The sequence below is a fragment of the Salmo salar genome, chromosome ssa14 (genome assembly GCF_905237065.1).
Source record: "Salmo salar chromosome ssa14, Ssal_v3.1, whole genome shotgun sequence".
NCBI classification, from domain to species: Eukaryota; Metazoa; Chordata; class Actinopteri; order Salmoniformes; family Salmonidae; genus Salmo; species Salmo salar.
In genome coordinates this window covers 35,642,379-35,705,912 of record NC_059455.1, presented here as the reverse complement: position 1 = coordinate 35,705,912, position 63,534 = coordinate 35,642,379, and the positions used below count along the sequence as shown (strand labels likewise).

Here is a 63,534-nt window from a genome sequence, read left to right as displayed (position 1 = left end):
TGGATCAACAACATTGAAGTTACTCCACAATACTAACTTAAATGACAGAGTGAAAAGAAGGAAGCCTATATAGAAGTAAAACTATTCCAAAACATGCATCCTGTTTGCAATAAGGCACTGAAGTAAAACTGAATGTCCTGAATACAAAGTGTAATGTATCTAACAATTACTATTTAAACATTTTGTCATTTAGAAGACAGTCTTATCCAGAGGGACTTACAGGAGCAATTAGGGTTCAGTGTCTTGCTCAAGGGCACATCGACAGATTTTTCACCTAGTCGGCTCAAGGATTTGAACCAACAACCTTTCAGGTTACTGGCACAACGCTCTTAACCACTAGGCTACCTGAGTACCACACTTTATATTTTCAAGCATGGTCATGTTATGGTTATGCTTGGCATCGGCAAGGACTAGGGAGTTTTCTTTTTCTAAAATGTTTCACAAATGTTAGAATTTTTCTTCCACTTTGACGGTACATAGTATTTTGTGTAGATCATTGACAACAAATGACAATGAAATCCATTTTAATCTAATTTTGAAACACAACAAAATTCTGAAAAAGTAATGGGGTGTGAATACTTTCGGAAGGCACTGTAAGGGAATTGAAGTGGTAAACACAATGGTATAAAAAGGCAAAAAGCATTAAAGAGGAGAAAATACCCAGAGTACCCCTAAAGTACCCCCTCACGTGCATTTTACCAGTAGGCCTATAGTGTCATGAGTCTTCTCAAGTACCCCCTGTGGATAGGGGGGTCCTAGTACCAGTGGTTGAGAACCACTGTCTTACAGCATGTGACTTTGCAACACGCAGGTGTTTCATCTCCACTCGGGGATGATTTTAATAGTTTGACACCACACAGGCATAGCCACTGGAAGTACAAAAAATAAGAAATATTTGTAAAAAGTACTACACTAGGCCTTTAATAGTCCTGTATTATATGAGCACCATAATCATGGTGAAGTAGAGGATGGTAGTGGCTTGTGATCTACAGCTTAGAGAAGATTGCTTGGATCAATGAGCATCATTTAGAATGTTTTCATAATACAAAAATAGATTTACTGTAGACACAAAGACTTCACACTTGGTAGTTAAACCACAGACAATCTGGCAAACTGGAAATGTTGAAAATCAGTTTTTACAAATATTACATGATGTTTTTACATACAAAGATAGAGAGAGCACAGTATGCCATTATTGTGATAACCATATCCATGTACAGTGCATTCGGAAAGTATTCAGACCCCTTCACTTTTTCCACGTTTTTATATACGTTACAGCCTTATTAAAAAATGTAGTAAATAGTTTTCCCCCCCTCATCAATCTACACACAATACCCCATAATGACAAAGTAAAAACATATTTTTTTGGCTGACATTTTAAAAAATGTATTTCAAATTAAAAACTTGAAAATCACATTTACAAAAGTATTCAGACCCTTCACTCAGTACTTTGTTGAAGCACCTTTGGCAGCGATTACAGCCTTGAGTCTTCTTGACACACCTGTATTTGGGGAGTTTCTCCCATTCTTCTCTGCAGATCCTCTCAAGCTCTGTCAGGTTGGATGGGGAGCATTGCTGCACAGCTATTTCCAGAGTTGTTCAATTGGGTTCAAGTCCGGGCTCTGGCTCAGCCACTCAAGGGACATTCAGAGACTTGTCCCGAACCCACTCCTGTGTTGTCTTGGCTATGTGCTTAGGGTCATTGTCCTGTTGGAAGGTGAACCTTCACCCCAGTCTGAGGTCCTGAGCAGGTTTTTTATCAAGGATCTCGCTGTACTTTGCTCTGTTCATCTTTCCCTCAATCCTGACTAGCCTCCCAGTCCCTACTGCTGAAAAACATCCCCACAGCATGATTTTATTTCTTATTTAACTAGGAAAGTCAATTAACAACAAATTCTTATTTACAATGATGGCCTACCCCAGCAACGCTAGGCCAATGGTGCACTGCCCTATGGGACTCCCAATCACAGCCAAATGTGATTCAGCCTGGATTCGAACCAGGGACTGTAGTGACACCTTTTGCACTAAGATGCAGTGCCTTAGACCCGGAGCCCAATGCTGCCACCACCATGCTTCACCCTGGGGATGGCATTGGCCAGGTGATGAGCCTGGTTTCCTCCAGACGTGATACTTGGCATTCTTCATGACTGTCTTGGTGTGTTTGGACCATGATAGATCGTTGGTGATGTGGACACCAAGGAACTTGAAATTCTCGACCCGCTCCACTACAGCCCCATTGATGTTAATGGGGGCCTGTTAGGCCTGCCTTTTCCTGTAGTCCGATCAGCTCCTTCGTCTTGCTCCCATTGAGGGAGAGTTTGTTGTCCTGGCTGCCTCATTGTTGTCGGTGATCAGGCCTACCACTGTTGTGTCATCAGCAATCTTAATGATGGTGTTCGAGTCGTCTTTGGCCACACAGTCGTGGGTGAACAGGGTGTACAGAAGGGGACTAGGTACACACCCCTGAGGGGCCCTAGTGTTGAGGATCAGCGTGGCAGACGTGTTGTTGCCTACCCTTACCACCTGGGGGCGGCCCGTCAGGAAGTCCAGGATCCAGTTGCAGAGGGAGGTGTTTAGTTCCAGGGTCCTTAGCTTAGTGATGAGCTTCATGGGCACTATGGTGTTGAACGCTGAGCTGTAGTCAATGAACAGCATCCTCACATAGGTGTTCCTTTTGTCCAGGTGAGAAAGTGTGGAGTGCAATTGAGATTGCGTCAACTGTGGATCTGTTGGGACGGTATGCGAGTTGGAGTGGATCTAGTGTATCCGGGAGGATGCTGTTGATGTGAGCCATCACCAGCCTTTCAAAGCACTTCATGGCTACCGATGTGAGTGCCACGGGGCGGTAATCATTTAGGCAGGTTACCTTCGCTTCATTCGGAAAAGGGTCTATGGTGGTCTGCTTGAAACATGTAGGTATTACAGACTTGGTCAGGCAGAGGTTGAAAATGTCAGAAAAGACACTTGCTAGTTGGTCCGTGCATGCTTTGAGTACACATACTGGTAATCTGTCTGGCTCTGCGGCTTTGTGAATGTTGACCTGTTTAAAGGTCTTACTCACATCGGCTACCGAGAGCATTATCACACAGTCATCCAGAACAGCTGGTACTCTCGTGCATGCTTCAGTGTTGCTTGCCTCGAAGCGCGCATAATAGGCATTTAGCTCATCTGGTAAGCTCACGACACTGGGCAGCCCACGTCTGGGTTTCCCTTTGTAGTCCGTAATAGTTTTCAAGCCCTGCCACATCCGATGAGCGTCTGAGCCGGTGGAGTAGGACTCAATCTTAATCCTGTATTGACGCTTTGCCTGTTTGATGGTTCGTCTAAGGGCATAGCGGGATTACTTATAGGCGTCCGGATTTGTGTCCCGCTCCTTGAAAGCGGCAGCTCTAGCCTTTAGCTCGATGCGGATGTTGCCTGTAATCCATGGCTTCTGGTTAGGATATGTTCGTACAGTTACTGTGGAGACGGCGTCGTCGATGCACTTTCTGATGAAGCCGATGACTGAGGTGGTATACTCCTCAATGCCATTGGATGAATCCCGGAACATATTCCAGTCTGTGCTAGCAAAACAGTCCTGTAGCGTAGCATCCACGTCATCTGACCACTTCCCTATTGAGCGAGTCACTGGTACTTCCTGCTTTCATTTTTGCTTGTATGCAGGAATCAGGAGGACAGAATTATGGTCAGATATGCCAAATGGAGGGCGAGGGAGAGCTTTGTATGCATCTCTGTGTGTGGAGTAAAGGTGGTCTAGAGTTTATTTTCCTCGGTTGCACATGTGACATGCTGGTAAAAATGTGGTAAAACTGATTTAAGTTTGCCTGCATTAAAGTCCCCGGACACTAGGAGTGGCGCTTCTGGATGAGCATTTTCTTGTTTGCTTATGGCCTTATAGAGTTGGTTGAGTGCAGTGCCAGGTCGGCCTGTGGTTGTAAATAGACAGCTACGAATAATATAGATGAGAACTCTCTTGGTAGATAGTGTGGTCTACAGCTTATCATAAGGTACTCTACCTCAGTCGAGTAATACCTCGAGATTTCTTTAATATTAGACATCGCGCACCAGCTGTTATTGACAAAAAGACACACACCCCCACCCCTCGTCTTACCAGAAGTAGCTTCTCTGTTCTGCCAATGCATTGAATATCCCTCCAGCTCTATATTATTTGTGTCGTCGTTCAGCCACGAAACACAAGATATTACAACTCTTATTGTCCCGTTGGTAAGATAATCGTAATTGTAGGTCATCAATTTTAAAAATGGAATGTAACACAGATCCAGATGATGTGCATGTGGTGGTTTCAAATAATAATGTTACTACAGATAGCTAGCTCTATCCATTATTATCCTGAAAATGTCTGATATTATAGCTAGCTAATTGTTGTTCTAGCTAGCTCACCCAAAGCAGGCTTCTGGCCTCCTCAGTGGTCTGCAGATGCATGACTATATGGTCATGATGTTGTGGCTGTAACATTTAACGCACACTAAATCAAATCGAATCAAAATGTATTGGTCACATACACGTGTTTAGCAGATGGTATTGCAAGTGTAGCAAAATGCTTGTGCTTCTAGTTCCGACAGTGCAGCAATATCTAACAAGTAATATCTAACAATTTCACAACAAATACCTAATACACAGAAATCTAAGTAAAGGAAGGGCATAAGAATATATAAATATATGGATGAGCAATTTCAGAGCGGCACTAGAACAACTAGCTAGCTATATCATACAGACATTTTCACAAAAACCAGCTCATATAGCAAGTCAATAAAAGGAATATCACTGCATTAGTTCATCATTGACATCTAGCTAGCTCATCAAGATAGAATCTGAGAGATCTGATCTTTTTATCTCTGTAACATTAGCAGTCAGCACTCATCTCGTTTGGGCATTGCATCAGCCAGATGAAGCAACTGCACATCAAATCTTCTTCCCCATCCTCTCTTGTCTTGATTCTACAGGTGGCTAATCTGTTTTCCTCCAAACATTATTTGCAAGATAGCTATCGTTAGCCAATTTGAGCCGAGATCTCAGCTTGTTAACTAGGAAAGTCAATGTATATATATATCTATCATTTTTTTAAATTCAGATTTTTCAGGGGGTGCTGCAGCACCCTCAGCACCCCTACTTCCAGCGGCTATGACCACAGCCTGTCGTTTCCAATGGGAGCAAATTAATCATAGTGGGCAAAACAAACAAGGAAGTGGGCAGAGCCAAGCACCAGCTAGCGAGAGCCTATTGGCGCGTTCTAGCATCTATTTGCATATTTCCGTTAGGGAACGCCTACTATGTGAAGTGCGGGTCTGCAATAACTCAATTCGCCCTTGCACATTTTGTAAACAATGCAATTTTTAGAATTGTTGGCAAAGGGTAAAGTCTACAAAACGAAATCCATTCTGTCCATAACGGATTATAGATTTGGATACAGAAAACTGTATTGAGATCAAATGTTTCATTGATGAGAAATGTTTCAGAATTTCTGACAAAATCCATCTTGCTCCATCTTCTCCCACTGCTATTCAACCAGATGCATCACATGTATACATCCAGTGAAATATCTGTCTCATTGTTCTATCTATGGTAAAGGATTTGCATTCATTTTTAAATAGAGTTGCATGCTTGAAAATCTTATTTCATTTATTCACATATCAAGTTACATGTTTGCAAGTGTTGCATTTATTCACACATCACGTTACGAGGTTGCAAGTGTTGTTGCATTTATTCAAAAAATAAATGACATTTTACAAAATATTTTGTGCGACTATAAAGCTGATTATACAGGTGCAACTCATATTTTACATGTACAAATCATACTTTACATGGTTGCACACTTAAGTCTTTATTTTACCTCCATGAGTTCCATTGACTCCACCCACTAACAAGTAACAACTCTTCTAAAATTCCAGGAAATGTTCTACGGCTGGAGCTGACATCTGTCTGCCTGCTGCGGGAGGAAACAAGGAGGGGTCAGAAAGAGAAAGAGAGAGAGAGAGAGAGAGAGAGAGAGAGAGAGAAAGCTAACAGTTTCAAAACTCGACGGAATTAGAGTTTCAAACTTCCATAATTTGATAATCTGTCGTTTAGAGATTGGGTGGTTATAGCCGTGTTATAAGACTGGTCGCCTTAATCGTTTTTTGTCTTGTTGTCATTGTTTGCGTTCTTGTTTTTCCTGGATTCATTGCGTGGTGAGTCAAACTATTTTTATACTTCCGGCACACCATACACTCACGGTGATCGTTTTAAAGAAAAAAGCATATGGATTGAATATGAGCTGAAGTTGGTAGTCCTTGGGTTACACCTGAATAGGCCTATTGTACACGTTACCTTGTGAGGCGGTTGTCTAAACCACAATTGAGTGAGGGGAGTTGGCCATTCTACCTTTTGCCTGCGACTTAATTTAAGCACGTGTGTGTGTGTGTTGGCTATGGCCAAACATGGATACTTTGGTAGGTCAGTGGGCGAAAGCGGTTTTGAATCGGGCATACTACTTGGATTAGAAACCTACCCAACCAGTTAATGTTACACAACCACATTCTCACTTCAAACTCTGCCATGAGTTACGGCTGAAGAAGTTACAGTGTTTAGTCATAAGCCTGTGTGTCACTACACACCCAACACACACGCAGGGACTGTTTTATGGGCGGTAAGCAGTTGAAGCATTCTTGTCCAGCTGATATTTTTCACTGTTGCTTAGTGCTGGAGATGTGACGTAATGGCATATTGTAAAGTGGAGGCCTACACCCAAACTATCCCTGTTTGTGGCAGTTTAGAGGCTTAATCCCTAACTGTGGGAACTCCCATAATGATCACTCCAAGTTAAATTGTCTATATAAACTCTACTCTCTAAACTCTCTCTCTGTCGTTGAGCTCTGTAGTGTTCAATGTATGTGATAATGTGTGGTGTGTGTATAATAGTGGTTATTAGAAATTGAAATGTCTGTCAGGAGCATGTGTGTATGGTGTGGTTGTGCTGCAGTGTGTGTGAACCACAGATTACAGTACCAGTCCAGTTTGTACACCTACGCATTCAAGGGTTTTTCTTTATTTTGACTATTTTCTACATTGTAGAATAATGGTGAAGACATCAAAACTATGAAATAACACATTTGGCATCATATATTAATCTTACATCTGGATGTTCCGCTAGCGGAACGCCTCACCAATATCCAATGGTAGAGCGTGGCGCGAATTACAAATGCCTCAAAAATGCAAAAACTTCCATTTTTTTCAAACATATGACTATTTTACACCATTTTAAAGACAAGACTCTCCTTTATCTAACCACATTGTCCGATTTCAAAAAGGCTTTACAACGAAAGCAAAACATTAGATTGTCAGGAGAGTACCCTGCCTGAAATAATCACACACCCATTTTTCAAGCTAGCATTTAATGTCACAAAAACCAAAACCACAGCTAAATGCAGCACTAACCTTTGATCTTCATCAGATGACAATCCTAGGACATTATGTTAAACAATACATGCATGTTTTGTTCAATGAAGTTCATATTTATATCAAAAACCAGCTTTTCACATTAGCATGTTTTGTTCAGAACTAGCATACCCACCGAAAACTTCCGGTGAATTTACTAAATTACTCACGATAAACGTTCACAAAAAACATAACAATTATTTTAAGAATTATAGATACAGAACTCCTTTATGCAATCGCGGTGTCCGATTTTAAAATAGCTTTTCGGTGAAAGCACATTTTTGCAATATTCTGAGTAGATAGCCCGGCCATCATGGCTAGCTATTTTGACACCCACCAAGTTTGGCACTCACCAAACTCAGATTTACTATAAGAGAAATTGGATTACCTTTGCTGTTCTTCGTCAGAATGCACTCCCAGGACTTCTATTTCAACACCCAATGTTGTTTTGGTTCCAAATAATCCATAGTTATATCCAAATAGCTGCGTTTTGTTCTTGCGTTCAAGACACTATCCGAAGGGTGACGCGCCGGCGCGTATCGTGACAAAAGAATTAAAAATATTCCATTACCGTACTTCGAAGCATGTCAAACGCTGTTTAAAATCAATTTTTATACGATTTTTCTCGTAAAATAGCGATAATATTCCAACCGGGAGACGTTGTATCCGTTCAAACACTGAAAGAAGAAAAATGGAGTCGTCACATGCATGCGCGCACCAGTGTCATTGTTCTCAGAACGACCACTTTCCAAAACCCCTACTGTTTTTCGCCCAGGGACTGCAGAGTTATCATTCCACGTTTTGGCGCCTTCTGAGAGCCTATGGGAGCCTTAGAAAATGTCACATTACAGCAGAGATCCTATATTTTCGATAAAGAGGCTACAGAAGGCCAAGAAATGGTCAGACGGGGCACTTCCCATATAGAATCTTCTCAGGTTTTGGCCTGCCATATGAGTTCTGTTATACTCACAGACACCATTCAAAGAGTTTTAGAAACTTTAGGGTGTTTTCTATCCAAATCAAATAATTATATGCATATTCTAGTTTCTGGGCAGGAGTAATAACCAGATTAAATCGGGTACGTTTTTTATCCGGCCGTGAAGGGGCGTCGACTTCGGCTTCCGAACTTTGGCTGACCACGAGAATTTTTTGTGTGTGCACGAACAGCCCCCAGAAAACTTGCCAAAGATCGAAACTAATATATTCACATACTGTTCTGAACTGTTTCGGGCTGGAAGCATGTTGACGCCTTAAGACTTCTGTCTTAGTTCTGGGTAGAATGGGCCATAACCACTTCTCGCTCTCCCTCCTCCCCTCTCTCTCTCTCTCTCTCTCTCTCTCTCTCTCTCTCTCTCTCTCTCTCTCTCTCTCTCTCTCTCTCTCTTTTCTCATCCTCTCTCTCCCAGACAGTATGTCTCGGTCTGACTTCCCCCTGGGTTACGATGACTCTCATTCCCCCCTCTATGGCCCCCAAGGTGGTAACTACCCCCCTCCCCCTGCTTATGGCTTCCCTGCCAATGGAGGTCCCCCATCAGGCCAGCCCTCGTCCTTCTACCCCCCTGGTCCCCATGGACCTCCATACCCCGGCCAGCCTGCCGGGTACCCTGCTGGGCCCTACCCAGGCCAGCCTTACCCCGGGGGTCCAGGGTACAACAACCAGCCTATGATGCCACCCATGCCCCCTATAATCCCTCCTACGATGCCTAGCAGTGCACTGAGCGGTAAGCCTGAACCCTCCTCTCTCACCTGTCTGGGGCTTACTCTGAGTGTTCTGTTACTACTGAATAAGCTCCTTCACACAGATAAAATAAATACTTGATACTATAGGTTCTACTTTAGTAGTTGATTTTCAGGCATGTGTTCTGATGTGAACTGACATATGACTCTAATGATGTCTCTGCTGATGTCACAGGCGATGGAGAGGGGTTTGCGGCAGGCAGCTTTGACAGTCTGAAAGTGCGACACTCCTTCATACGAAAGGTGAGAACACAACACACACACACACACGCACAAACACACAAGAAGTGTATAATATACTCTCTCTCCATTTTTCTCTTAGGTGTATATGATCCTGGCATCTCAGCTACTCGTCACTGTCGCAATCGTGGCCGTCTTCACATTTGTGTGAGTGTGTGTGTGTTACTAGGACTGTGTTTCTGTGGTTTTGTGTTCCTGCACAAATGTGTGTTTGTATAACTGAGTTTCTCTTCTTTGCAGTGGATCTGTCAAGAAGTTTGTGATCGCAAACCCAGCTGTCTACTGGGCATCATTGTAAGTACTATCCCTTATTACTGACCTATGGTTTTACAGTACTGTTGGATTGACAGCTATACTGGCCTATGTTTTGCATGTCCTGTTTGATTGACAGCTGTGTTGACCTATGTCTTTGCAGCGCTGTGTATTTCGTCACTCACATTGTGCTGGTCTGCTGTAAAGGACCCAGGCGAGTCTCTTTCTTAAAGATTCCTTTGGAAAATGATGACAATATAGTTGACAACAATGTTTTATTGTATTGAAGTGCTGTCCTAATGTGGCCACTCCCGTCTTTAGGAGGAAATTCCCATGGAATGTCATCCTGCTGGCCATCTTTGTACGTAACTATTACTAGTCTGTACAGATCTGTCGAAAAAATGTCTAGTTGGAGCTTGTCAGAGCCGTCGGCTGTGAATGCTACTACTTAATGCTGATTAAGGTTCTGACCCACTACATGCGTTCCAGCAAGAACAAGGCAGATGTGTCCATACGCAGAGTTGTATTTATCTTTGTCACCAACACACATAGTATGAACACACAAACTTTTCAGTGATTTACCTGAAAGGTAAGAACAGTTATAAACTGGGTTGTTCGAGCTCTGAATGCTGAAAGCCGTATGACAGAACATTTATTTTTACTCTTCTAATTACATTGGTAACCAGTTTATAATAGCAATAAGGCACCTCTGGAGTTTGGTATATGGCCAATATACCACAGCTAAGAGATGTATCCAGGCACTCCTCGTTGCGTCGTGCTTAAGAACAGCCTTTAGCTGTGGTATATTGGCCATATACCACACCCCCTCGTGCCTTATTGCTTAAATATAAAATGTTGTCAGCTATGCAATAGGAATATCTACACAGGAAAGAATGGCATAGCATCTATACAGGGATATTCACATAACAGCACATATTAACAGCAGTGTATGTTTAAACATCTTGCAGGAGAGCGAGAGAGAATTAATTACTTAGACAGGCAAGATTTATGGTCCTCTCTGGACTAGTGGAGATCTGATCTGTGTCCGGTACCACATCTTACTGCTTGTACGGGAGCGCTGACAATAATCTCTGAAACTTCTAAAATCTCTCACCATGGCTTAACAGTAGCGCGAACTATGAAAGCGCAGCGGTAAAGTGTGCATACAGGCTATAGGAATTAACCATCTTGAAACAATAACATCTACTGCGCAACACTCATGCATTAAATCCAATACAGGCACTTATAAATGACATGCACGTGGAGTATCTGAAATAAACTGTACATAAGCTGTAGCAGTACTATACAGCTACAGATGTAATTAGGCCTAAATGTAATTGCTTGCAGTCAATAATCATAACGTATCATTAACCCTCCTGACAATAAACCCCACAACTCACTACTTGGATGCACGCACAGTCTTCCTAAACACAACTTGCGTCTTCATCTTACAACTGAAAACACTGACCTGGAGTGGGAGGGGTCAGAGTCGAAATGTCCATTCGGGCACACTGATTGGTGGAAACCAGGAGGCTGTGATAGAGTGATTTCTCCCCTTCTCAGCTGTCTAACAGGACTGTGGGGAAAGTCACTGCACAGGCGTGACCTTTTTTTTACCTCTGCACTGGGCCACGCTAGTCTGTCATACTGCTCTATGATGGACTTTATTGGTTGGTGCTGACCTGCGGTGGTCTATATTGATCTGTGTATTCTGTGTTCTACAGACACTGGCCATGTCCTACATGACAGGCACCATATCCAGGTGAGAGAGACACACACACACACACACACACACACCCCTGAGCGTGGTAGTAATGTCTGTCTGTCTCTGCTCTGTAGTTACTATGATACTAAGGCAGTGTTTCTGGCTCTGGGCATCACCGTCATTGTGTGTATCATCACCACTGTCTTCTGCTTCCAGACCAAGGTAAGAGACACCGTGTGTGTGTGTGTGTGTGTGTGTGTGTGTGTGTGTGTGTGTGTGTGTGTGTGTGTGTGTGTGTGTGTGAGCAAATGTTTGAAACTTCATAATGTATCTCTTCAGGTGGACCTCACCTCATGCACAGGCCTATTCTGTGTCCTGGGGATTGTTGTCATGGTGGCAGGCATCATCACAGCCATTGTACTCTCCTTTAAATATGTGAGTTGGCATATTGCGCACGCACGCACCCATACATGAACACTCACGCTAGTGGTACGCGGGTAAGCTGTTTGTTCACCCGGACCCGCCCGCAATTGCTAATAACCCACCCACAACCTCCAGACTATATGTGATGAAGTTAAAATCTGGGGCCCACACCGCAAATATTTTTTCTTTATTTAACCAGGCAAGTCAGTTATGAACAAATTCTTATTTACAATGATGGCCTAGGAACAGTGGGTAAACTGCCTTGTTCAGGGGCAGGACGACACATTTGTACCTTATTAGCTCGGGGATTCTATCCACCAACCTTTCGGTTGCTGGTCCAACACTCTAACCTCTAGACTACCTGCCGCCCCAAAATATAGAAAATGCTCTATAGGCTAGAGTCAAAGACTGCAGAACGATTTTTTGACGGGGGTAAAGGATCATTTTTTTGCCTGATTTTCGATATGTTTCTGCTTATAATTTAAAACATTTTGGAAGGCTATTTGTTAGTCAACTTGTCTATAATTTGATACATGCAGCTTCTCTTCTGTCATTATATGTTGCCCTAGAAGACTAAATAAACCATTGCTCAACAGAATGTTATAAATCGATCGAATGAATGCTTCAATGTAGTTGACATAGGTAAAGTTTTCTGTTATCTTCTTTCACAGAGCAAAGACGTTTAGGAACCGGGGAAAAATGCTGTAACAAAATGATTTTCTGTGCAAAATTTCAGTTTGACCGATGTAAGGAAATAGAAAGCTGTGAAAACTAACCAACATGTTTGGCTTGGATGCATATTTTGTGTGTTTGAAATACTATCAGCTTTTATGATGTTGATAAAGACAGCACCTCTACAGATGGTATCTGAGTGTTCACATTCTCTCAAGATGCTGAAATAAATGCATCATATTTCTCCTCCTGTTCCCAAGTCAAAATGTTGCCTACAGTTTTTTTTATTTGACCTTTATTTAACCAGGAAAAGCCCATTGAGACCCAGAGTCTCTTTTTCAATGGAGATCTGGCTAGTGTAATTTTACTGCAAGACTGTGAGAGGTTATAGACCTACAGTCAGTGTCCAGATTTCAGTTTCCATTTAACCCATCTCAACAGTAGGCTACAGTTCCCTTGACATGCCATAGGCCTATTTGAAGTCCCTGTTTTGTGATTTGTGTAGTGCCTCAGAATCATCACAAATAACATGGAAAAGTAATGTTTGGGAAATATTTGGTGAAGTGGCAAAATTACTTCACCAAATCTTTCCCAAATATTACAAATATGACTTTTCTGGCCCTACCTTTTCTTTATTTTCTGCTGTCCTTTCGCAGCTTTTCTCTTATTGAATTAAACTCACGTTGTACTTTTTGCCTCCGTGGATTGACATTAACTTTTTCTGCCCGTTCCCAAAAGCGTTTGGTGATTAGCGTGTAGGCACATACATTTGGACCCTAAAGCTTAGGCTTTTGCACTAATGCCAGATAGCCTAAAATAATGAAAGAAAGGCCTTAATGTAGCCTATAGATATAAATTGCACAAGAATGATACCTTTAAAAAAAATCCATGATTTATTGTTTTGTCTTTATTCAATCCGCCTGCCACCCCCCTTGCCCTTCATCCACATAATATTTAATTACCCTAAACCCGTCCGCCCCTCGGATATAACCCACGCATCACTAACCACACACACACACACACACACACACACACACACACCTTTAGCCATGCCTAGTCATGTTTGTTTTCCATGTCTATTGTATTACAGTAATGGTTCAGTGTTTTCTAATGGCGTTGTCTCCTCCTGGCCAGATTCCTTGGCTTCACATGGTGTATGCGGCCATTGGAGCAATAGTCTACACACTGGTGAGTACAATACACAAGTAGATGTAGTACAGACAGAACCACTTTAACTGTATAAATGTGTTTCTTCCTATAACATATATGTATAATATATTGTGCTTTGTAGTGATGGTATTTTGACACATTTTGTAGTTGTGTTGCTAGTGTTATCTATGTACTGTTTTCTTGTCTGCATTGACTTATTGCTGGTACATTACTGATATATTGCTCATATATTTTCTGATATCTTGCTGGTGTATTTCTGTGTATAGTTTCTGGCGTACCACACACAGCTGTTGCTCGGCAAGGGGAAGAACTCTATCAGTCCAGAGGAGTATGTGTTCGCAGCGCTCTCCATCTACATCGACATCGTCCAGATCTTCATGTGCCTGCTGCAGCTTATTGGTGCAGCCAACAGATGAATCCCCGGAAACAACTTTCCTTCTCATCCCCTCCCCCCCTGAGACAGGCAGACTCAGCTCACCAGTGCAACTGCACTCACTATAGAATTAGAATGAGTAGAATGGAAATGCTGGTGTACCTACCATAGAATGTTGTTTTGAATGGGAACGTTCCTTCTACTAATTCTAATTCTATGGATTTGACTTCGCTAACACACATATTTAGCAATTTTCATGAAGTCTACTCTTCTGCTAAAATGCATCTGCTTGCGAAGACATGTAGTAATATATCAGTATAGACACCAGTGGTGTAAAGTAACTAAGTAAAAATACTTTGAAGTACTACCTAAGTAGTTTTTTGGGTATCTGTACGTTACTATTTCTATTTTTGACAACATTCACTTTTATTCCACTACACTCCTAAAGAAAATATACGTTTTACTCCCGTACATTTTCCCTGACACCTAAGAGTACTTGTTACATTTCGAATGCTTAGCAGGACAGAAAATTATTCCAATTCACACACTTATAAAGAGAACACGTGGTCATCCCTACTACCTCTGATATGGCGGATTCACTAAACACAAATGCTTCGTTTGTAAATGATTGAGTGTGCCCGTGGCTATCCGTAAATAAAAAACTAGAAAATAGTGCTGCTTAATATAAGGAATTTTAAATGACTCATAGCATTTACTATACCTATATTTAACTAGGCAAGTCAATTAACAACAAATTATTATTTACAATGACAGCCTACCTGGCCAGCTGTGCGCCACCCTATGGGACTCCCAATCACAGCTGGATGTGATACAGCCTGGATTTGAACCAGGGACTGTAGTGACATCTCTTACATTGAGATGCAGTGCCTTAGACCGCTGCACCACTCGGGAGCCCCTATGGATAGTTAAGTATATTTTAAACCAGACACTTTTACACTTTTAATCAAGTAGTATTTTACTGGGTGACTTTCACTTGAGTCATTTGCTATTAAGGTACAGGATCTTGACTTTTACCAAAGTATGACAACTTGGTACTTTTTCCACCACAGATAGACACCGAATACAAAGCTGTAACTTTAATCCAACTATCTTTATAGGAAGATTTTTATTTTTTTTGTTGATATTTTTTGTTTATAAAGTAAAAATGTGTGTTATGAGCTGGGAGCAGTAAGATACTTTCTGAACTTGTCCAATAGGTTTGTGCCTGCTGAAGGCAACCCTGAGGTGTATTCACTAGGAGGCAAACAAAAACAACAGGAACCAAACGGGGAGGGATATTCCTGAAATTGTTCACTTCCAATGTGAAACATTTAACTACGGTTTGCACTAATAAATACACCCCCCAATATCAGTATTCCTCTGAGACACAGAGAGGAAGGAATATATATTATTTTTTACTCTGTCTGATGCTTTTCTATGATCGTAACATTTGTAATTGGGTAATCATGAGCGAAAGCTCAGTGCTGATTGGCTTGATTTTTATGCACTTTTTGGTAATGAGTGTCACCTTAGGCTGCGTCTAGACAGGCAGCCCAATTCTAATATTTTTTTCACTAATTAGTCTTTTGACCAATCAGATCAGCTCTGAAAAAGATCAGAATTGGCTGCCTGTCTAAACGCAGCCATAGTGATGCCATCTTTAAGATATGCTTTTATGTAAATGCGATGTCTGTTTCTGATGTACTTGTTAACACATATAGGAGTATACCTAATATAGTATTGTGATATTTTGTTAGCATTATTGTTATGTACACACATATAGGAGTATACCTAATATAGTATTGTGATATTCTGTTAGCTTTATTGTTATGTACTGGTTTGAACATACCAGGCTCAAATGTGTGTTTAGAACCCTCAGAACAGAACATTCCAATTGATCACTTGGCAAACTGCTGCCAACTCCAAATATTAGAGTAGAACACTGAGAACCATAGCCGCAGGAAGCTGTTTGGGGGTCGGGGAGCTGTGCTTTTTCCACTGACGAGTGGGTAGTGGCGCTACAGACCGGCTATATCGGCTAATACAGGACTAGTAAAGGCACAGTGCACTACTTTTGTGAGAATTTCTATTGTTACATTCAGATTCTTCAGGGGGTGCAGCACCCCTACTTTCCGTGGCTATAGAGTACCACAGTATGAGTCATAATACCCATAAAACCCAGCGGTCAAACAAGGAAATGGTTCCAATAATTTTTCCACTGTTCATTTTTTCCACAGGATTTTAGAAACACTTAAATACTTAAGGGCTGTGTTTCGTGTAGGCTTACCCTGGCATGACATTTTGATAACTGTGTAAATCTCTTTAGGACAAGGTGACTTTTGTCAATATATTCACCTGTATTTACCCCTCCAAAATAAAATGATAATTAGCTGCTAATGTGGCTATCATAAAGAACTACAAATGCCATGATGATCTGGATGAGACTGCCAAATTCGAGGCAAAGGTAAGAATCTCTGGATTAACTATCTAATGTTAGTTAAATGTAGTAGTGAATAAATTGGCTACATTTCTTTAAATGGACAATTCTGTGAACTTTTTTCAATTGACACAATACCTGTTAGCAAAGGTGTCAGCTAGAGATGATGTGCAGGAACTTACAGCGATTTGTAGTTTTGCATGGTCTACTTTGATGCAAATTAGAATTTTCAAATCTAAGTAAATAGAGACGAATATATTGATAAAAGTCACCTTGTCCGAGAGAGATTTACATAGTTATTGAAACATCGCACCATGGTAAGCCTATACGAAACACAACCCGTATGGATTCTAAAATCCCCTATGGGAAAAATGAATGGTGGAAAAACGATTGGAACCTTCACTGTGTGGCTCTATGCTGAGAACAGTCCAAAATGTACACATCAAAGCATTAACATCTGATGTTCTTCTCTACATGATGAGAAGAAAGGAAGCCACTTTATATTGAGATTAAATTATTGATCGTTGAGCTAAATCAAAAGGGAACACGCCTCAAAGGGTGTACTTAGCTGACACCCTTGAGTTGAGTACTGAGGGAAGTGCAGGTAGACTGCCCCTAAGTACTGATCTAAGGTCAATTTTATAGTGGTTGATGTTGGAACTGGGTGTGGTGAACTAATTCTATAACTGAGCTTAGGGGCATCTCTAGACTCGTTTTGAGATGTATGTCTCTGAAACCTTTTGCGCCAACTTGCTGCCCAGACAGTAACGATTACAATCATTACATTCCACTGAGATTACTAATTAGAATGTGGTTGCCATGGAATGTTTGGTGCTAGCTTGGAGGACAGTTTGCCAAAGTCTATACGAGCTTCCTAATGAGAAAAATATGGACACATTATTGATTTTCATATCAAATAAAATATTTTATTGTCACGTGTGTAATTGAATCTGTGTGCAAATCACATTTGATAAGATAAATATCCAGGATGACGCAACTATTTTTTTATATACAGAACATACACATCATGTGGGGCATATTTTAACTGGGGCATTCTACACATAGAATTAGAACATAATGGTATGTCTCTATAATTCTACTTTGGCCTTTTAAAGAGATAGTCAAGCTATTTCATCAACACATAAGATGGTAAAACCACAGACAAGTCCGGAAAATCTGGATAGACGGTATCTGTTGAATGAAGCAGTGAAATACTGTAGCAAGCCATGACATCAGTCTGGTCAGGAAAGACTGGGCCCTATACTGATCCAGCCAGGTATCACTTCTTGAAGCTGAGCGTGTGCTCATCATGGAATAAGGAGAGTTGATTAAAATAAACTCTTGTGGTTGCGAACATAATTACTGAATCAAGTATCGGTGTCTCTCACACTAATTGTTTTCATTTGATCAGTTAGTCTCTTTCAGTCCAGCAGAGGCAGTGCATACACACACACATGCTACAGACACACATTCACTCAGTTTCTCAAGCTCACTCAATTTCTCAATTCAGTTGGTATCAGTCCAGTCTGTTGTTGCGGTAGCGACTGTCCTCGTACTCTCCCTCGTTGGATCTGTTCATCTGCTGATGAGTCCTCAGATGGTTCTTATCCACCTCTCTCTTCATCAGGATGAACCCTATTATACCTGCAATGAGACCTATCATCATGCAGAGAGAAAGAGGGGAAAGTGAGAAAGAATGGGAACTTACCAAGGTTATTCAACTGAACACAACATCAAATTGTCAGCCGTTTCTTTACAACCGAAATCTGAATATTAACCATGTTAGAGAACAGACCCACTGGGCAGTCTACAATTCAAGTTCTATTCCACGTTGGTTCAACATAGTTTCATTGAAATGATGTGGAAACAATGTTGATTCAACCAGTGTACACAGAGGGGAGGGAGGTTCTCACCAGGTATATGCGATATTTATCATGGGGTTCTTGGCCTTTCTCGTGGGGATGTACTCTGGTCGGTCATCCTCTTCCTCTGTCGCTTTCTTCTGATCTTTCTGCATGTCAGTCACTTTCTGCTGATCAGTGGCCAGTAGAGTTGGGTGAGACACCAGAGAGGAACACACCTCAGCGACAGAGCCTGTAACTTGACCGGGCACCGCTGTGTTCATAGTGACTGGCCTGGGATCTGACACAAACTTGAAACAGTGAGAGTATATGTCAGGTCAAGGCAATTACTAGCCATCATATTGTTTTCACCTGACCTGTGTTTTCAGACTTGTGCACCAGATGAAGAACAGCAGACAAGGAGAGGAACACCCATTACATGATAAGTGCCACAAAAACTGCTGTCACCCTCTATGTGTTATATTGAAATAAAGACAGTTCAAATCAAATCAAATGTTATTTGTCACATGCGCCGAATATAACAGGTGTGGACCTTACAGTGAAATGCTTACTTACTTGTACCAGTTCAGAGTAAACATACAGTACCTTTCACAATCACAGAACTCACAACCTTCCTACAGGGCGCCGCCATCCTTGCTGTGTAAAAGTGGTCGGTTTGGGTATGTGCAAAGCTCTTCATGCTTTCTACAGCCCTCTCCTGCTAACTAGCGGACAATTGACAGCCAGTATCAATTTTGGGTAGCTTTATCAGAGAGGAAGATGCAAAGCCTGGTAGTCTTTGACTGTCGTGACCTATACCTCGGTGGTCGTGACATTTGTGTGAATGTATTGACTTTGGTTTGCTTAATAAAGTTGTCTACTGTTCTTTCAGTGGTGTCTCATCTATTGACTACATGGGTTCAGTAGTAGAAAAAGAGGGAAAAAACTGTGAGATTTGTCTGCTTTTTAAAGTTTTCGAAGTTCTTGCCCATGACAACAGTTAAAAGCTGTATTACTGTTGAATAAGAAGTTGACTATCCTCATCATGCTGTATAGACCGAGGTAAAATGTGTTTTATTTTAGATATTCAGTGGACATTCGATTTTCTCTCATGAATAGCTATTGAATCAAGCATGCCATGACTATAAAGATGGCATATTCTGAATCAGGGGTAGATGGAGAAAAATCCACTTTTTAAATTTTTTTTTTAATAAAATATTTTAGATTTCAATCTTCAGTAGCTCTTGCAATGACTATGAAAATTAAATATTCTGATTCGGGATATGATGGACAAAATTCCACACATTTTTTGGGGTTTAAATTTCATTGTTTATACTTTTTTTAACTTTCAATCTTGAATAGCGCTTACAAAAAGTGCAATGACTATAAAAATGATGAGTTGAGGGAGGATGGCAAAAAAATCCACAGTAAAAATGTAAATATATATAATATTTGTTGTTGTTGATTTTTGTACATCCTCCCCTAATTCTGAATGTATCCTTTTCATAGTCATGGCAAGTTTTGTGTAAGAGCTACTGAAGATTGAAAGCCCCCACCCCCTCAAAAAATAAAATTAAAATAAAAAAAGTGTGGATTTTTGTCCTTCCTTCCTCGATTCAGAATATATAATTTCATTGTCATGGAGAGCTATTGAAGATTGAAATCCGAATATCCACTGAATATCCAGTATAAAACAAATTTTACGTCAGTGTTGCATAGTATTTGCAATGTCTCTAAAAGTACAGTAGGCCTACTTTTTCAAGTTTGTACCCTTCCCTTGCAGAATTTGGTGCTTCCTACATCAAGAAATATTGCTACTTTGCTTCTCTGTGTCACTCAAGAAAGGCTCCAGACAGACATGATAAACTCCCCACATGACATAATGTTAATGATGAAAAAGAGACATGCCTTTTCCTACTAGCAATGACTGACAATACATGCTTTATTGAGGAAAAATGTACTTTTTACGACGGTGATATGTGTTGTCTCACTTAATGCATTCATCTTAAGATAGCTAACTGTTAGTCGCTCTGGATAAGCGCGCAGTCTGCTGAATTAACAACTCAGTGCCTCCAGTCACTTATATCTGTTGACTGTGAGTTGCTCATCCTGTTATATAGAGGCTAGGCTGCTCACTTCTCATAGCTCTTTATAAGCCTTCTTCGTCCTGGTTAGTTATCTCCTGATACCTGACATGTTCCCCTAAGCCTCTCCTTTCTCTCCCTCTTCTCTCCTCTTTCACAGTCCTGTGCAGGTGGTAGTTGCAGTGCGGTCTGGTCGAGGGACTCTGTGTGTGTGATGGACCTACGCCTACTGTCCCGTATTGATGAGGAGCTGGACTCTTCTGAGTTGGCTATTCTGTGCTTCCTGTTCAGAGACGCGCTCAACAGGAAACGCCTGTAGACGGTGAGGGACAGGGACCACATGAAGAGATTAATAGCATCCAATCCTAACGTCCCCCTACACATTAATTTATGTATGAAAGTATTGGATGATAGGTTAGGTATTAGCAACAGGGGCGCAACTTTCACTGGGGACACCCCACATAAAAATTTGCATATTTGCCCCCCCCCAGTTTTATAATTGCACTGTAATACAAAACGCGGCACACCATGCGGTACCTCAGAGCCGTCGGGTAGGCAGTTTTATGGTTTCAGCAGGATGGATTTAGGACCGGCAAGATTTAGAACTGCATGGATGCTACAGAGCGTGCTGACAGGCTGTGTGAAGGCAAAGTTTCTGAAAGGCTGACGTTTAGGATCAGCACAGGAGAGATGAACAGAAACAGCTGCTGTCTGTGTTGTGCTTTTTCTCAGAGTTGTAAAAGCAAGCAGAGCAGAAACTGGCTACTCTTTAGTTGACTGATCTAGCTGGCAAGGTAACTGCTGTATGTATTCCCAGTGCTGAGCTAGTGGTAACTGACATGTTACATTAGCTAATGTTTCAACTCCTCTCGACTGAAATGAATGAACTACTGTACCAGCAGCTAGTTAGCTAACTAGTAGCTATCACAGCCAGAACAGCTCTAGCTAGCCTCTAACTATCTGTCAAACAGCTGTTGTGTGTATGGAAATGTTTTGTAGCCTTAGTTTTTTCCTGCTTAAACAAAAGTATTTTGATGATGTATCATTAGCTAGAGCTAGTCAAAAGTTGGTCAATGTTAGCAAGCTAGCTCATAAACTTTAGATATTATTTTTTCTCAATCACACTAGCCCTGAATCAAATGATGAAACCAGCTGCCAAACGATTGAAGATTGATATTCTGATGTGTTTTTGGTGCAATGTTAGTTTTTATTAGTCAGTATAGTAATGTAAAATTATTGATCTGTCAGTTTCCCTAGCTAATTTCCTACTTTTCACACTAACTCAGTATAATCAGCTCTACAGGCTTCACTGTCAAGGTGCACAGTCAGTACACAACACTATACTCATCATGTCTTAGCAGGATCAGATGGTGACAGGTGTCCCTGCAGGGTCAGACAGCCAGCCAGGGAAGACCAGTCTACGGAGCTCAGGTGAATTTTGCAGTATACTATAACATTTAGTGAATGGATACAAAGTTCCATCTTGAGTTGATGGGTAGGCTACAGTCTGGGATTGGGAATAATGGCAATTTCATTTACATTTTTACATTTGAGTCATTTAGCAGATGCTCTTATCCAGAGCAACTTACAGTAGTGAATACATACATTTACAATACAACTCCTGGACAGTCTGTGGTGCAACGTGGCGTTGGTGGATGGAGCGAGACATGATGTCCCAGATGTGCTCAATTGGATTCAGGTCTGGGGAACGGGCGGGGCGGGCCAGTCCATAGCATCAATGCCTTCCTCTTGCAGGAACTGCTGACACACTCCAGCCACATGAGGTCTAGCATTGTCTTGCATTAGGAGGAACCCAGGGCCAACCGCACCAGCATATGGTCTCACAAGGGGTCTGAGGATCTCATCTCGGTACCTAATGGCAGTCAAGCTACCTCTGGCGAGCACATGGAGGGCTGTGCGGTCCCCCAAAGAAATGCCACCCCACACCATGACTGACCCACCACCAAACCGGTCATGCTGGAGGATGTTGCAGGCAGCAGAACGTTCTCCACGGCGTCTCCAGACTCTGTCATGTCTGTCACGTGCTCTGTGTGAACCTGCTTTCATCTGTGAAAAGCACAGGGCGCCAGTGGTGAATTTGCCAATCTTGGTGTCACGTCCTGACCAGTATAAGGGTTATTTGTTATTGTAGTTTGGTCAGGACGTGGCAGAGGGTATTTTGTTTATGTGGTTCGGGGTGGTGATTTATGTAGTAGGGTGTTTGATTTATTATTTCCGGGTTTTGGTCTATGTTCTATGTTTTGTATTTCTATGTTCTTTCTGGTTTGTGGTATTTCTATGTGTAGGTTTATGGGGGGTTGGACTCTCAATTGGAGGCAGGTGCTTTCTCGTTGCCTCTGATTGAGAGTCCAATATATGGGTAATTGTTTGGTGTAGTGTTGTGGGAGATTGTTTCTTGTTTTGCTGAGTGTACATGACAAGACTGTTTTGTTGTTCGTGAGTTCTTTGTTTGTTATTTTGGTGTTCTCATTATTTAAAATAAATAACAAGATGAGCATCCACATTCCTGCTGCGTTTTGGTCCTCTATTCCCGACGACAACCGTTACACTTGGTGTTCTCTGGCTGAGAACATCAAAGTTGGATCAGCCTGTAGTGTGGTTTTCCACTTTAATTTTGAGTGCGACTCCAAATCCAGACCTCCATGGGTTGATAAATTGGATTTCCATTGATTATTTTTGTGTGATTTTGTTGTCAGCACATTCAACTATGTAAAGAAAAAAGTATTTAATAAGATTATTTCTTTCATTCAGATCTAGGATGTGTTGTTTAAGTGTTCCCTTTATTCTTTTGAGCAGTATACTTTTACTTTTGATACTTAAGTACATTTTAGCAATTAAATGTACTTTTGATACTTAAGTATATTTAAAACGAAATACTTTTAGACTTTTACTCAAGTAGTACTTTACTGGTTGACTTTTACTTGATTCATCTTCTATTAATGTATCTGTACTTTTACTCAAGTATGACAATTGGGTACTTTTTCCACCACTGAATACCATCCATAGAATGTACTATATGCCAGTGAAAATTAATATCATGCACTCAGAATTGTATTATTCTGCTGGAGATGTAAAGCACAAAAGGGGACATATTTGCATATCAGTCCATTCCTTTTATAATAGTGAGGGGGAATGAGCAAGTGCACTCATCATGGAGAAGGGTAGAGAATCTGAAGCAGCTCGTCTAATCCTTAATGGTCTGGCTTCAGGTGCAGGATGGGCATGTCTTGTTTCTGAGGCTGCATAAGAAAGGCGGTCGCCACTAGTTAACACATCTACAATTTATCTTCTTAAAACCTAACCCTAACCTTAACCACACTGCTAACATTACACCTAACCCTAACCTTAAATGAACACCAAAAAGCACATATTGTTTTCATGAATTTTTACGATATAGCCTATTGGAGGACCACTACTTCCTGTACCAGCTCCTCGATATCATTGGTCGACTAGACCTGCTCCGCCTCCTGGAGACGGTAGCCGGTAGCCGGAGTGAATGGACCACACTCAGACTGATGCAAGCCCCGCACTCTCACAGTACAGGTGAGCACAGAGCTGTGTGTGTATGTGTGCCACAACAATGGCCCACATAGAGAGGCAACACTGAATAGCTGGTCATTCTGGTAATTCCCTGGTTGCTTTACATCTTTCTTTCTTTCACTCTCTCTCTCTCTCTCAATTCAATTCAATTCAATTGCGAGAGAGAGAGTGAGAGAGATGATGCTGTATAGGGTCTCAGAAGATGTAACTCAAGAGAATGTCACTAAGATTAAGTTTCTGCTGAGCGACAAACTGCTCAGAGAACGACTGGATCTTTTCACTGTAAGAAGTATATCACACACTCCCACAAGCATGCGCACACACACACAAATACATTATCTCCCTCTCTTTTTCTCTCTCCCGTCAGCCCTGGAGGTGCTGTGTGAGATGGAGAGGCAGGGGCTTCTGACAGAGGACAGACTGGACGAGTTTCAGAGGCCACTGGAGCAGTGTGACACACAGCTGGCCCACACTGTCCGGCAGCGTAGAGGTAATGCACATATTGACACTCCTCCAGTGTCATCTGTAGCTCATCCAGTCTGTTCTGTCAGAAGCTGACGTGTGTGAATCTTGAGGTCAGCAGATGACAGGAGACTCAAAACAAGCTCAAGCACATCCTCACCAAGAAACTCTTCCTTCCCTACCTCTGAAACACTGGTTGGCTGACTTAAAGCGTCAAATCTTCCATATCCAGACTGAGACACTTCAGATAGGCTGTTATAATTTAACAGTGAATTCTCGCCTGCTTATTTAATGTAAGTAAGCTGTCACTCTCAGGGACCCTACCACAGCTTCCTGTACCTTGGCACATCTCCCATCAGAGTGTGTTGTAACCTTGGTTGGAATGTCTGTTTTCCTAAAAGATGTTTCAAGCTCATGAGATTAATGTATTTTCCATTAAATGGTAGCAATTGAGGAATGTTTACTTTGTCTGTGCAACAGCGCTATTATAAATGTGTATTTTACCACCGCTGGTTCTGGAGATGGTCTGTAAAATGGATGTCTATTTTTCTATTAGCCATGTTTCACGTTTTATATTGAACAGGATGTCACTCTAATTCTGAGGAGCGTGAGGTAAAAACACTTCAGCAATCCAACTGTTGATAAAATATAAAATATTTATTTTGAAGTATAACATATTTTAAGATGCCAGGAAAGGCATGTAAGAAAACATGATTGTATAAAAATTCCCAAATAAAGAAAGTAGATGAAATCACATAAAAAAATATTTAAAGTAAAGCTGAAACAGTGTGCCAAGATATCAATAACCAGTTGTTCTTGCTATGAAACTTTACATAGAATGCTGATACTGAGTATCTTCACATATCAAATGAATAGTTTGGTTAAAAAGTCAATGTAGTCTGACCTAGTACACTTGGTTGAGCTGCAGCAGTGCCACAGGACTTTTGGTATATACGCTGGTGAAATTCTGTATCATTAATATAAAATGTATTTTTGACCAAGTCCTGTAAAATTGAACAACATCAAATACATGTAGCAGTCAGGCAAATAAAGACACCAGGAGTAATGGTGGCTCCTCTCCCACCATGTAAAAGTAATCAAATAAGAATGACACCACAGGAATGTTGGTAGTGTCATGATTATGGCCTATTCAACCTTTCATATCAAAACTGAACTTGAAAGAGGATATGGACGGTTGATGATGAAGGGTACCATGGTAACATCAAGAGATCAACAGGAAGAATGCGTGGTCTCAGCAGGAAAGATGAGTATCTTGGTCAGGGTGTCTCTAGAATCTGGTGATTGCTTGACCACCTCGTAGCCATAATCACCGTTAGCATCTTTAATACGAAGGTCACCTATTTTCTTGCTCACCACGGCTTTGACCCCTGTAAGGATCTCATAGATGTTTTTCCCTCTGCAGAGACAGGAGACACACCATAAATTGAGACGAACACACAAGTCAACGCAACCATTCAACAGAGAACACAAACTAATTGAGGACATGAACATGATGTGCAGTGAATTCCAAGCTGATGTTACCTGGTGCAGCTTTTCTCAAGCTGGCCACACAGAGACTGGATGAACCAGGACCCCGTGTTCACATTCCTGATAGAGATATACTGCTCTACGTTGGCCATGAACACCAGGTAGTCGGAGTATATTGGAAGGGTGTAGTCTTGGACTTGGCCGTTGTCTGTGTCCAGTTCCCTGTCCGTCCCTTCAACTTTAGGCTTCTTGCTCACCGGCACACCCGGCTGCACGTCTTTCCCTCGACAGGCTTGGATGAAGAACAGCTTGGGCTTTTCAACAAGGATGCTACAGTTTGTGCCGTTGAAAGGTGAGAGGATATCAATGGTGGGGACGACTGTTCCATCTGTGCCACAGACGCCCTCCTTTTCTCCGTGACTCAGAATGCAGCAGACGAAGGCGTCGCCATGCTTAGGAAGATCCTTTAGATCAGTGAACTGACCACCGACCCACTCCTTCGCACCACACTGTTGCAGGTCAGATAACTGCTTCAGCTCAGAGAAGACCTTCAGCACAATGGGAATCTCCACTGCAGTCTTGTCCTTGCACATCACCACCCTGAACTTCATCCGGCTGAATATGTTGGCCAGATCCACTGTAGGAGAAGACAAGACACTTAACAACCAGGCCTCTCACTTATCTCTATCCTCATTCTATCACGTCACATCATGATAATCAACTGAATCAGCAAAAGAGCAAGCTGGTTAGATGCTGTAATAGAGAAATGAGACTTGAGATGTTTTTGAGGATAAAACGTTGACATACCAGCATCCTTGTTTGATCCTGTTCTTTTACCCAGTTTATCAAATATCTCGTTGTTGATGATCAAACAGAGACCACGGGGTACACTGGTCATCTCATACAGACTGACCTGGAAACAGGAAACCAGGGGTCATTTACACAAAGATATTTCACATCAAACTGACAGTGTAAAAAAAAAAATTTTTCCTAGTATTATGTTTGACTTGAATGGCTTCATTGGAAAGGAAAGTTGAAGGAGAGTTGTGTTGCAATGAGAAGACAGGTTAAGTTTTGTTTCTGTGTATTATTGTATATTGTTGACTTGTGTATTTACTCTGAACTATATGAGGTGTAATATATGTAGTTAATAAACACTTTAAATGTAGATAGACGGGTTATCACCTCATCGCCACTAGTGACCCCTTTTTCCAGGTCAGAAGTATCTAGAAAACACAGAAAACACAGTTAGATACCTGATACCAGCTATCTAATACAGTAGAACAGTAGCACTGATGTCAGTTGATTGATCTGTAAATGAGTCTTGTCATGTAGTGTGTTATATGTACTGTCTGGTGGTTGTGTCAGTAAACAATGACAGAGTCGTGGTACAAAGCTAGTAGTACTAGTAGTCAGTGTGTGTGGTACCTGTACAGGGAATTGGGACTGTTGGGGCTGGGTTGAAGGTGTGGTCACTGGGTTTTGTGTTATTGTTGAATATTTCCTCCAGTCTAGGGCACTGTTTTATAATATGTGGTTTCTGCAGCAGGTTCACGAGTTCACAGCATTTTGTGTTTCCTTTATTCATCACTTTATCCAGCAGGTTGATGACAGTCTTCTCATTAGACTGATTGGGGATTTTTAGGTTGTTGTAGTCACGATTAGTCACTATTTCCTCCTGCTGCACATGTTGAAGGATGAAGCTGGATTCCTCAGACAGGATCTCAGTTAACAAAGTCTTGTTCTTTCTCAGCGTCTGCATGATGGACCTTAGAGACCGAAAGAGAAAAAGGAGAGTGTTCATCATATAAAACATATGCCACAGATGCATGTCAATGGCCAAGCCAAATGATGCTGATGTGACGAGTCATCCTCATAACTGAATTAACAAAACCTGCCATGTTCATAAGAAGTTTTTCGATATTTCAAGAATGGGTTAAGTTCAAAATGCAATGACTGATGCAAGTATGCTAACCTATTTGTGGATGATTGAATTACCATTCTCCTAGCTGCAGGATATTGTGGCTGGCAGCTCAATCACCGATTTTTCTTTTCAGAATCCCCCTGCAAAGGCATGCTAAGCTTTTGGAATATCAAAGAAAAAGTAGCTCTAGTGCAGTACAACTGTTCAAAGAATTGCAACCACTTTGGAAAACAATACATGGATAATTTTATGTAGGCCTACTTTAATTTTCTATATTTTATTATGTATACCAGCATTACCTTAGAACGTTCACACAAATACTGGTATGTTGAAAGCTATTGTGTAGGCTATATTTAAAGAAATACACTTTAATAAGAAACAAATATGTTATTGGAATTACTGAGTACCCAACCCCACTTTTACCTCAGCACAAATAATACTTTCTCTATGCGATGATATGTACTTTATATGCAGTGTATTGCATTGGGGCCAATGGAATGGGCGGAGTAAAAGTCCAGCAACTGTAACGGCTGTCTTTGGAAGAAGAGGACCAAGGTGCAGCGTGGAATTTGTTCATCTTTTATTTTGGATGAAAAAAGGCACTTCAAAGAAAAAACAAACGACAGCCAAACAGTCCTGTCAGGTATCCTAACACACTAAACAGAAATTAACCACCCACAAAACCCAAAGGAAAACAGGCTACCTAAGTATGGCTCCCAATCAGCGACAACGATGTACAGCTGTCCCTGATTGAGAGCCATACCAGGCCAAAACAAAGAAATACAAACATATAGAAAAAAGGACATAGAATGCCCAAAACGCACAGAAAAACACCCCCTGCCACGCCCTGACCAAACTACAATAACAAATAACCCCTTTTACTGGTCAGGACGTGACAGTACCCCCAAAGGTGCAGACCCCGAATGCACCTGAAACAAAAACTCACAAGACAATAACCCCAAACTAAAGGGAGGGAGGAGGGTGGCCACTGCAACACCCCCCTTCCCAATCCTCCCCCTTCGGAGGTGGCTCAGGAGCGGAACGCAGACCCCGCTCCACCACTGGCTCACCCCACTTAGGTGGCGCCTCTAGAGTGGGGTCCCTCTGGCCGCGCAGGCACAGGCGGGCGACTCTGGCCGCGCAGGCACAGGCGGGCGACTCTGGCCGCGCAGGCACAGGCGGGCGACTCTGGCCGCGCAGGCACAGGCGGGCGACTCTGGCCGCGCAGGCACAGGCGGGGGAGACATGCAGGAGGCCTGGCTCTGGGCGCAGACACAGGATTCACCAGGCTGGGGAGACATGCAGGAGGCCTGGCTCTGGGCGCCGGCACTGGATTCACCAGGCTGGGGAGACATGCAGGAGGCCTGGCTCTGGGAGCAGGCACAAGACGTGCAGGGCTGGAGAGGCGCACAGGAGGCCTGGTGCGTGGGGCTGGCACAGTCTTCACCAGACGGCTAGCACGCACCTCAGGACGAGTATGGAGAGCTGGCTCAGGTGACATCAATTCGAGGACATGCTCCGTAGGGCGAATGTCATGCCTCATGCACCAACACAGCAGCTCGCTCATATCTCTCTCCTCCAATCTCCCCATCAACTCCTTCACTGTCTCTGCTTCACTCCCCTCCAACTTCACCCCGACTGGCTCTGGTTCCATCCTCGGCACCGCCAACCGTCCCGTGTGCCCCCACCCCCAAAAAAAATCTTGGGGCTGCCTCTCCTCCTCTTGCCGTGCCAGCCGATCCTGCCAGAAACGCCGTTCTGCCTTCGCTGCTTCTATCTCCTCCGGGCGGCGGTATTCTCCAGCCTGTCTCCAGGGTCCCTTTCCGTCCAGTATTTCTTCCCAAGTCCAGGAGTCCTGAACCCTCTGCTCCTCCTTACCACGGTGCTTGGTCCGTTGAAGGTGGGTGGTTCTGTAACAGCTGTCTTTGGAAGAAGAGGACCAAGGTGCAGCGTGGAATTTGTTCATCTTTTATTTTGGATGAAAAAAGGCACTTCACAAAGAAAAACCAAACGACAGCCAAACAGTCCTGTCAGGTATCCTAACACACTAAACAGAAATTAACCACCCACAAAACCCAAAGGAAAACAGGCTACCTAAGTATGGCTCCCAATCAGCGACAACGATGTACAGCTGTCCCTGATTGAGAGCCATACCAGGCCAAAACAAAGAAATACAAACACATAGAAAAAGGACATAGAATGCCCAAAACACACAGAAAAACACCCCCTGCCACGCCCTGACCAAACTACAATAACAAATAACCCCTTTTACTGGTCAGGACGTGACAGCAACACTCCGTATTCCTCAGTCCCCCAAGAAATACAGACCCTACTGAGTACCAACCCCACTTTTACCTCGGCACAAATAATATACTGAACAAACATATAAACGCAACATGCAACAATTTCAATGATTTTACTGAATTACAGTTCATATAAGGAAATCAGTCAATTGAAATATATGAATTAGGCCATAATCTATGGATTTCACATGACTAGGCAGGGGCGCAGCCATTGGTGGGTCTGGGAGGGCATAGACCCACCCACAGGGGAGCTAGGCCCAGCCAATCAGAATGAGTTTTCCCCAAAAAAGGGCTTTACTACAGATAGAAATACTCCTCAGTTTCATCAGCGCTCCGGTTGTCTGGTCTCAGAGGATCCTGCAGGTGGAGAAGCCGGATATGGAGGTCCTGGGCTGGCGTGGTTACACGTGGTCTGTGGTTGTGAATTCGGTTAGATGTACTGCCAAATTCTGTAAAACAACGTTGGAGGCGGCTTCTGGTAGAGAAATTAACATTCAATTCTCTGGCAACAACTCTGGTGGACATTCCTGCAGTCAGCATACAAATTGCACACTCCATTAAAACTTGAGACATCTGTGGCTTTGTGTTGTGTGACAAAACTGCACATTTTGTGGTCTTTTACGGTACCCAGCACAAGGTGCACCTGTGTAATGATCATGCTGTTTAATGAGCTTCTTGATATGCCACACCTGGATGGATTATCTTGGCAAATGAGAAATGACCACCAGCAGAGATGTAAACAAATGTGTACACAAAATTTGAGAGAAATAAGCTTTTTGTGTATATGGAACATTTCTGGGATATTTTATTTCAGCTCATGAAACATGGGACCAACACTTCACATGTTGCGTTGATATTTTTGTTCAGTATATATATTTTTCTACAGCCCAATATTGTGAACATACCCGTGTCAACATTGCATTTTTCAATAGTGGTCTTAATTATTATTTATTATAAGCATATTTCCCTCTTGCAATTCTTTTGACTCCCTCCAGGGGTCTCGCGCCCCACACACAATCATACATACCTCTTGGATACGTTACCAACAAAGAAAAGGCTAAAAGGTTACTAGCTGACTTATCTGAACAATGTCATGTGCAAATGCAGGCTAGTCTTTGGGTGCTGAAGTTTGATATCAGAGCGCCAGTCTGCCCACACTAGTCACCGCTCAACTCCATCGTAAACCATGGAGTTGAGTTTATTCAGCTTGAAGGTAAAAACACATAGTAAAAAGCATTCCTCAAGTCCCCAACAGCTAGAGACAGTGACGACTGAATAGTTAGGATGCTAGCTGTTAATAGTTTTTTTATTTAACCTTTATTTAAGTAGGCAAGTCAGTTAAGAACAAATTCTGATTTACAATGACAGCCTACACCGGCCAAACCTAGACGACACTGGACCAATTGTGCACCGCCCTATGGGACTACCAATCACAGCCGGTTGTGATACAGCCTGGAATCAAACCATGGTGTCTGTGGTGACGCCTCTAGCACTGAGATGCAGTGCCTTAGACCGCTGCGCCACTCGGGAGCCCAAGTCAAGTAAATAGCTATAACCAACAGCTAATAAGTTTAGTGTAAAAGTACAGTAGCTATCAAGGAGTGTTGTACAATAGTGAACTACATGTAGTTCAACTAGTAATTTAACAACATTTTGCAGTAGTTTGGCAACTCAATATTAGCAAGTTGTCCTCAATATTTTGGACACTCAGTGCATATTTAGAATTTGTGAATGATTTTGATGTGATATGAATGTCAAGGGTTTTATGTTTCCAGAACCAGAACCGTAATGCATTTGACAATGGATTCCCATTTAGATGGAGTATTTAGCTGTTTTGGCTGCCAGCGCCAGTCTACCTCTGAAAATAACATATATGCTTCTCGGACGGTAAGCTCCTTAAGAGTACATCTGGGCATGTGGGTTAAGTGGGCAAGAATTTCCTTTTCGGCATCAGACCTGCCTAATTCTCACATGAAACACATTTTTTTGTGTTCAATCGTCAGTAAATGACACATTCTGTTAACATCTGACTCCAGAGTGATCTGTTGTAGTCTAAGACATTTCTTTTATTTCAACGTTTATTTTAACCAGGTAGGCTAGTTGAGAACAAGTTCTCATTTACAACTGCGACCTGGCCAAGATAAAGCAAAGCAGTGTGACACAAACAACAACACAGAGTTACACATGGAATAAACAAACATACAGTCAATAATACAATAGAGAAAGTCTATATACAGTGTGTGCAAATGAGGTAGGATAAGGGAGGTAAGGCAATAAATAGGCCATAGTGGCGGAATAATTACAATATAGCAATTAAACACTGGAGTGATAGATGTGCAGAAGATGAGTGTGCAAGTAGAGATACTGGGGTGCAAAGGAGATAAATAAATAAAATAAATAACAGTATGGGGATGAGGTAGTTGGATGGGCTATTTACAGTTTTATGAGGGTATGTTTGGCAGCATGAGTGAAGTATGCTTTGTTGCGAAATAGGAAGCCGATTCTTGATTTCATTTTGGATTGGAGATGCTTAATGTGAATCTGGAAGGAGAGTTTACCGTCTAACCAGACACCTAGGCATTTATAGTTGTCCACATATTCTAAGTCAGAACCGTCCAGAGTAGTAATGCTGGACGGGCAGGCAGGTGTGGGCAGCGATCGGTTGAAGAGCATGCATTTAGTTTTACTTGCATTTAAGAGCAGTTGGAGGCCACGGAAGGAGAGTTGTATGGCATTGAAGCTCGTCTGAAGGTTAGATAACACAGTGTCCAAAGAAGGGCCATAAGTATACAGAATGTTGACATCTCAGATTTAGATTTGATCATTTACTACGAAGTAGTTTGGATGTAGGGAACTACTTTTTATATTTTTTTCTTATGGGTAGCTTTACTGTAGCGTCAATAATTCCGATGTGAAGTAGTGGGCAGATTAGTAAACTAGATTTTCACAGTAGCTTCCCGTCTTCAAAAATGCAACGTGCGAGCATCTGTAGCAGCTTAGAGTTTCTAAACCCAGAGGCGCAACATCGCGAGACTTCCGGAAACGATTGCGAAACAGAAAAAATAGACCAGGCCAGGGTTTGGGGTTTGAGAAGTCAATGGGAGAAGTGAAACGTCCTTCCTTAGTTGTTAATTTTCTCGAACTCTAAAGGCACAACCTAGATTCGAGCCAATACCTTAAGTAGTGGAACATATCATTACTCCAACCTCGTGAAAGTGACAAACTGACACGCTTTCATGTTCGTCAAAAACAACTTTATATCGAAGGAGTGTCTTTGAGTTGACGGCATGCACATGCGCAGTTCGGCGCGAGACGACCTTTAGACACGATGACGTGAAGCAACGCATGAGCTTAGCGAGCCTACAAGTGTGATCGGGGATTTCTATTGGAGAAGCAGTTTCAGCTTGATACTCTACTCTCTTTGGTAGCAGCCTAGCTCGCTAGCTAGCTACCGTTAGCTACTTTAGATTCAACTAGCAGTGAGCATGTTTTACCAAAGTGGTCATCATGATATCTTGACACTAAATTACGATTTGATAGCATAGCAAAATTACTTACCGGTACGACTAAAAACGGATTCGCTCGCCAAGTTGATGAAATAATTCAGCGGTAGCTATGCGTTCTCCTCTTCCCTCGCAAATGTAAAGTTTTACTTTCATCTAGCTACTGTCCAATCGGAGTAGGTTCAAAGGTGTCGCCACACGAGCAATAACGTAACTTTTCGTGGCCTCCCTGGTGGTCTAGTGGTTAGGATTCGGCGCTCTCACCGCCGCGGCCCGGGTTCGATTCCCGGTTAGGGAACTTCTTTTTTTAACCACTGCAAATTCAATCTAAAGTATAGTTTTCCCTGCTTGGAAGTAAAAAAACTGAATTAACAACTTTTGGTTCCAAGTCATTTTCAGTGTTTTTCATAACCAAACCAAGTATATTGTATACTAAGCCTATAATCCTACTTTGGGGCTCCTGAGTGATGCAGGGGTCTAAGGCACTGCTAGAGGCATCACTACAGACCCTGGTTAAATTCCAGGCTGTATCACAACCAGCGGTGATTGGAAGTCCCATATGGTGGTGCCCAGTGCTGTCTGGGGTAGGCTGTCATTGTAAATCAGAATTTGTTCTTAACTGACTTGCCTAGTTAAATAAATACTTGAATTAGAAACAAGCATTGTTCATATGTGACTGAATTCCCCTTTAAGGCCCTTTTGCATCCTTGTTCATCCCTTCCTGGAATTAGCCACATGTCACTGACCTGACATGGTTGGATAGGTGAAAGCAAAGGGCTCGATTCCAGGCCAATGCCAGATGGGCTGGTCCATTTTTAGCCCAGTGGGCCTGTTTAACATGGGAGTTTTGCACAAATTCATCATGATCAGGATAATAATGGGGGCCTCGAGGGAAAAAACGGGCCAGTGTGTTAGAAATGCCAGGATGATTTCTGGTACTTGTCCGTCCCTGGTTGTAGATGTGTTTGATCAGGGCCTGCTGAGTGGCTGTTGTAGTTTGCTGTCTGTCATCCTTCCAGTCAACTTTGGTTTTAGAAGTGGGGGGGACATAACTTGGCAGGGGGTCTCCTATTTTTGGGGGGCATCTAAAGCACATTTCCTGATAGAAGCTGTTTTACAGTCTATCTCAAGGCCATCAGACTGTTAAATAGCCATCACTAGCATATTAGAGGCTGCTGCCCTATACATAGACTTGAAATCACTGGCCACTATAATAATTGGAATACTAGTCACTTTAATAATGTTTACATATCTTGCATTACTCATTTCATATGTATAAGGGCACAAGGCAAGACCCAGATGCAGACACGGGAGGCAGATGGTTTGAGTCTTGATATTTATTAATCAATCCAAAAGGGGAGGCAAGAGAATGGTTGTGGACAGGAAAAAGGTCAAAACCAGTTCAGAGTCCAGGAGGTACAGAGTGGCAGGCAGGCTCGAGGTCAGGGTTGGCAGAATGGTCAGGCAGGCAGGTACGGAGTCCAGAAAACAGGCAAGGGTCAAAAACCGTGAGGACTAGAAAAGAGAATAGAAGCAGGAGTACGGGGAAAACGCTGGTTGACTTGAAAAACATACAAGACGAACTGGCACAGAGAGACAGGAAACACAGGGATACATACACCAGGGATAATAAGCGACACCTGGAGGAGGTGGAGACAATCACAAGACAGGTGAAACAGATCAGGGTGTGACAATATGTATATACTGTATTCTGTCCTATTCTACTTCATCTTAGTCTATGCCGCTCCAAATATTTATACATTCTTAATTCCATTCCTTTACTTTAGATTGTGTGTTTTGTTAGATATTACTTGTTAGATATTACTGCACTGTTGGAGCTAGAAACACAAGCATTTCGCTACACCCGCCATAACATCTGCTAAACACTTGTATGTGACAAATAGGTTTGGAAAACAAATGTTGAATGAAAACACAAACACACCTACACGTTAGCACACAGAAACAGTACACCCTCCATATAATTCATATCATAGGTCTAATATAGTACTGTAGTTCTTACTTGCACACAATATAGCTGGTTCACCCCATGCCGCTCCTAGGGCTCCACAGCCCTGTTGCAACCCAACCCAACACACCCCACTCAGCTTTAGGATCTTAGTGAAACATTAATTATTGGTTTCAAGTGTTAGGCCAAGGCCAGAGTGACAACAATACAGCAGACCTCCAGGGCCAGGACTGAGAAGCTTTGCAACTAGGGCTTGCCTAAATAGGTATCTCCCCTGACGTAGGCATGTTTTCAATACCTTTTGTTTTCCAGTTTTCCATATAAGGCATCCAGACTTTATGAGAGTTGCACAGTATACCCTTAATCAAATCTAGTGATACTGTACAAAACTTGACATTTCTTCCATACATTGTGGGAGGATAACCAACCTTCCAATTAATGCAAAGCATTTCTTAGCTGCTATAAATGCTTGGTTACACAGTTTCTTCTGATAACAGTCTCCAGTATCAACATTTTCAAGCAAACAAAAACAGGGAGAAGGTTGAATCTGTAGACATGCTGAGATAAAATAACATACTATTTGCCTTCACAAGACCATAACATATGCAAACATGTCCCCTTTTGTGCTTTACACATTCTAGCAGAATAATACAATTTCCGAGTGCATGGTATTCAGTTTCACTGGCATATAGTACTTTCTATCGATGGTCTTATACTGCAGTACCTTTACAGTATGCCTGAGATTATATGAACACAACTGGGCATTCTAGCATATCTGTATCCATTCATCATCATTAATTAATAGCGTCATCACATTTTTGTTTTACATGTTTTGTGTCATCGGGAAAAGCCTCTATCGACCCTTGATAAAGTTTGGAAATCAACTTTCGAGGTTGTTTGACTGCCTTAAAATAGTTTACATCTTTGAAGTTTCTTGTTTGTCCAGTGTTGCCTGCACAGAGAGAAAAAAGTGTTGTATTGGCAAAAGTTAACTTTGCACTGTCACAGACTGGTCTTCCCTGACTGCCTGAACCTAATGAGACCCCTGTCACCATAGGATCTTGCTCAGATGAGGCATGACAAAGAATTACCATGGTGAACATTAATATATTATATTAGCAATGAATACCATCAATGGTTCAATAACTGAAATTACCATTATTCCCAATCCCAGACTGTAGCCTACCCATCAACTCAAGATGGAACTTTGTATCCATTCACTAATTGTTATAGTATACTGCAAAATTCACCTGAGTTCCGTAGACTGGCTGTCTGACCCTGCAGGGACACCTTTCACCATCTGATCCTGCTAAGACATGATGAGCATGTCCCATTGGGGCGACTGCATGTAGGCAATCTGTCCCGTGGAAGGGACAGGGAGTCTGCCAGGCCTGGTGGCAGGACAAGGATGCCCTAAAAAGGTTGATTGTTTTGCGTAGGGACATTCTGAACCATCCCCCTCGGCCCGTGGGCCTGGATGTGATGGGAGCTCTTTATCTGAGAACTGAACTTGGGGAACAGTGGTGTTGACCTGCCTCAAACAGTCTGGTGGGATCGATCTGTCCATTCAGGATATTTCCCTTCACCCTCTCAGACACCTTTGCATTGTTCAACAAGAGGGCTCTCTGGCCGACAGTCGCTTGTGCCATGACCCTCCCAGAAGTCTCAGCGGTACACTTGAAGGTCCGGGTGGTATGGTCGGCAAGATAGACTAAGCTCCATAAACTTCTCCCAGTTGACAGTGCCACCGTTCGCCAGGGAGTTGCACAGCTCCTTAGCCTGCACCGCCATGTAGACTGAGAGGAGGGAAACTGTTTTTACAGAGCGCCCTGCCTGAGCTGCAGATCGGTAGATCCTCTCACACTCAGACGCGGTGTCATTGGGATGAGCGAACTTGGGGGGAAAAGGAAGATGAGCTCAAAGCCTTCGGTTCGAGGTGCTCAGCCAGGGCAGGTTCCACGGGAGTTGGGCTGAGCCATCCCAATGACTCCATGCTGTGCATATCCAAGTGAGGGTAGCCAATCACAGGAGAAGGTGACTTGAGTGGCTCCGCCCAGGAGGACTCCAACAATGCCAGACAGTCTGGGAAGGCTGATACAAGCTGTCAGACGGATGTAGAATTACTCTGAGAGGAGATTCCATCCATCCTCGTCTTCTTGGGCTATACAACCTCTCTCTGGTGTGACGGACGCAGTCCCTACACTTTGCATTGGAGCAAAAACAATCACTGTTTTATGTGATGATGTAGGCTAATCTTTATAGTTGCTGCCATATCATAGGCATTATTCAGAATTCCTGAAAAAGAACGCTTGCCCTGCTACTTTGTTTGCATAGTCAGAACATGTCGAGCATAAAAAAAATTGGTATTTACATTTTTTAAATTTAACCTACGTTTAACTAGGCAAGTCAGTTAAGAACACATTTATATTTACAATGATGGCCTACCGGGGAACAGTGGGTTAACTGCCTTGCTCAGGGGCAGAACGACAGATTTTTACCTTGTTAGCTCGGGAATTCGATCCAGCAACCTTTCGGTATTCAATGTACAACATGAAGTTTCCCCTCCATGTCAAGGAGGAGGAAGTGGCAGAGAAGCTACGTAGGCAGCGGAATGGGTAGCAGCTAGATAAAAAAGAATCCTACACATGCGCAGAAATCTCTATCATTAGCCATGGCAAGTCGTTTTCCAGTCAATCTGGAAACGCAGCTACTCCAAACTAAGGAATGTGTGGCCCTCTGTTGAATTTTGATGTCCTGATGTGCCTCGTTATGTTGCCCATCCCTGATGTACTGTAGGTGTCCATGACCATATAAACTAATCGGGTCTGAGGGAGTCTGCTGAAGTGGTCTTTTCTCTATTACAGTGTTATATCTATGTGTGTGTATGCGTCTGGGTTTCTCTCCCTCACAAGTTTGCCATTGTGCTATGTCCAGTGTTTACACTGCTCTGGGTCTGTGCTGTGGCACTGCATGCCCTTGGGAGCCCAGAGATAGGTGGGAGCCCAGAGATAGGTGGCAGCCCAGAGATAGGTGGCAGCCCAGAGGTGAGTGATGAATGTGTGTTGTATGTGTATCTTCATTCCTTTCATGTGTTTACCCTATTTTATAGTAAATGGTTTTGCATCTTCAAAGTGGTAGGCATGTTGTGTATATCAAATGATACAACCCCCCCCAAAAAAATCAATTTTAATTTCAGGTTGTAAGGCAACAAAATAGGAAAAATGCCAAGTGGGTGAATATTTCGCAAGCCACTGTAACTGCTGGTACAGTTACTATAAGGTGGGACGAGTTCCAAAGCCCTGATACACACACCCACCAGACCTAGAACCAGTCACTATTGCATCAAGATGCTTCTTCTACCAGATACAGATCAACAACCAGGTAATACTATACCAGAGAGATAGTTTTACTGTCTTGTGTGTGTGTGTGTGTTTAGCAGTGGCCCTGTTTGTTAAGAGGCTATGTGTATGTGTATTGTGACTTTAAGGGGGGAGTGACACAATGAGACCAACACAGACACCACACATTCATACGATGTGAAGATGAGGGCGAGGAAGATTAGTGACTGTAGAGGACCTCAACACTGGAGCAGCTGGAGAAACACCATAATTGAGTCAGCAGCAGTGGCGGTCGGTGCCGTTTAAGATGAGGGAGGACAATTTATTTTTTATTGAGCATGGCCTTAGTTCTATTACAGCATATTGGATGACTGTCATTCATATTCCATTCACCCAGCTCAATGTAACATCAATAGGTTTAGGCTACTACATGATACTCAAATTTTGAATCACCCAATCAGCTGAACTCGCTTTGGGAATACCCATGATCCTCCTGTCTCTGCTGCTGCTGATCTGACTCCAGAGGTATTCTGTTGGGTTTAGTTGAGAGGGAGTGAGTGAGAGAAATGGAGAGATGAAGATAGAGATGGAGAGAAACAGAGAACGGGAGAGAGCAGAAAGAAACACAAATACATTTACAAAAGACAGAAACAGAGAAAGACACCCAATGAAACAGGACAATGTATTAATGGAATAATCAAATCAAACTATATTTGTCACATGCGCTTACTGTGAAATGCTTACTTACAAGCCTTTAGCCAACAATGCAGTTCAATAAAGAGTTAAGTGCTGATGTGCTTGGTTTTACCCTCTGACCACAGACCACACATTTTCTCTGTGAAACTGAACTTCCGTTAAACGAGAGGCGGAAAACACCTTTTATTCTTAGAAAACAACAGAAAGGGGAAAAACACAAATGCCTGGGTGATTGCACATTAACTAGCAAGAACAAAATAACAGATGGCTAGTTTGGCTATATTCATTCATGTCAATCATAGTAACTCCAACTAGGTGTAAATGGGATCTCATTCCACTCAGGTTAATAACTTCACTATTTTCGTTAAATGTTTACTGTAGATTCTCAAGGACCCCTTAGTTCTTATTGTTTTAGTGTGTGTAAACATCAGTTGAGAAACAGACAGCTGTGTGTGTGAATCGCATGGAGAAGACAGTCCTTTATTAAATGACTAGACCAGCGCAGTATAAACACAGTACAGCCATGACGCAGACATATCTAACCAGGTCAGTGAAACACCACCGGCCACAGGGAGGGCATTAACAGCATCAAACATTCGATTCTTCTTCTTTGTTTTGATCACTTATTTGTATTTTTTATATAAAACATATGCATCAAAAGGTAGACTTTCAATTGTGGGTATTTTGTTGTATGCATACATTTAACATGGGAAGTACAGTCAGAGGATTAACATTAAGTTAACTGAGGAGTCGCACAAACTTCAGCCATAAGCCAGCAAACGCTCTGGAGAAATCAGGGCAACATATTTACATTACTCACCTGGCTACAATAATACAAATAAACATTTTTAAAACAGGCTAGAGTTGTGAAAAAGTCTACAAAGCAGGAATGAAATGAAACCTTACCACAAATTTAAAATGTCATCACACAGATCAATGTTCAATAAAAACAGCTTCAAGAGTCTTGAATTGGAGTCTGACATAAACCCATGGAAAGAGGAGCGAGTTAGAGGGGAGGAAGGAGGGATGAGATAAGTCTAGTCCTCCAGAGTGTAGTTGGGGTTAACGACCAGAACTTCTTCCTGTGTCTCTGTCTCTGACCCTTTCAGCCCCCCCCGAGACAGCTCAATCAGGATATGATCCTAGAGATGGACAGAGAGAGAGAGTTAGTAAGGTTTGTAAAGGTGTTATTACTCCGACTCAATGGCAATGGAGTGTGTGTACTTACATAGTGCACTAGTCTGTGCAGGACCTTCTCTATGAGGCTCTTTCTGTTGATGAGTTCTTCTTCTGAGTCAATCTCTGACTCCATCTCCTTCAGATACCAGTTGATCACCGCACTCTTCTTCAACTCCTCCTCCTCTTCAGCTGCACACACAGGTAAACAACAGTTAACCACTGCAATACACACTTTGCACATGTAGAGTGTAGTGTGTGTGTGTGTGTGTCTTACCCTCCTCGGCCCTGCGGAGGTGCAGCACCAGCAGGTTGGAGATGCGGCGGTACTCTGGGAAGGTGAGACGCAGCGAGGGCTTGGAGCTGCTGTCAGCGTGACCATTCACACCGTTGGTTTGGTCGGTAACTCCGTTGGTGTTGCCGTTCACCTGCCCGTTATCCTGGTCATTCACTCCGTTAGGAACGTCATGACCTGCAGAGATAGAAAAGCACCACACCTGTTGCATGACATAGAAATAACTCAAATAAAGCTGTTGTAGTAGTAGTAGTAGTAGTAGCAGCAGCAGCAGTAGTAGCAGTAGCAGTAGTAGCAGCAGCAGTAGTAGTAGCAGCAGCAGCAGCCGTAGTAGCAGCAGTAGTAGTAGCAGTAGTAGCAGCAGCAGTAGTAGTAGCAGCAGCAGCAGCCGTAGTAGTAGCAGTAGTAGTAGCAGTAGTAGCAGCAGCAGTAGTAGTAGCAGTAGCAGCAGCAGTAGTAGCAGTAGTAGTAGTAGCAGCAGCAGTAGTAGCAGTAGCAGTAGTAGTAGTAGCAGTAGCAGTAGTAGCAGTAGTAGCAGCAGTAGTAGCAGCACGTGTACCGTTCTCTCCCTCCTCTTCCTCCTCCATCTCCTGGTCCTGGTCCAGGTTGATGTCAGGTGTCTCCACTCTGATGATAGATTTATTGAGCAGGCGGAATGCCTCCTTGACATGCTTCGGCTGGACCTGTAGGGTCGCACACACCGTATGACAGAACATCCTACACACAATCTAAGACAGACCAACAGATTTGAACCAAACTCCAAACACAGGTTTTGAGAGCAGAGTCCAGTTGTGATAAGAGTTGTGTGTGTATAAGTTGTGTGTAATTTGTTTGACCTCTTACCTCATCACAGCAGTGCATGCGGGCCATGCCCTCAGAAAGGCGGATCATGCTCTCCAGCTGCCTCACCGTGATTCGCCAGGCTGATGTGGCAACGCCCCCAGAGCCGTCGCGCTGACGCAGCCGTTTGTACTGCTCCACGATGAACTCCTCTGACTCACCAGAGATCTACGCACAAACACAAATTAACAGACATGTTAGTACTGGTCCACTGGACTCACAGCACAGAAACACAAAGACACTGAACCCTTAAAACACACACACACACACACACACAGCTCTGACCTTGGGTTTGAACTGCCGGGCGAAGAGCAGGTATCTTCTGATCTCATCCAGAGAGTAGAGTCTGTCTACCGAGTTCTCAATGCGAGAGTGCAGATCCACAATACGTCTGGCTATGGCATAGTCTGTCACCTACACACACACACATATATAATTCCATTAGTACTTACACACACTACACGCCTCGCTGTGGCATCGTTTGTCACATCTTTCTTTTACACACACACACACACACACACACATTTTCTTTCTCTCTTACACACTCACCTCGTTGCAGTCGTCCACGAGGATGAAGAAGAGGTCGAAGCGGCTCATGATGGGAGCGGATAGGTTGACGTTCTGTTTCAGACTCTTGCTGCGGTCGTAGCGACCACCGACTGGGTTAGCAGCGGCCAGGATGGACGTACGGGCATTCAGAGTGGCCTGGAGGAGACGGAGGGTTAGAGTGTGTGTTCCATTCAGCTTTACTGATGGTGCTGCATGTGTGTGTGTACTTTGACTCCAGCTATAGTGATGGTGTGTGTGTGTTGTGTGTGTACCTTGACTCCAGCTTTAGTGATGGAGATAGTCTGTTGCTCCATGGCCTCGTGGATGGCCACCTGGTCTCTTGTCTCCATCTTATCAAACTCATCAATACAACACACACCCTGTCGATAAAGAGAAATACACATCACATTAAGCACAAAACATGCACCATCCTCAGCTCACACACACACACACACACACACACACACACACACACACACACACACACACACACCTCACGTTGTCAGCGAGCATGAGCGCGCCGGCCTCGATGACGAACTCATGTGACTCCTCGTCTCGAACCACAGCTGCTGTTAAACCTGCTGCGCTGCTGGCCTTCCCACTGGTATACACAGCCCTGGGACTGAACTCCTCCACATGCCTGAGAGAGAGGGGACAGGTGTAGTGTGGGTATAGGGGGAGGTGTAAGGCTAGGAGGCTGAGAGTGTACAGGTGTAGTGTGGGTATAGGGGGAGGTGTAAGGCTAGGAGGCTGAGAGTGTACAGGTGTAGTGTGGGTATAGGGGGAGGTGTAAGGCCAGGAGGCTGAGAGTGCACAGGTGTAGTGTGGGTATAGGGGGAGGTGTAAGGCCAGGAGGCTGAGAGTGTACGGGTGTAGTGTGGGTATAGGGGGAGGTGTAAGGCTAGGAGGCTGAGAGTGCACAGGTGTAGTGTGGGTATAGGGGAGGTGTAAGGCTAGGAGGCTGAGAGTGTACAGGTGTAGTGTGGGTATAGGGGGAGGTGTAAGGCTAGGAGGCTGAGAGTGTACGGGTGTAGTGTGGGTATAGGGGGAGGTGTAAGGCTAGGAGGCTGAGAGTGTACAGGTGTAGTGTGGGTATAGGGGGAGGTGTAAGGCTAGGAGGCTGAGAGTGCACAGGTGTAGTGTGGGTATAGGGGAGGTGTAAGGCTAGGAGGCTGAGAGTGTACGGGTGTAGTGTGGGTATAGGGGGAGGTGTAAGGCTAGGAGGCTGAGAGTGTACAGGTGTAGTGTGGGTATAGGGGGAGGTGTAAGGCCAGGAGGCTGAGAGTGCACAGGTGTAGTGTGGGTATAGGGGGAGGTGTAAGGCCAGGAGGCTGAGAGTGTACAGGTGTAGTGTGGGTATAGGGGAGTGTGTAAGGCTAGGAGGCTGAGAGTGTACGGGTGTAGTGTGGGTATAGGGGGGGGTGTAAGGCCAGGAGGCTGAGAGTGCACAGGTGTAGTGTGGGTATAGGGGGAGGTGTAAGGCTAGGAGGCTGAGAGTGTACAGGTGTAGTGTGGGTATAGGGGGAGGTGTAAGGCCAGGAGGCTGAGAGTGTACAGGTGTAGTGTGGGTATAGGGGAGGTGTAAGGCTAGGAGGCTGAGAGTGCACAGGTGTAGTGTGGGTATAGGGGAGATTGTGTAAGGCTAGGAGGCTGAGAGTGTACGGGTGTAGTGTGGGTATAGGGGGAGGTGTAAGGCTAGGAGGCTGAGAGTGCACAGGTGTAGTGTGGGTATAGGGGGAGGTGTAAGGCTAGGAGGCTGAGAGTGTACAGGTGTAGTGTGGGTATAGGGGAGGTGTAAGGCCAGGAGGCTGAGAGTGTACAGGTGTAGTGTGGGTATAGGGGGAGGTGTAAGGCTAGGAGGCTGAGAGTGTACGGGTGTAGTGTGGGTATAGGGGGAGGTGTAAGGCTAGGAGGCTGAGAGTGTACAGGTGTAGTGTGGGTATAGGGGACATTGTGTAAGGCTAGGAGGCTGAGAGTGTACGGGTGTAGTGTGGGTATAGGGGGAGGTGTAAGGCTAGGAGGCTGAGAGTGTACAGGTGTAGTGTGGGTATAGGGGACAGTGTGTAAGGCTAGGAGGCTGAGAGTGTACGGGTGTAGTGTGGGTATAGGGGGAGGTGTAAGGCCAGGAGGCTGAGAGTGTACAGGTGTAGTGTGGGTATAGGGGACAGTGTGTAAGGCTAGGAGGCTGAGAGTGTACAGGTGTAGTGTGGGTATAGGGGAGTGTGTAAGGCTAGGAGGCTGAGAGTGTACGGGTGTAGTGTGGGTATAGGGGGAGGTGTAAGGCCAGGAGGCTGAGAGTGTACAGGTGTAGTGTGGGTATAGGGGGAGGTGTAAGGCCAGGAGGCTGAGAGTGTACGGGTGTAGTGTGGGTATAGGGGGAGGTGTAAGGCTAGGAGGCTGAGAGTGTACAGGTGTAGTGTGGGTATAGGGGGAGGTGTAAGGCCAGGAGGCTGAGAGTGTACGGGTGTAGTGTGGGTATAGGGGACAGTGTGTGTGTAAGGCTAGGGGGCTGAGAGTGTACGGGTGTAGTGTGGGTATAATGGGGGATGTGTCGGTGGTTTTGTGTGAGGGTAGATGGGTATTGTGCACGTGAGTAGAGGTATAAGTGTGGAGGCTAAAGGGTGGAGGGATTCACTTGAGGAATGATTTTTGACAGAGGAGTAGCATACAGCGCCTTCAGAAAGTATTCACACCCCTTGACTTTTCACACATATTGCTGTGTTACAGCCTGAATTTGAAATGTTTTAACTTGAGATATTTGGTCACTGGCCTACACACAACACCCCATACTGTCAAAGTAGAATTGTGTTTTCCCCCCAAAAATGTAACTCATCACAAATTAAAAGCTCAAATGTCTTGAGCCAGTAAGTATTCAACCCCTTTGCTGTGGCAAGACTAAATAAGTTCAGGAGTAAGTCACATAACAAGTCACATAATAAGTTGCATGGACTCACTCTGTGTGCAAAACTAGTGCTTAATATGATTTTTGAATGACTACCTCATCTCTGTACCCCACACATACAATTATCTGTAAGGTCCCTCAGCCAAGAATTGAATTTAAAACACAGATTCAGCCACAAAGACCAGGGAGGTTTTCCAATGCCTCGCAAAGAAGGGCACCTATTGGTAGATGGGTCAAAATAAAAAAGCAGACATTGAATATCTCTTTGAGCATGGTGAAGTTATTAATTACACTTTGGATGGTGTATCAATACACCTAGTCACTACAGGCGTCCTTCCTAACTCAGTTGCTGGGGAGGAAGGAAACCGCTCAGGGATTTCACCATGAGACCAGTGGTGGCTTTAAAACAGTTTAATGGCTGTGATAGGAGAAAATTGAGGATGGATCAACAACAATGCAGTTACTCCACAATACTAACCTAATTGACAGAGGGAAAAGAAGGAAGCCTGTACAGAATACAAATATTCCAAAACATGCATCCTGTTTGCAACAAAGCACTAAAGTAATACCTAAAAAAATATGGCAAAGCAATTCACTTTTTTTCCTGAAAGTGTTACGTTTGGGGCAAATCCAATACAACACATTACTGAGTAGCAGTCTCCATATGTTCAAACATAGTGATGGCTGCATCATGTTATGGGTATGTTTGTAACCGTTAAGGATTGGGGAGTTTTTCCATCATAAAAAAACAAAATGGAGCTAGATATTTCTGTATTTCATAAATAAATAAATAAATGTCTAATAACATAATTTCAAGTTGTGATTGTGTGTAAGATGGGTGAGGAAAAATAAAATATTTCATCAATTTTGAATTCAGGTTATAACACAACAAAATGTGGAATAGCCTAAGTCAAGTCACTGTACATGTAGGTAGACAGTGTATAGTGTGTAGTGTATAGTGTGCAGGGTGTAGAGGTCTTACTTGAGGAACTGGCTCTTGGCGGTAGAGGGGTCTCCAACAATGCAGACGTTGACATCTCCTCTGAGAGATGTTCCCTCCATGGTGGTCTTAGGAACACCCCCAAACAACATCAACAGGATACCACGCTTCACCTCATCATTACCTACACAAACACACATTACACACACACACACACGTTATACACACATTGCACACACACACAGAATACCACATGCAAAGGCTGTGGTAATAACATAGTAGTAGTAACAGTGTAGTACTGACCGTGTATAGTTGGGAACAGGCTGGTGCCGAGGTTGTGGTAGTAATATGGTAGTGGTGTAGTAGTATAGTAGTATTAACAGTGTAGTACTGACCGTGTATAGTTGGGAATAGGCTGGTGCCGAGGTTGTGGTAGTAATATGGTAGTGGTGTAGTAGTATAGTAGTATTAACAGTGTAGTACTGACCGTGTATAGTTGGGAACAGGCTGGTGCAGAGGTTGTGGTAGTAATATGGTGTAGTAGTATAGTAGTAGTAACAGTGTAGTACTGACCGTGTATAGTTGGGAACAGGCTGGTGCAGAGGTTGTGGTAGTAATATGGTGTAGTAGTATAGTAGTAGTAACAGTGTAGTACTGACCGTGTATAGTTGGGAACAGGCTGGTGCCGAGGTTGTGGTAGAGGTTCTTGTCTTGGCTCATCTCAAACACCTTCTCCCACTCCTGAACAGACATCTGGCTCTTGATGCTCTCTGCTGTCTGATCCTCATCACGCAGCTCCTTCCCTCCAAACTACACACACACACGATTACAACTCCCTTCAAACAAATGTTGGACATGCATTCATTACATGTATACTAGTTTGTAGCCTGAAGAAGTGTGAGAGTGTGTGTGTGTGTGTCTCGATGTTTGGGTGTGTGTGTGTGTCTCGATGGTTGGGTGAGTGTGTGTGTGGAGGTTTGGGTGAGAGTCGAGGTTTGGGTGAGTGTGTGTGTCGTACCCTGGGGTTGGTAGGAGACACATGGCAGGCGAGGAAGGCCAGTCTGTAGGACAGCTCTCTGACACCCAGGGCTTTAAGACCGCGAAGGCCCTCGTTCTCATAACCCTGTCTCCCTCCTACACGGGAACTGGTCTCTGCTCGCACACCTAGAGAGAGATGGGAAATGAGTCCTGTTGTGTGTCTGTATGACCTGTGTACGTGTCATGCCAGTGTGTGTGTGTGTGTGTTTTTGTTTGTGTGTGTACATACCTGCGGTGCTGAGCTGGGAGACGTCGGGAACCACTATGAGAGAGCCAGTGATATCACAGCGGTCTCCGGCCTGGGCCGTCTCCACAGCCTCAGCCCTCAGAATCACCTCTAGAGAGCGGGGAATGGACCCTCTGGGCAGCTCTGCCTGGGTCTCCTGGATACGCACCTACACACACACACACACACACACACAGAGGTTAGACATACACATGCATAACACACACACAAGTTTCAGACTCAGACACACACGTAACATTACTGACACACAAACAATCACACGCGTGCCTTCCTACTATTCTGAAGGGACAAAGTTGTTGAGGTGACGAAGTTATTTAGATGATATCTGACAGAATCCCCGAGCCGACTAGGTGAAAAATCTGCCGTTGTTCCCTTGAGCAAGGCACTTAACCCGAATTGCTGTGAGTCGCTCTGGATAAGAGCGTCTGCAAAATGACAAAAAAATGTAAACGTCTACCTTCTGGAAGTCGATAAACTTGGAGCGGTGTGTGTCTAGGTGGAAGCGAGCGCGGTTGCTGCAGACGGGGTTCCTGCAGACGGTGGGCGGTGCGTACTTGAACTGCTGGGGCACGTCCGGACACACCCCCTGGCAGTCCAGACACAGGAACGTCCCGCTCACCTGATGGAGGCAAAACAGAGAGGATCAGACACAGATGTTATACATCTCAAGAGTTTTTAGGAAGCATTATTTGGCCTCACTCACAAGCTGTGGTTATACGGTGTGTGACTCACCAGTTCTGGGTGTACGGGGTGCGTCCTCACTACCTGTGCACTGATCCGCACCAGAGAGCCGATACGCAGGGAGGACAGCTCACGGATCCTATAACACAAAACAAACACTGTCAGATCACACACAAAACATCTTAGAGAACAGAACACCATTTGTGTGACTTGAAACATTTGTCTTCAGGTATGTGTCTCTTACTTGTGTCTGGTGGGCAGGTCCTGAATGGCCAAGTAGAACTCCTTATTCACTGGGACATTCCCATGATCCCTAGCAAAGTTCCTCACCGCACGGCAAAGGAAGGGATACACTCTGAAGTGGAGGAGAGGTAGAAGCAGAAAGAAGAATAGAGAGCTTGTTAGCTGGACATAGTTACGCTAAGATCTTCAATAACATGAACACACAAAGGTTCTAAGTAGAGTTCAACCAATCGGCATGGTCGATTAATTTGGGCCAATTTCAAGTTTTCATAACAATCGGTAATCAGCATTTTTGGACACCGATTATAGCCGATTACATTGCACTTCACGAGGAGACTGTCAGGCTGACCACCTGTTAAGCGAGTGCAGTAAGGAGCCAAGGTAAGTTGCTAGCTAGCAATAAGCTTATCTTATGAAAAACAATCAATCTTAACATAATCACTAGTTAACTACACATGGTTGATGATATTACTAGTTTAACTAGCTTGTCCTGCGTTGCATATAATCAATGTGGTGCCTGTTAATTTATCATCGAATCACAGCCTACTTCGCCAAACGGGTGATCTAAACAAGCGCATTTGCGAAAAAAGCACTGTCGTTGTACCAATGTACCTAACCATAAACATCAATGCCTTTCTTAAAACTTCTTATGGGCATGTGGGACGGTTGCGTCCATTTTATGGTGTCGCGCCCCTCCTCTGGGGATTTAAATATGATCCTAGATCTGTAGCTACCTGTAGAACTCCTCCTGGATGGTGGTTGCCAGTTCCTGGTTAAATCCTTCCAGATCAGTGAAGGAGACCAGCAGAGTGTTTCTCTCTGGCCTGATCAGCTCCTCAGCATCACGGACATACTTCACCTCACCGTCTGCTGTCTGGTACCTACACACACAGACACACACAGAAATACAACCTTTTTATTAGTTGTATGCATCCCATTGTGATGTATAACTGTGGTTATAGAAGAGTTGTATGAAGCTAGACTGGATATGTTAGACATGCACATCGTGTTAGCCAACTCCAACTAGCTTGTAAGCTAGCCAGCTAGCTAGGTTTCAACAGTTCCAAAAACTTGGTCAAATACGATTAAAATAGTTAGTTAGCACACTATTAATAAAGTAAATCCAGACATAACATTGACGTCTAGCTATATGTTACAGTTTTGATAGCTATCCAATAGCTATTAGCTAGCTAGCTAACAACGTACCAAGAACAATAACATCATCATTTCATTATTTCACTTACTCTTCTAAGAAAGCCTGGAAAAGCTTCTGGCATTTCTCTGCCAACTCGTCCTTCACCATCTGTCCCGCATTCTCCTGAGTCGGCTGTACAAGATCCATATTTTCACTGGATTAAAACGAAAATATGAATATATGAAATAGTTTCTAAAGTCTATCCCGTCTCCTTTTGACTGTGCAACGCACGCTGTGGGAAAGAAAGTGCCTTTTTCGCGCGAAAACCAGAACCATGTGACATTTGGCGCGACATAGTCGACCAATTACATCGTTGTATCTTGAACCATGCAAACGTATGAAGAATTATAGCCAATCAAAAGTTGGTATGGAAATTTAGAACGAACTTTCTGCTTCCATGGCTTCCATGCTAGAAAAATGTATGCGTTATGACCATCTGCGGTTGTCACTAGTTACCGCAGACACAAAGTCAAAATGGTCTATATCGTAAAAATTCATGAAAACAAAAATGTGCTTTTTGGTCTTAATTTAAGGTTGGGGTTAGGGATAAGATTATCCATGTGGTTAAAGTGTGGATTAAGGTTAGGGTTAGGTTTAAAATGTACAGAGAGTGGGTATAGGGGACAGTGTAAGAGAGTGGGTATAGGGGACAAGAGTTTAAGAAGATACCTTGTGGAAATAGGTGGGGTTTAGCCATAATTATGACTTTGTGGGTGTGGTAACTAGTGATGACCGGACTGCGTGGACAAGATCTAGGATCAGCTTCCCTTCCCACTCCTGATATAGGTGGAAAGGTGGAACGCGCAAAACTGGCCTTAGACAGTTAATAAAGTGTAATATCGTTACCGTGTTAGAAGCAACTTTGTGTATTTTCCCATAAAATGAAAGGGCGTAGCTACATCCAGAATGTTGGTGGGGTGCAGTTCTGCGGTTTTTCCACTGGATGTAGCTGTTGAACTGATAGAGCATGTTCTCAAGTGCAGCATTGTCATATTCTTGGAGTGATAAGGTTTTGTAATAACTGGGATTTTGTGGTTTTAACAGGGGAAGGACAAGGACCATAGTTTTCCAGTTCTCCCTGGCAAGTGCCCTCCTCTCCCATCTCTTCTTCATAAATAGAAGCCAACACGAATATGGAGGATGTCTACCTGTCACTCACCAATCCTGGTCTTTCATATCATTGGTGCAGTTGAAGGGAGAGTATTGGGATGTCATGTGCACCTTTTCCCATGTCCTTCATGTACACTGTTCTGAAAACACCGGACCGGTGATAAGCATTATGGTGGATGCTTACCAGGTGCTTGTTTGCTTTTACCTGCTCAGTTCTTTCACACCAGAGCATATAAAGGAGAGGAAGCCCCTTTATACTGTTAAGATGAAGCCCATTTCTTTCTGACTTTCCCACGATTGTTCAGTCTCACCAACAGGAAACTATCTGTCTTGACTTGACCAGACCATCTGTAGGCAGTAGCCTACCACACACACACACACACGCACGCACGTACGCGCACACACACACACACACACACACACACACACACACACACACACACACACACACACACACACACACACACACACACACACACACACACACACACACACACACACACACTTTGTTACATTACAGCCCTATTTAAAATGTATTAAATCGTTTTTCCCCCCATAAAGGCCTGGTTGGTGGAGTGCTGCAGAGATGGTCGTCCTTCTGGAAGTTTCTCCCATCTCCACAGAGGAACTCTGGGGCTCTGTCTGAGTGACCATCGGGTTCATGGTCACCTCCCTGACCAAGGCCCTTCACCCCCGTTTGCTCAGTTTGGCCAGGCAGCCAGTTCTAGGAAGAGTCTTTGTGGTTCCAAACTTCTTCCATTTAAGAATGGCCATTGTGTTCTTGGGGACCTTCAATGCTGCTGAAATGTTTTGGTAACCTTCGCTAGATCTGTGCCTCGACACAATCCTGTCTTGGAGCTCTACGGACAATTGCTTCGACCCCATGGCTTGGTTTATGCTCAGACATGCACTGTGAACTGTGGGACCTTATGTAGACAGGTGTGTGCCTTTCCAGATCATGTTCAATCAAATGAATTTACCACAAGTGGACTCCAATCAAGTTGTAGAAACATCTCAAGGATGATCAATGGAAACAGGATGCACCTGAGCTCAATTTTAAGTCTCATAGCAAAGGACCTGAATACTTATGTTTTCGCTTTGACATTATTGGGTATTGTGTGCAGATTGATGAGATAAATAAGTACTTTCATCAATTTTAGAATTAGGCTGTAACATAACAAAATGTGGAAAAAGTCAGGAGGTCTGAATACTTCCCGAATGCACTGTAGAGTAGAGACGAGAGGAGTGATGAGAAGAATGAGGGATAAACAGAGGGAATTTGTGCCTGTGTTTCAACACTGGTAGACATATCTTTACATGTGTGTGTATGTCTGCGTGTGTACAGAAGTGTTTGTGTGAGAAATCTTTCCCAGCTGTTTGCTTTTCCTAAATAGAGAGGAAGTCCTTCCTGTTTTGAATACTCTATGAATAGAGGAGAATAATGTGTGTTTATGTGTATCACCAAACCCCTGTTCGTGCCACTGACCCATTAGTAGCTGCATGGGTTTGGAAGTGGGAAGTTTTTGATGTGGGGTATGCCAATTGCATCTGTGTGTGTGTGTGTGTGTGTGTGTGTGTGTGTGTGTGTGTGTGTGTGTGTGTGTGTGTGTGTGTGTGTGTGTGTGTGTGTGTGTGTGTGTGTGTGTGTGTGTGTGTGTGTGTGTGTATGTTTGTTTGTATTAGAGTGTGTGTGGGTGATGGGTGAGTTTGGGGTATGGGTACTTTTGAGGAGTGTTGATTTGCCTTCTCTCTTCTCTCTGTTTCCTTCGCTCTTCATCCTCCTCTTCCTCCCTCTCTTCGCCAGGAAGCTGAGACAAATAGGCTCTGTTTTAATGCTGGGAGAGGCAGTTAACTTCCTACTTCTGTTTCTGCCACTTCCGTGTGTGTGTGTGTGTGTGTGTGTGTGTGTGTGTGTGTGTGTGTGTGTGTGTGTGTGTGTGTGTGTGTGTGTGTGTGTGTGTGTGTGTGTGTGTGTGTGTGTATGGGAAGTGCTTGAAAGGGCCTGGGAAAATGGACTCTTCTTGTCACTCACCGACCACCTCTCTTCCCAAATAACATACTTGGGTCAAAGTTCAAACTGGTTGAGACTGCAATAGCAGCAGCAGCGGTAGTAGCAGTACTGTGAGACCTATTGTTCCCTACTGTGTTTCTTTCTATCTTTATTTTACACCAACATCCTGCTTATGTGCAGAAATACTATTTTCTTGCTCCTCTGTTCTGTTCTGCTGGTGTGTGTGTTGTGTGTGTGTGTGTTTTGGGGGCAGTCTTTAATTAACACAGCTGAAAGGATGGAGCTAAACCAGCTGGTCACCAGCACTGTCGTGGGAACAGGATCCATGGTAACCCTTTTTGACCAGAAACACCTGCTCACGTCTGAGTGTGTGTTTTGCTGCATTTTATTGTTTATGCCCCTATACTCTAAGTGTTGTTGGCCTGAGTCCTTACTATGGTGGTGTTCATAGCTGTGTAATAAGGCCTGATAACTATTAAACAGTGGAGGCTCCTCAGAGGAGGAAGGGGAGGACCATCTTCCTCAGAGAATTTCATAAAAATTAAAATAGTGAAACAAAAAGTTATGATTTTTAGATAAAACTATACTATATTCACATGACACCAAATAATTTATTAAAACAATGTTTTGCGATGAAGGTCTACAGTAGCCTCAACAACACTCTGTAAGGTAGCACCATGCTGTAGCCGGAGGACAGATACACTACATGGTTCAAAAGTATGTGGACATCCCTTCAAATTAGTGGATTCGGCTATTTCAGCCACACCCGTTGCTGACAGGTGTATAAAACCGAGAACACAGCGATACAACAAACATTGGCAGTAGAATGGCCTGTACTGAAGTGCTCAGTGACTTACAACGTGGCCTGTCATAGGATGCCACCTTTCCAACAAGTCAGTTCATAACATTTCTGCCCTGCTAGAGCTGTCCCAGTCAACTCTAAGTGCTGTTATTGTGAAGTGGCAACGTCTAGGAGCAGCAATGTCTCAGCCGCGAAGTGGTAGGTCGCACAAGCTCACAGAACACTACTGCCGAGTGCTGAAACACGTAGCGCGTAAAAATCGTCTGTTCTTGGTTGCAACACTCACTACCGAGTTCCAAACTGGAAGCAACATCAGCACAAGAACTGTTCATCAGGAGCTTCATGAAATGGGTTTCCATGGCCGAACAGCGCATAAAAGCCTAAGATCACGATGCGCAATGCAAAGTGTCTGCTGGAGTAGTGTAAAGCTCGCCGCCATTGGACTCTGGAGCAGTGGAAATGTGTTCTCCGGAGTGATGAATCACTCTTCACTATCTGACAGTCCGATAGACAAGTCTGGGTTTGGCGGATGCCAGGAGAACGCTACCTTCCCCAATGCATAGTGCCAACTGTAAAGTTTGGTGGAAGAGGAATAATGGTCTTGGGCTGTTTTTCATGGTTCGGGCTTGGCCCCTAAGTAATCTTAACGCTACAGCATACAATGACATTCTAGACGATTCTGTGTTTCTACTTGTTTCAGCATGACAATGCCCCCGTGCACAAAGCAAGGTCCATACAGAAATGGTTTGTCAAGATTGGTATGGAAGAACTTGACTGGCCTGCACAGAGCCCTGACCTCAACCCCATCGAACACCTTTGGGATGAATTGGATGGCTGACTGCAAGCCAGGCCTAATTGCCCAACATCAGTGCCCGACCTCACTAATGCTTTTGTGGCTGAATGGAGGCAAATCAAATCAAATAAATGTTTATTTGTCACATGCGCCAAATACAATGTAGACCTTACAGTGAAATTCTTACTTACAAGCCTTTAACCAACAATGCAGTTTTAAGATAAATACCCCCCCAAAAATATATATATATAATAATAATTAAAGAGCAGCAGTAAAATAACAATAGCAAGGCTATATACAGGGGGTACCGGTACAGAGTCAATGTGCGGGGGAACCGGTTAGTCGAGGTAATTGAGGTAATATGTACATGTACGTAGAGTTATTAAAGTGACTATGCATAGATAATAACAGAGAGTAGCAGTAGCGTAAAAGAGCAATGCAAATGGTCTGGGCAGCCATTTGATTAGATGTTCAGGAGTCTTATGGCTTGGGGGTAGAAGCTGTTAAGAAGCGTCTTGGACCTAGACTTGGTGCTCCGGTACCGCTTGCCATGCGGTAGCAGAGAGAACAGTCTACGACTAGGGTGGTTGGAGTCTATGACAATTTTTAGGGCCTTCCTCTGACACCGCCTGGTATAGAGGTCCTGGATGGCAGGAAGCTTGGCCCCAGTCATGTACTGGGCCGTACGCACTACCCTTTGTAGTGCCTTGCGGTCGGAGGATGAGCAGTTGCCATACCAGGCAGTGATGCAACCCGTCAGGATGCTCTCGATGGTGCAGCTGCAGAACATTTTGAGAATCTGAGGACCCATGCCAAGTCTCCTGAGGGGTATTAGGTTTTGTTGTGCCCTCTTCACGACTGTCTTGGTGTGCTTGGACCATGTTAGTTTGTTGGTGATGCAAAGGAACTTGAAGCTCTCAACCTGCTCCTCTACAGCCCTGTCGATGAGAATGGGGATGTGCTCGGTCCTCCATTTCCTGTGGTCCACAATCATCTCCTTTGTCTTGATCACGTTGAGAGAGAGTTTGTTATCCTTGTGTATCAGTGTAGGTTCCGTCCCTCTCTTCGCCCCAACCTGGGCTCGAACCAGGGACCCTTGCACACATCAACAACTGACACCCCACGAAGCATCGTTTCCCATCGCGCCACAAAAGCCGTGGCCCTTGCAATGCAAAGGGGAAACCCTACTTCAAGTCTCAGAGCGAGTGACGTCACTGATTGAAACGCTATTAGCGTGCACCACCGCTAACTAACTAGCCATTTCACATCGGGTACACTCACCCCCCTTTTGACCTCCTCCTTTTCCGCAGCAACCAATGATCCGGGTCAACAGCATCAATGTAACAGTGTAGGTTCCGTCCCTCTCTTCGCCCCAACCCGGGCTCGAACCAGGGACCCTTGCACACATCAACAACTGACACCCACGAAGCATCGTTACCCATCGCGCCACAAAAGCCACGGCCCTTGCAACGCAAGGGGAAACCCTACTTCAAGTCTCAGAGAGAGTGACGTCACTGATTGAAACGCTATTAGCTCGCACCACCGCTAACTAACTAGCCATTTCACATCGGTTACACTTGCACCACACGGTCAGGTCTCTGACCTCCTCCCTATAGGCTGTCTTGTCGTTGTCGGTGATCAGGCATATTACCACTCTTGTGTCATCTGCAAACTAAATGATGGTGTTGGAGTCGTGTCTGGCCGTGCAGTCATAAGTGAACAGGGAGTACAGGAGGGCACAAATCACACACCCCTGAGGGGCCCCCATGTTGAGGATCAGCGTGGCGGCTGTGTTGTTACCTACCCTTACCACCTGGGGGCGGCCCGTCAGGAATTCCAAGATCCAGTTGCAGAGGGAGGTGTTTAGTCCCAGGGTCCTTAGCTTAGTGATGAGCTTTGAGGGCACTAAGGTGATGAAAGCTGAGCTGTAGTCAATGAATAGCATTCTCACATAGCTGCTCCTTTTGTCCAGGTGTGAAAGGGCAGTGTGGTGTGCAATAGAGATTGCATCATCTGTGGATCTGATGGGACGGTATGCAAATTGGAGTGGGTCTAGGGTTTCTGGGATAATGGTGTTGATGTGAGCCATGACCAGCCTTTCAAAACACTTCATGGCTACAGATGTGAGTGCTACGGGTCGGTAGTCATTTAGGTAGGTTACCTTAGTGTTCTTGGGGAGGGGACTATGGTGGTCTGCTTGAAACATGTTGGTATTACAGACTCAGACAGGTAGAGGTTGAAAATGTCAGTGAAGACACTTGCCAGTTGGTCAGTGCATGCTCGGAGTACACAACCTGGTAATCCGTCTGGCCCTGCGGCCTTGTGAATGTTGACCTGTATAAAGGTCTTACTCACATCGGCTGCGGAGAGCGTGATCACACAGTCGTCCGGAACAGCTGATGTTCTCATGCATGTTTCAGTGTCACTTGCCTCGAATTGAGCATAGAAGTAATTTAGCTCGTCTGGTAGACTTGTGTCACTGGGCAGCTCTTGGCTGTGCTTCCTTTTGTAGTCTGTAATAGTTTGCAAGCCCTGCCACATCCGATGAGCGTCGGAGCCGGTGTAGTACAATTCAATCTTAGTCCTGTATTGACGCTTTGCTGTTTGATGGTTCGTCGGAGGGCATAGCGGGATTTCTTATAAGTTTCCGGGTCAGAGTCCCGCTCCTTGAAAGAGGCAGCTCTACCCTTTAGCTCAGTGCGATGTTGCCTGTAATCCATGGCTTCTGGTTGGGGTATGTACGTTCAGTCATTGTGGGGACGACGTCATCGATGCACTTATTGATGAAGTCAGTGACTGATGTGATGTACTCCTCAATGCCATCGGGAAGAATCCCGAAACATATTCCAGTTTGTGCTAGCAAAACAGTCCTCTAGCTTAGCTGCTTCATCTGACCACTTTTTTATAGACCGAGTCATTGGTGATTCCTGCTGTAATTTTTGCTTGTGAGCAGGAATCAGGAGGATAGAATTATTGTCAGATTTGCCAAATGGAGGGCGAGGGAGAGCTTTGTACACGTCTCTGTGTGTGGAGTAAAGGTGGTCTAGAGTTTTTTCCCCCTCTGATTGCACATTTAACATGCTCGTAGAAATGAGGTTAAACAGATTTAAGTTTCCCTGCATTAAAATCCCCGGCCACTAGGAGTGCCGCCTCTGGATTAGCGTTTTCCTGTTTGCTTATGGCCGTATTTAGCTCATTGAGTGCGGTCTTAGTGCCAGCATCAGTTTGTGGTGGTAAATAGACAGCTACGAAGAATATTGATGAAAACTCTCTCGGTAGATAGTGTGGTCTACAGCTTGTCATGTGAAACTCTACCTCAGGCGAGCAAAACCTTGAAACTTCCTTAGATATTGTTAACCAGCTGTTTTTTTACAAATTTACATAGACCTGCCACCCATTGACTTACCAGAGGCTGCTGTTCTATCCTGCCGATACAGTGTATAACCCGCCAGCTGTATGTTATTCATGTCGTCGTTCAGCCATGTCTCGGTTGAAACACAAGATATTACAGTTTTTAATGTCCCATTGGTAGGATATATGTGCTTGTAGTTCATCCACTTTATTATCAAGCGATTGTACATTGGCCAATAGTTACAATGGCAAAGGAAGATTAGCCACTTGTCGCCGAATCCTCACAAGGCACCCCGATCACCTTCTGCGAAACCTCTGTCTCTTTTTCCTGCGAATGATGGGTATGAGGGCCTGTTCAGGTGTCTTGAGTAAATCCCTCTCGGCCGACTCATTAAAGAATTATTCGTCCAGTTCAAGGTGAGTAATCGCTGTTCTGATGTCCAGAAGATCTTTTCAGTCATAAGAGACGCAGCAACATTATGTACAAAATGAGTTAAAAACATTGCGAAAAAACAAACAAAATAGCACGGTTGGTTAAGACCCCATAAAACTGCAACCATCCCCTCCTGCGCAACCTTTCAAGCAAGTCCCCGCAGCAATGTTCAAACATCTAGTGGAAAGCTTTCCCAAAAGAGTGGAGGCTGTTATAGCAGCAAAGGAGGTACCAATTCCATATTAATGCCCATGATTTTGGAATGAGATGTTCAACGAGCAGTTGTCGACATGCTTTTGTACATGTTGTGTAATTTCCTTCCTCCTCTGGGTACATTAACTTCAACACAAAACATGGTTCTCACCCCCTTCCATAGTCAAAGTAATTATGACAACTCCCGGAGGACATCCTCCTACCTATGAGAGCTCTTGCAACATGAACTGACATTTTGTCCACCCAATTAAAGGATCAGAGAATGAATCTGGTACTGAAAGCATAATCTACAGCTAGCTAGCACTGCAGTCCATAAAATGTGGTGAGTACTTGACTCAAAGAGAGAGAAAGACAATAGTTGAAAAGTTGTGAACAAACACATTTCTTCAAAAATGAAGGCGAAGCAAGAGCGAGAGAGATAGCTATATTTCGTAGTATTTTTTTCAATTTCACTTACTTACCTAGCCAATGCAGCTAGCTAGTTTAGCCTACTAAACACCGAGCTGTCACGACTCCCGCCGAAGTCGACCCCTCTCCTTGTTCGGGCGACGTTCGGCGGTCGACGTCACCGGCTTACTAGTTGCCACCGATCAATGTTTCACTGTTCGTTTGGTTTTGTCTTTATTGTGTACACCTGTTTTGAGTTTCCCTAATTATGTTCATTATTTAAACCTCTGCATTTCCTGTTTGTCTTGTCGGTGATTGTTTGTCTGTTTTGTGTAGTTGGAGGTGTTTCTCCTAACTATGTATTTTTTATGAGAAGATGGATTGATACATTTTAGAAAACACGTTTTGTTTACCTTCATCCCTGTGTCCTCCGCCTGACTCCTCCACTTCTCTAAGAAAATCCGTTACAGAATCACCGACCACAAATGGAGTCAGCAGGAGCAGCCAGTTCTCCTAGTCATCTAGAGGAGCACGTTCAGCAGCAGGCTAAAATGATCCAGGATCTAATGACGGCCATGGATTGCGTGCTGCTGACCATGGAGAGAGTGGAGAGGAAAGGCTGTCCCGTCGACCCAGCCACACCACCACCCGGCACAACTCTGGATCCTATCCAACCGCCGTCTGGATCCGGTGGGATTCGGCTCTCGCTCCCGGGAGCGTATGACGGAGCAGCTGCCGGGTGTCAGGGGTTCCTACTCCAGCTATAGCTCCACCTGGCGGCTGTCCAGCCGCCGCCCTCGGGACGCGAGAGAGTGAGCGACATCATCTCCTGTTTGACTGGTAAAGCCCTAGAGTGGGCCAACGCTATCTGGGAGGTGGAAGACCCGACTCGGGAAAACTACGAGGACTTCTCCCGCCGCTTTCGGGCAGTGTTTGATCATCCACCAGAAGGAAAAGCGGCGGGAGAGCGCTTGTTCCATTTAAAGCAGGAGATGAGGAGCCCTCGGGAGTTTGTACTGGATTTTAGAACTCTGGCAGCTGGTGCAGGATGGAATGAGCGGGCCCTGATCGATCACTACAGGTGTGGTTTGCGAGAGGACGTTTGCAGGGAGCTAGCCTGCAGGGACACCACCATCCACCTGGACCAGCTGATGGACTTATCTATCCAGCTGGATAACCTGCTGGCCTCCCGCGGACGTCCGGATCGGGGTCCGTTGGTTCCTTCCTCCAGTCCCTTAGACCCAACACCTATGGAGTTGGGCGGGGCTGGTACTAGGGAGACCGGAGGGGAAACCGTTCCATGCATCAGAGGTGATCGCAGAGGACACACTGCTGGTCGGTGCTGGGGAGGTTTTCCAGGTAGTCGAGGTGGTAGGCGGAACACTGGTGGTTCATCTCAGGTGAGTAGGCACACGACTCACCCAGACTCCCCTGTTGCTCACATGTGGTTATCTATAAGATTTCCGGGGTTTTCCCCGCATTCCCAGCATAAGGCGCTAGTAGATTCAGGCGCAGCTGGGAACTTTATAGATCGGTCTTTGGCCAATAGATTAGGGATTCCTATTGTTCCCGTTGATGTTCCCTTCCCTATACATGCCCTAGATAGTCGTCCTTTGTGGTCTGGGCTGATTAGGGAGGTCACAGTTCCCATTGCTATGGTGACGCAGGAGAGTCATGAAGAGAGTATTAGTCTCTTTCTGATTGACGCTCCTGCGTTTCCCGTTGTATTGGGGCTTCCCTGGTTGGCTTCTCATGATCCTCTTATTTCGTGGCAACAGAGGGTTCTCAAGGGATGGTCCTGTCAGTGTTCAGGGAGGTGTTTAGGTGTTTCCTTAGGTGCCACTACGGTGGAGAGTCCAAACCAGGTTTCCACCATGCACATTCCCCCCGAATATGCCGATTTGGCAATCGCCTTCTGTAAAAGGAAGGCGACTCAATTACCACCCCATCGACCGGGGGATTGTGCGATAAATCTCCTGGAGGGTGCTGCACTTCCCAGGAGTCACGTGTATCCTCTGTCACAGGAGGAGACGGCGGCTATGGAAACATATGTCGCTGAATCTCTGGGACAGGGATACATTCGGCCCTCCATTTCACCTGTCTCCTCGAGCTTCTTTTTTGTGAAGAAGAAGGATGGAGGTTTACGCCCGTGCATTGACTATCGAGGTTTGAACCAGATTACTGTGAAATACAGTTACCCGCTACCTCTGATTGCCAGTATCACAGAGTCTTTGCTCGGCGCGCGCTTCTTCACAAAATTGGACCTCAGGAGCGCGTACAATCTGGTGCGTATCAGGGGAGGGGATGAGTGGAAGACGGCATTTAGCACTACATCTGGCCACTATGAGTACCTCGTCATGCCGTATGGGTTAATGAATGCTCCATCCGTCTTCCAATCATTTGTGGATGAGATCTTCAGGGACCTGCACGGGCGGGGTGTAGTGGTGTATATAGATGATATTCTCATATACTCCACCACCCGCGCTGAGCATGTGTCCCTTGTGCGTACGGTGCTTGGTCGACTGTTGGAGCATGACCTTTACGTCAAGGCGGAGAAATGTCTGTTCTTTCAACAATCCGTCTCCTTCCTTGGGTACCGTTTGTCCGCGTCAGGGGTGGAGATGGAGACTGACCGCATTTCAGCCGTGCGTAATTGGCCGACTCCAACCACGGTAAAGGAGGTGCAGCGGTTTTTAGGGTTTGCCAACTACTACAGGAGGTTTATCCGGGGCTTTCGCCAGGTGGCGGCTCCCATTACCTCCTTACTGAAGGGGGGACCGGTGCGGTTGCGGTGGTCGGCTGAGGCGGACAGAGCTTTTGGTAACCTGAAGGCTCTGTTTACCACGGCTCCAGTGCTGGCGCATCCTGATCCCTCCTTAGCGTTCATAGTTGAGTTGGATGCATCCGAGGCTGGAATCGGGGCTGTGCTATCTCAGCGCTCGGGTAACCCACCAAAACTCCGCCCCTGAGCTTTCTTTTCGAAGAAGCTCAGCCCGGCGGAGCGAAACTATGACGTGGGGGATAGGGAGTTGTTAGCTGTTGTCGGGGCTCTGAAAGCGTGGAGACATTGGCTTGAGGGGGCTAGACACCCTTTCCTCATTTGGACTGACCACCGAAATCTGGAGTATATTCGGGCAGCGAGGAGACTGAACCCTCGCCAGGCTAGGTGGGCTATGTTTTTCACACGCTTTTCTTTCACTCTTTCTTATAAACCAGGTTCCCAGAACGTCAAGGCAGACGCACTGTCCCGGCTGTATGATACAGAGGAGCGGTCCACAGAGCCCACTCCCATAATTCCAGCCTCATGCCTGGTGGCACCGGTGGTATGGGAGGTGGACGCGGACATCGAACGGGTGTCACGTGCAGAACCCACTCCCTCCCAGTGTCCCGTTGGGCGCGTGTACGTGCCGTTTGATCAAATCAAAATCAAATCAAATTTATTTTTATATAGCCCTTCGTACATCAGCTGATATCTCAAAGTGCTGTACAGAAACCCAGCCTAAAACCCCAAACAGCACGCAAAGCATGTGAAAGAAGCACGAACAGAAGCAGAACAGAAGCAGAAGCACTGTTCGGTTGATGTTCGCGATCGTTTGATCTGTTGGGCCCACACATCACCCTCCTCTGGTCATCCTGGTATAGGTCGGACGGTGCGCTGCCTTATGGGGAAGTACTGGTGGCCCACGTTAGCCAAGGACGTGAGGGTTTATGTCTCTTCCTGTTCGGTATGCGCACAGTGCAAGGCACCTAGACATCTGCCCAGAGGGAAATTACAACCCCTTCCCATTCCGCAACGACCGTGGTCACACCTATCGGTGGATTTCGTGACGGATCTTCCACCGTCAGGGGGGAACACCACGATCCTGGTCGTTGTGGATCGGTTTTCTAAGTCCTGCCGTCTCCTTCCTTTGCCCGGTCTCCCTACGGCCCTACAGACTGCGGAGGCCCTATTTACCCATGTATTCCGGCACTACGGGGTGCCTGAGGATATAGTCTCTGATCGGGGTCCCCAATTTACGTGTAGAGTCTGGAGGGCGTTTATGGAACGCCTGGGGGTCTCGGTCAGTCTTACCTCAGGGTTCCACCCCGAGAGTAATGGGCAGGTGGAAAGAGTCAACCAAGAGGTGGGTAGGTTTCTGCGGTCCTATTGCCAGGACCGGCCGGGAGAGTGGGCATCATTTATCCCTTGGGCGGAGATCGCCCAAAATTCCTTACGCCACTCTTCCACTAACCTTACCCTAGCACACACTGAAAAGGGGTATCAGCCGGTCCTGGCACCATGGCATCAGAGCCAGATCGAGGCTCCTGCGGTGGATGAATGGTTTCAGCACTCGGAGGAGACATGGAACGCTGCCCATGTACGTCTTCAACGAGCCATCAGGCGGCAAAAGGCGAGTGCCGACAGCCACCGCAGTGAGGCCCCGGTTTATGCACCGGGAGATCGGGTCTGGCTCTCGACCCGAAACCTGCCCCTTCACCTGCCCTGCCGGAAGCTGGGTCCGCGGTTTGTGGGGACATTTAAAGTCCTGAGGAGATTGAACGAGGTTTGTTATAGGTTACAACTTCCCCCTGATTATCATATTAACCCCTCGTTCCATGTGTCTCTCCTCAGGCCGGTGGTAACTGGTCCCCTCCAGCAGTCGGAGGTACGGGAGGTTCCTCCGCCCCCTCTGGACATCGAGGGGGCCCCGGCATATACCGTACGAGCCATTATGGACT

The 63,534-nt window shown here is 44.4% G+C and overlaps 3 protein-coding genes and 1 non-coding gene across 10 annotated transcripts; 2 read left to right on the top strand and 2 right to left on the bottom strand.

Annotated features, from left to right (window-relative positions):
- Positions 1–5,908: 5,908 nt before the first annotated feature.
- On the top strand, positions 5,909–14,373 carry LOC106569471 (protein lifeguard 3). Of its 3 annotated transcripts, none has more exons than XM_014140848.2 (12): positions 5,909–6,188; positions 8,841–9,155; positions 9,347–9,414; positions 9,494–9,558; positions 9,652–9,705; positions 9,827–9,877; positions 9,985–10,024; positions 11,388–11,425; positions 11,503–11,590; positions 11,708–11,803; positions 13,598–13,651; positions 13,900–14,373. In XM_014140848.2, the coding sequence occupies exons 2-12, from the start codon at positions 8,846–8,848 to the stop codon at positions 14,047–14,049; spliced, it is 1,014 nt and encodes a 337-aa protein (XP_013996323.1). In that variant the 5' UTR covers positions 5,909–6,188; positions 8,841–8,845; the 3' UTR covers positions 14,050–14,373. The 3 variants fall into 3 exon arrangements, with proteins under 3 accessions (XP_013996323.1, XP_013996325.1, XP_013996324.1); XM_014140849.2 differs by having other exon boundaries at positions 5,914–6,188; positions 8,845–9,155; XM_014140850.2 differs by lacking the exon at positions 11,708–11,803.
- Positions 14,374–25,027: 10,654 nt separating this feature from the next.
- LOC106569473 (caspase-8) lies at positions 25,028–33,823 on the bottom strand. 5 transcript variants are annotated; one of them, XM_045694289.1, is made up of 7 exons: positions 33,665–33,813; positions 27,855–27,961; positions 27,308–27,648; positions 27,065–27,105; positions 26,687–26,792; positions 25,934–26,516; positions 25,028–25,808 (listed from the first exon to the last, which is right to left on the bottom strand). In XM_045694289.1, the coding sequence occupies exons 2-7, from the start codon at positions 27,878–27,880 to the stop codon at positions 25,622–25,624; spliced, it is 1,284 nt and encodes a 427-aa protein (XP_045550245.1). In that variant the 5' UTR covers positions 27,881–27,961; positions 33,665–33,813; the 3' UTR covers positions 25,028–25,621. The 5 variants fall into 5 exon arrangements, with proteins under 5 accessions (XP_045550245.1, XP_013996326.2, XP_013996329.2 ...); XM_014140851.2 differs by having other exon boundaries at positions 27,855–27,943; XM_014140854.2 differs by having other exon boundaries at positions 27,878–27,943; positions 33,665–33,812.
- A 12-nt stretch (positions 33,824–33,835) lies between these two features.
- trnae-cuc (transfer RNA glutamic acid (anticodon CUC)) lies at positions 33,836–33,907 on the top strand. Its single transcript has one exon. It is a non-coding gene; the product is annotated as a tRNA-Glu (tRNA).
- A 6,151-nt stretch (positions 33,908–40,058) lies between these two features.
- Positions 40,059–50,074, bottom strand: mcm6 (minichromosome maintenance complex component 6). The gene is made up of 18 exons (XM_014140855.2): positions 49,765–50,074; positions 49,255–49,401; positions 48,522–48,632; positions 48,329–48,416; positions 48,054–48,215; positions 47,579–47,744; positions 47,330–47,475; positions 46,971–47,121; positions 46,354–46,495; positions 42,968–43,109; positions 42,742–42,849; positions 42,470–42,625; positions 42,206–42,334; positions 41,924–42,088; positions 41,640–41,763; positions 41,063–41,257; positions 40,838–40,977; positions 40,059–40,751 (listed from the first exon to the last, which is right to left on the bottom strand). Exons 1-18 carry the CDS (start codon positions 49,860–49,862, stop codon positions 40,647–40,649), a joined length of 2,475 nt encoding a protein of 824 aa, XP_013996330.2. The 5' UTR covers positions 49,863–50,074; the 3' UTR covers positions 40,059–40,646.
- Positions 50,075–63,534: the final 13,460 nt, after the last annotated feature.

What these genes read in the sequence shown, in the direction of transcription:
- LOC106569471 (XM_014140848.2), top strand. Translation starts at nt 8,846, where the DNA reads ATGTCTCGGTCTGACTTCCCCCTGGGTTACGATGACTCTCATTCCCCC. An exon ending in GTCTGCTGTAAAGGACCCAG is followed by an intron (nt 9,878 to 9,984) that starts GCGAGTCTCTTT and finishes TCCCGTCTTTAG; the next exon opens with GAGGAAATTCCCATGGAATG. An exon ending in ATGACAGGCACCATATCCAG is followed by an intron (nt 11,426 to 11,502) that starts GTGAGAGAGACA and finishes TCTGCTCTGTAG; the next exon opens with TTACTATGATACTAAGGCAG.
- LOC106569473 (XM_045694289.1), bottom strand. Translation starts at nt 27,880, where the DNA reads ATGGTAATTCAATCATCCACAAATAG. An exon ending in GGGTCACTAGTGGCGATGAG is followed by an intron (nt 26,793 to 27,064) that starts GTGATAACCCGT and finishes TCCTGTTTCCAG; the next exon opens with GTCAGTCTGTATGAGATGAC. An exon ending in CTTGAGAAAAGCTGCACCAG is followed by an intron (nt 25,809 to 25,933) that starts GTAACATCAGCT and finishes CTGTCTCTGCAG; the next exon opens with AGGGAAAAACATCTATGAGA.
- mcm6 (XM_014140855.2), bottom strand. Translation starts at nt 49,862, where the DNA reads ATGGATCTTGTACAGCCGACTCAGGAGAATGCGGGACAGATGGTGAAG. An exon ending in TTCCAGGCTTTCTTAGAAGA is followed by an intron (nt 49,402 to 49,764) that starts GTAAGTGAAATA and finishes CTGTGTGTGTAG; the next exon opens with GTACCAGACAGCAGACGGTG. An exon ending in GACCTGCCCACCAGACACAA is followed by an intron (nt 48,417 to 48,521) that starts GTAAGAGACACA and finishes TTTGTGTTATAG; the next exon opens with GATCCGTGAGCTGTCCTCCC.